Source organism: Giraffa tippelskirchi, chromosome 7 (genome assembly GCF_054371585.1).
Source record: "Giraffa tippelskirchi isolate mGirTip1 chromosome 7, T2T-mGirTip1v1.2.pri, whole genome shotgun sequence".
Classification (NCBI taxonomy): domain Eukaryota; kingdom Metazoa; phylum Chordata; class Mammalia; order Artiodactyla; family Giraffidae; genus Giraffa; species Giraffa tippelskirchi.
Window position 1 is genome coordinate 64,845,735 of NC_137281.1, and position 66,674 is coordinate 64,912,408.

The following is a 66,674-nucleotide window of genomic DNA, read 5'->3' on the forward strand; positions in this document are numbered from 1 at the left end:
TTATGGAACAGTGATTTTTTAGAGGGGTTCTGGGCCACAAGGTTGTTGGGTCATTTTCTAGCCTTCTGTCGTGAAGAACGCTTTCCTGGGCGTTGGGGTGGTTTGTTGTTCCAGCTCCCTTTCTTGGCTTCTTTTGGGAGCTGGTGCAACAAGAGGAGCTCAGCCTCTGCCTTCTGGCTGAGATGTCACCCTTCAAACAGCAATGCCTGCCTGGAGATAATGATGGCATTTGCCAAAAGGGCTTCGTTTGGCACATGATATCTTGAAAGGACGTACACCGTCCTTTCAGCTATCAAAGGCTAGTTCAAATGACATACAAATGAGAACTCTCCAATGGAGTCTTACAGTAGGTGGAGAGTCCGAAAAAAACTCCTTCAGTCATTTCACTGAGAGTCATTGATTGGGGACACCAAGAATATAGGAAGGAATGCAGAAAGAAAAGATGAAATTGTGTTCAGGATCGGGGGGAGGGATGAACAGGGCGTGCTTGCCTTGAATCCAGGCTTTGTTGGGGGGTGGGGCATAAAGATCGAACGGGTCTGAAACTACAAAGTGGGATGGTAACACAGTATCACCAGAGTTACACAACAGTGTTCCCAAATTGCAACAATGATGAAAAAGTTTACTAATCCCAACTTAACCAAGAGAAATACAGGAAACCATACACAAAATAAAACATCACCAGAAAGGTGGAAACAAACCAAATGCAAAGCAGTTCAGGGGAAAGGAACTCCATGTCCCCTGGGGGCAGACCGAGTTGCCGGCGTCCACGGTGAGCAGACAGGGATGGAGGCTGCAGAGCCGACCGCTCCCCTGGACGTGGTGTTTCCGGCAAGGGCTCTGGGTCTCTGCCCAGAGCGGGGGCTCGTTCTTCCTGCAGGGGCGAGTGAGTCATCGTCGGCGTCTGGGTGTTGCGCGGGAGCCAGGGCAGGCTCTCCCTGCCGAGGCGGTGACTCCTCCTCTGCCTCGGGTTCTCCTGCCAAAGCCCGAGCAGGTACAGGTGCACGTGGAGGTGGAGGTTCTGGCTGAGGGGGTGGGACATCAGTGCCTGGGGCTGGGGGCCCTGCAGGCACGGAGATCCGATCTGCCCGGTGTGCTGGCCAGTACCCAGCTGGCCTGGTGTCTCTGCGAGGACAAGTCTCGGTTCTCCATCTGGCCTCGGTGGATCCCTGGGTCCTGCACCTGGAGCCACCACCTCTGTAGGGACAGGTCTGGGAAGTAGAGCCTGGTTCCAGTTGGAGGCCAGTGCTAGAGCTGGGGGAGAAGCAAAGTTTGCCCACAGGCCAGCCTTGGCATGTGCGTATCCCGGGACAGAAAGCTTCCAAGAGATTCCCAAAGAATACCCAGGGTCGGATGTCTTTTGGGACTGAAGTGTGCAAGATGGGGGTGGGGGTGTGAGGCCAGCGCTTGCTGCAGGCCCAGCAGCATCTTTCGGGGACTCGTCCGTGTGTAGCTCAGCACCCCCTCCCCACACACTCCCATGCACCAGCCCCAGCGTCCTCACCTCTGTGCTCTGGCGTGCTGGGCTCCAGGTCCTCCTGCTGCCTCAGAGGCCGGGGTTCTCGGGACTCTGGGTCGGAGCCGGGTGTGCTGAGCTCCGTGGCAGCCTCAGACTGGGCCGCCGGGTGTATCCTGGGCGGTGTCTCGGCAGCAGGCCTTCCCCGCCTCCGCTTCGCCCCCGGTGGGGCTGATGCCTCCGTGGGCACGCTCACCTGGAGCCTGCACTGGGCCTCACGGGCGGGGGGGTGGTGCTCCGACCCCTCCCTCCGGGAGGTGGACGGGGTGTCCCCGTCCTCGGCCTCATCACGTGGGAAGCTCTGCAACGACAGTGACCGTCAGCCAGCCGTGCTGGGAGTTTTCCGAGCTGGGCCTGGCCAGTGGAGCCGCTGCTTCTGCCTGCTCGAACTTCTCTTCCCAGAAGGGTCAGAGACGTGTGTCTGCTCAGATCCCCACCCGGGAGGAAAGAGACCCACCTGAGGGTGTGAGGTCAGCCTGGGCGGCCGGCACTGCCCGCACTCTCCCCATCCCACCCAGCCTGCTCTCCCCTGGGGTGTGGACACAACTTGTCCGCAGGCTTCTGACCCCACATCCGCCTGGGCTTCCTTGAGGGAGACACACCCTGAGAAACCCGCATCCACACACACAGGCAAAGGACCCGGTGTTTCCGGGTGGCATGGGACAGGTGGCCTGGCCCCGCCTGGGGCTCCCCGTGTTACCTTTCTGTTTCTCCGGGCAAAGGGCCAGAGGCCTCTCGGGGGTGCCCTGAGCCAACGTCGACAGGGTGCCCACGCACACTGCCTGTGAGCTCTCCTGAGGCCCCGGCCTCTGGGCAGGGGCAAACAGCAGAACATCCTGGCAGCAAGTGATCTGGCTGGGGGCTCCTCTCCGCTCTGGAGGCCTGGATACCCGGGTTGCGGGTTCTGTTGGGTTCTGTTGCCGGCAGGTGACATCATTTCCTGGGGTTCGTGCTGAGGTCCCTTCCCCAAAACTTCGCAAGGGAATCTCTGGGTTTCTGACTGCTCGACCACCCCCCTTAGGCCATGTGCAGGCACAGTGACAGCCACACAGCCCAGCCCACAGCCCTGGGGAGGCCTGGGTGCAGCCAGGGCCTGAGCTCCGAGGACCCCGCTGCTCTCAGACCAGGCTCCTTCTTCTCATAAGTGGTGTGGCCCTGGACAAGCATATGCCCCTCAGGGTTTCCCCGGTCTCTCCATCTGCAGAGTGGGGGTCATTCTCCCATCTGTTTCCTAGGTCTGTCGGCCTACGAGCAGCTCCATGCCTTTCCACCTGGGGCTGATATCACGTGGAGCTTGTGCGCTGAGACTTCAGAAAGAAAGACTCCATCCAGGGCTGACACAGCACAGAATGGGGCAGAACGAGGCCTGGATGCGCCGTGGTACCCAGGAAAAGGCACTCCCCCTCCTGACTGTTTGGAGACCCCGCATGCAAGTTGGAGGACCGAAAGGAAGTCTCGAAGGTCTCCCTCTCTGATAGAAAAGAGTAGCCAACTTTCTGGTCCTCTGTTTCCATTGAGATTCTGTTCAAGTGTCCCAGCTCGGCTTCTGCGGGTGGCTGAGCTTCTAATGGCTCCCTGCGTTCTTGTCTTTTCCTCTCCAAACCTTCCGTCCGTTTCCCCCTTCTGGGGTGGATGGGCGCTGTCATTGCTTCTACCTTCGAGACAGATTGATGAAAAGTCTGGACCATCGACTCCTTTCCTCTCTTTGGTTCCGTGTCTCTCTCTGGCTGTGTCCCTCTCTTTTCCTTTCTCGATTCAGTCTGTGTCTTCCTCTTTCTCTCTCGTGTGTGGATGGATGGATGCTAGGAATGCACATGTATATGATTAGATGAGGGTTATGTTTTAGGGATAGGTTAGAGGGAGAGAAAGGCTTTAGGTCGGAGTTGGTCATGGGGGAAGGGTCAAGGGTGGTGGTGGTGTTTCTTGGAATCTGAGTGCTGTGCATTCTTCGTCTCTTTCCATATGAACCCCTTCTCAGATCCACCACTTGCAAGGAGTCTCTCATGTTCCGTTTCCTATCTTTTGCATTTGTGAATGCTTAGCTTCTCTGTTGTGAAGAGGTTCCATTGGATGGAAACCCATTGGTGTACTTGGTTTCCCTCTTTCCCTTACTTGAAGAGACCCATTTCTACCTCCGCCCAGCAAATGGCAAGGAGACTCTGATGTTAAGGAGCCTTTGACCTACGCTTCTTTCTAGCTATCTCATGACATCAGTCTTTAGGGTGAGGTTTTTCCCCGATATTGAGGTGGTGTGAGATCAAAACCAATAGCGTTCTTCAGATGTAGCTGTCTGGTTTTCCCATGGACATTGATTGAAGAGGCTTTCTTGTTCCCATTTGGATATTCTCCCCTTCTGTGTCAGAGATGAGTTGACCTTGGATGCCGGGGTTTGTTTCTGGACCCTCAACTTTGTTCCATCGATCTGGATCTGTGTGTGTTGTTGTATTCCCAATAGCATACTGTCCTGCTGCTGCCGCTGCGGCTAAGTCACTTCAGTCGTGTCTGACTCTGCGCGACCCCACGGCCTGCAGCCTACCAGGCTCCTCCGTCCAGGGCATTTTCCAGGCAAGAGTACTGGATTGGGTTGCCATCGCCTTCTCCGATACTCTCCTGAGGATCCTAGTTTGGTCGTCTAATTTCCTTTCACACAACCTTGGACGTCCGTATCGGGGCTTTTTTGTCGGATTGTATTGACAATTTAGGCTCTTTTCTGTTTCCGTAACCCCTTTTGCAATTCTTTGTTCGGTGCGAACATGCATTGGCATTTTGGGAGGAATAGCATCGAAGCTGTGGATTGCCTTGTGGGGCTGTGACATCATTTTCCCAATAGGAATTCTTTCAAGCCCTGAGCACAGCTTCTCTTTCCAGTGATTGGTGTGGGCTTGATCTTCTTTCTTCCATCTCTCGCCGTTTTGTGAGAACAGGTCCTTCCTTCCCTTCTGGGTTAGATGGACTCGTGGGTATCACTTCAGTGAATGGCATTGTCAGTGGGGGTGATAATTCCCTTCTCATTGGAAGACTTTGCTGTGAGTATTAGAAGTGCAAGTGATTTCTCTTCCCCTTCCTCCCTGTCCATCTCTCAGAGCCACCGGGAAACAGAGGCCTCATCCAGGGTCACACAGGCCTGAGGGAGTGCAACTAGACTGTTGTTTCTTCAGGCCCTCAGTGCTGGATATCATCCGGGATACTCTGTGTGTGTCTTCCTCAGTCTGGCGTCCCTTCAGACCTTTCCCTAGTTTTCACAGGCTTGTTGTGTTGGTGTTCTTTGTCTGTTTGGAGACCCGTCCTTGAGAAGCTTTGTGTTTCCACTCATTCGTCTCGCGATGTATGACCTGTCTTTTGCTTTTCTAATGAGGTCTTTCCCACGGTAGATATCTTTGATTTTGCAAAGTCCACTGTATTCTCTGGGTTGTTTTGTGGACTGCCTTTTAGTTTTGTGTGTGAAGACTCAAAGCACGTGTCCGGTTTCTGCTCATTGTTCTTCTAGATTTGTGACAAGTTTTCATGGAAACTTTGTCTAGGGATAACTGGAAGTGAACTCGGTGTAAGGTGTCAAGTCTCCATCTCCATTCATGTCATGCCCTGCAGTTTCCAATTCCCTGTTCCTGAGTGGTTTTGGAGACCTTGTGGGAAGTTTGGTTGCATCGGAGTTTGCATTTCCACCTTGAGTAGATTCACACTGTTCTGCCCTCAGGGACACTGTCAAGGGGGAGTGAGGAGCAGCCTGCACTTGCAGCAGTGACCACACGGTGGGGCGAGTGCTGCTGTCCCCTCTGGGAGCCCCAGGCCACAGGCATCCCAGTGAGGAGCCAGCTCTGTGCTCAGCTGAAAGGAGTTATTCTCTCAGGAGCCTCTGAGCCCTTGCCTTTGGATCACCCAGGGTGGGCATTTACTGTGACAGAAAAAAATTGCCCTGAATTCCATGGACGGAAGAGCCTGGCTGTGTAGAGTTCGTGAGTTGCCGTGAATCAGACACAACTGAGGACACAAAAACTCAATAGACTAAAACACTTTTTGGGGGTTGGGGGAGTGAAAGGGGGTGATGTGGGGTTTTTTGTCTTATATAATAGCCAAGGGAAATCTAGTTTAAACCTAAGTTCACATAGATGGGAAAGGTATAGCTCTCCGTCACCCTATTAAAAAAAAAAAAAAAAAACGACTTAACTTTTCTGAAAGTTTATTTAGTAGCTTCCTTGAGCAGTTCATTGTGAAGCATTTTTTTTTTTTTCTGTGACATTGGCCTCATTAAAAAGTACGGTTTGCGTTTACTGGATAATTTTGTTCATTGGTTTGTTAGGGAATCTTGGTAATATTTGAGTTTCCTGGGGAGCATTGTCACATGACCTGGCCCTGGCCAATCGGTGCGTTCCACCTCCCTGGCCACTGTGATTGGCTCCGGACTGGGGCAGTGCCCAATCGGGGCCCAGGGCCGGGCCTCACGTTGGAAGCCAGGGGAAGACGAGCTCTCGTCCTGCTGGGGTAGGGGAAGGGGTGGGGCCGGGGGAGGTCAGGCTCCAGCAGTGGGAGGGGCTTGAGGTCCGCCTGCGGCAGTTGGTGACCTTCCTGCTCCCCTCAGGGCAGAGCCGCCGGCCTGAGAATGAGGGCGCTGCTGAGCCCAGGGGCTGGGATGGCCCGTTGCTGCTGTGGTCCCAGAGCTCCACCCGAGACCTGAGGGAGGCCGTCTGCCCGTGAGTCCTCTCCCGCTTGTCTGTCAGCTTGTTTGAAGCATGCTGGGTTTTCTGCCCAGCTGGCTAGGGGAGTCCCTGGAAATGCAAGGGTGTGGGTTTTGGCAGACTTCAGGGAAGACATGCCAGATGAGCCTGGGAGACTCCAGCTTAATCTGGATTCAGGAGATATCTCTTCGGGCCAGCTAGTAATTGTAGGATAAGCCTAATGAGTCTTCACAGGATGAAGAGAGTAACGTGCCAAGGTAGCAATCGATGTCCTTCTTCGAGAGGATGAAGCTGGTGCTCAGAGAAGGGGGGAACTTGGCCACAGCAAGGAGGTGTGCACCCAGACAGAACCCCCAGGTCCGGCCATTTGAGCTCAGGGAGGCCAGTGGTGTGGCTTGTCCCTGTGGCAGGGGCCGAGGCACGCAGCCCACCCTGATTCCTGCGGGGGCCTGACTTGGGAAGTGCCATCTGGTAGCTTTGAGACTCACCAAACCAAATTGCACTGGAGAGAGGAAGGACACCTTCCTTCATCCACCCCCCACCCCCGCCGGATTCCCACATACCCTGACCCCTTTCTCTGGATTTCGGAGCCATTTCCAGAGTCCCGCTCATATGACCTCATTCGAAGTGCACTGTGGACGAGCTGCCATGTGCAGCTGCTACCACAGCAGCCAAGGGCTTTAGCTCCCGAGTACCTCCCTTCCTTTGGAACTTGGGGGCCCTCTACTCCCCACTTGCACACCACAGACCTTTGCTGAGGATTGTGGGGACCCTCACTCAGTTTGCAGCACGTTGTAGCCATCCCTGTCCTCTCAATACCTCCCTTGCAACTCAGCTTGTGAGCTCCTTTGGAGCAGCGTGGCCCACCTGGCTGCAACGGAAGAGACACAGCTGACAGGGAAACAACAGCTTAGATCTGACAGCCGGAAAGCTCTGTCAAAAGGGACCTCCCTCTTCACACCGTAGAGGCTGTAGGAGCCGCCAGGGTTTGGGAACCAGTGCTGGGGCCAAAATGACTCCACAGCTGTTTTCCTTCCTGGGGAGGGTTCTGGCTCCAGTGGGAATGGCTCAAGTCTCCTAAGGTTCTGAAAGCCCACTGTGTGCAGATTCACGGTACACAGAGAGGAGAAGGTGGAGTCCTGCCCTGGAGGTGGGCACAGCTCACGGATGAGCCAGGCAGGCAGGCAGGCAGGCAGGGCATGAGAACACCTGAGCTGCCTTCATGAGTGAATGGTGTGGGGGCAGAGGAAGAGAAGCCGGTCTGCTCCCTCATGTGGTGCCCAGGGCAGGTTGTCCCCAGAGGAAACCCTTACGACGGTGAGGACTATCACTGCTGTTTCCCAAGGGGTTCCGTCGGTGCGTGTCTTCCCCGGAGCGGTCAGGCCGTCTCTAAAGTACACTGGCCATGGGCATTGCCTCTCCTTGGAACTTCCCATGTGTTTCTCTTTTTTATGGAACAGTGATTTTTTAGAGGGGTTCTGGGCCACAAGGTTGTTGGGTCATTTTCTAGCCTTCTGTCGTGAAGAACGCTTTCCTGGGCGTTGGGGTGGTTTGTTGTTCCAGCTCCCTTTCTTGGCTTCTTTTGGGAGCTGGTGCAACAAGAGGAGCTCAGCCTCTGCCTTCTGGCTGAGATGTCACCCTTCAAACAGCAATGCCTGCCTGGAGATAATGATGGCATTTGCCAAAAGGGCTTCGTTTGGCACATGATATCTTGAAAGGACGTACACCGTCCTTTCAGCTATCAAAGGCTAGTTCAAATGACATACAAATGAGAACTCTCCAATGGAGTCTTACAGTAGGTGGAGAGTCCGAAAAAAACTCCTTCAGTCATTTCACTGAGAGTCATTGATTGGGGACACCAAGAATATAGGAAGGAATGCAGAAAGAAAAGATGAAATTGTGTTCAGGATCGGGGGGAGGGATGAACAGGGCGTGCTTGCCTTGAATCCAGGCTTTGTTGGGGGGTGGGGCATAAAGATCGAACGGGTCTGAAACTACAAAGTGGGATGGTAACACAGTATCACCAGAGTTACACAACAGTGTTCCCAAATTGCAACAATGATGAAAAAGTTTACTAATCCCAACTTAACCAAGAGAAATACAGGAAACCATACACAAAATAAAACATCACCAGAAAGGTGGAAACAAACCAAATGCAAAGCAGTTCAGGGGAAAGGAACTCCATGTCCCCTGGGGGCAGACCGAGTTGCCGGCGTCCACGGTGAGCAGACAGGGATGGAGGCTGCAGAGCCGACCGCTCCCCTGGACGTGGTGTTTCCGGCAAGGGCTCTGGGTCTCTGCCCAGAGCGGGGGCTCGTTCTTCCTGCAGGGGCGAGTGAGTCATCGTCGGCGTCTGGGTGTTGCGCGGGAGCCAGGGCAGGCTCTCCCTGCCGAGGCGGTGACTCCTCCTCTGCCTCGGGTTCTCCTGCCAAAGCCCGAGCAGGTACAGGTGCACGTGGAGGTGGAGGTTCTGGCTGAGGGGGTGGGACATCAGTGCCTGGGGCTGGGGGCCCTGCAGGCACGGAGATCCGATCTGCCCGGTGTGCTGGCCAGTACCCAGCTGGCCTGGTGTCTCTGCGAGGACAAGTCTCGGTTCTCCATCTGGCCTCGGTGGATCCCTGGGTCCTGCACCTGGAGCCACCACCTCTGTAGGGACAGGTCTGGGAAGTAGAGCCTGGTTCCAGTTGGAGGCCAGTGCTAGAGCTGGGGGAGAAGCAAAGTTTGCCCACAGGCCAGCCTTGGCATGTGCGTATCCCGGGACAGAAAGCTTCCAAGAGATTCCCAAAGAATACCCAGGGTCGGATGTCTTTTGGGACTGAAGTGTGCAAGATGGGGGTGGGGGTGTGAGGCCAGCGCTTGCTGCAGGCCCAGCAGCATCTTTCGGGGACTCGTCCGTGTGTAGCTCAGCACCCCCTCCCCACACACTCCCATGCACCAGCCCCAGCGTCCTCACCTCTGTGCTCTGGCGTGCTGGGCTCCAGGTCCTCCTGCTGCCTCAGAGGCCAGGGTTCTCGGGACTCTGGGTCGGAGCCGGGTGTGCTGAGCTCCGTGGCAGCCTCAGACTGGGCCGCCGGGTGTATCCTGGGCGGTGTCTCGGCAGCAGGCCTTCCCCGCCTCCGCTTCGCCCCCGGTGGGGCTGATGCCTCCGTGGGCACGCTCACCTGGAGCCTGCACTGGGCCTCACGGGCGGGGGGGTGGTGCTCCGACCCCTCCCTCCGGGAGGTGGACGGGGTGACCCCGTCCTCGGCCTCATCACGTGGGAAGCTCTGCAACGACAGTGACCGTCAGCCAGCCGTGCTGGGAGTTTTCCGAGCTGGGCCTGGCCAGTGGAGCCGCTGCTTCTGCCTGCTCGAACTTCTCTTCCCAGAAGGGTCAGAGACGTGTGTCTGCTCAGATCCCCACCCGGGAGGAAAGAGACCCACCTGAGGGTGTGAGGTCAGCCTGGGCGGCCGGCGCTGCCCGCACTCTCCCCATCCCACCCAGCCTGCTCTCCCCTGGGGTGTGGACACAACTTGTCCGCAGGCTTCTGACCCCACATCCGCCTGGGCTTCCTTGAGGGAGACACACCCCGAGAAACCCGCATCCACACACACAGGCAAAGGACCCGGTGTTTCCGGGTGGCATGGGAGAGGTGGCCTGGCCCCGCCTGGGGCTCCCCGTGTTACCTTTCTGTTTCTCCGGGCAAAGGGCCAGAGGCCTCTCGGGGGTGCCCTGAGCCAACGTCGACAGGGTGCCCACGCACACTGCCTGTGAGCTCTCCTGAGGCCCCGGCCTCTGGGCAGGGGCAAACAGCAGAACATCCTGGCAGCAAGTGATCTGGCTGGGGGCTCCTCTCCGCTCTGGAGGCCTGGATACCCGGGTTGCGGGTTCTGTTGGGTTCTGTTGCCGGCAGGTGACATCATTTCCTGGGGTTCGTGCTGAGGTCCCTTCCCCAAAACTTCGCAAGGGAATCTCTGGGTTTCTGACTGCTCGACCACCCCCCTTAGGCCATGTGCAGGCACAGTGACAGCCACACAGCCCAGCCCACAGCCCTGGGGAGGCCTGGGTGCAGCCAGGGCCTGAGCTCCGAGGACCCCGCTGCTCTCAGACCAGGCTCCTTCTTCTCATAAGTGGTGTGGCCCTGGACAAGCATATGCCCCTCAGGGTTTCCCCGGTCTCTCCATCTGCAGAGTGGGGGTCATTCTCCCATCTGTTTCCTAGGTCTGTCGGCCTACGAGCAGCTCCATGCCTTTCCACCTGGGGCTGATATCACGTGGAGCTTGTGCGCTGAGACTTCAGAAAGAAAGACTCCATCCAGGGCTGACACAGCACAGAATGGGGCAGAACGAGGCCTGGATGCGCCGTGGTACCCAGGAAAAGGCACTCCCCCTCCTGACTGTTTGGAGACCCCGCATGCAAGTTGGAGGACCGAAAGGAAGTCTCGAAGGTCTCCCTCTCTGATAGAAAAGAGTAGCCAACTTTCTGGTCCTCTGTTTCCATTGAGATTCTGTTCAAGTGTCCCAGCTCGGCTTCTGCGGGTGGCTGAGCTTCTAATGGCTCCCTGCGTTCTTGTCTTTTCCTCTCCAAACCTTCCGTCCGTTTCCCCCTTCTGGGGTGGATGGGCGCTGTCATTGCTTCTACCTTCGAGACAGATTGATGAAAAGTCTGGACCATCGACTCCTTTCCTCTCTTTGGTTCCGTGTCTCTCTCTGGCTGTGTCCCTCTCTTTTCCTTTCTCGATTCAGTCTGTGTCTTCCTCTTTCTCTCTCGTGTGTGGATGGATGGATGCTAGGAATGCACATGTATATGATTAGATGAGGGTTATGTTTTAGGGATAGGTTAGAGGGAGAGAAAGGCTTTAGGTCGGAGTTGGTCATGGGGGAAGGGTCAAGGGTGGTGGTGGTGTTTCTTGGAATCTGAGTGCTGTGCATTCTTCGTCTCTTTCCATATGAACCCCTTCTCAGATACACCACTTGCAAGGAGTCTCTCATGTTCCGTTTCCTATCTTTTGCATTTGTGAATGCTTAGCTTCTCTGTTGTGAAGAGGTTCCATTGGATGGAAACCCATTGGTGTACTTGGTTTCCCTCTTTCCCTTACTTGAAGAGACCCATTTCTACCTCCGCCCAGCAAATGGCAAGGAGACTCTGATGTTAAGGAGCCTTTGACCTACGCTTCTTTCTAGCTATCTCATGACATCAGTCTTTAGGGTGAGGTTTTTCCCCGATATTGAGGTGGTGTGAGATCAAAACCAATAGCGTTCTTCAGATGTAGCTGTCTGGTTTTCCCATGGACATTGATTGAAGAGGCTTTCTTGTTCCCATTTGGATATTCTCCCCTTCTGTGTCAGAGATGAGTTGACCTTGGATGCCGGGGTTTGTTTCTGGACCCTCAACTTTATTCCATCGATCTGGATCTGTGTGTGTTGTTGTATTCCCAATAGCATACTGTCCTGCTGCTGCCGCTGCGGCTAAGTCACTTCAGTCGTGTCTGACTCTGCGCGACCCCATGGCCTGCAGCCTACCAGGCTCCTCCGTCCAGGGCATTTTCCAGGCAAGAGTACTGGAGTGGGTCGCCATCGCCTTCTCCGATACTCTCCTGAGGATCCTAGTTTGGTCGTCTAATTTCCTTTCACACAACCTTGGACGTCCGTATCGGGGCTTTTTCGTCGGATTGTATTGACAATTTAGGCTCTTTTCTGTTTCCGTAACCCCTTTTGCAATTCTTTGTTCGGTGCGAACATGCATTGGCATTTTGGGAGGAATAGCATCGAAGCTGTGGATTGCCTTGTGGGGCTGTGACATCATTTTCCCAATAGGAATTCTTTCAAGCCCTGAGCACAGCTTCTCTTTCCAGTGATTGGTGTGGGCTTGATCTTCTTTCTTCCATCTCTCGCCGTTTTGTGAGAACAGGTCCTTCCTTCCCTTCTGGGTTAGATGGACTCGTGGGTATCACTTCAGTGAATGGCATTGTCAGTGGGGGTGATAATTCCCTTCTCATTGGAAGACTTTGCTGTGAGTATTAGAAGTGCAAGTGATTTCTCTTCCCCTTCCTCCCTGTCCATCTCTCAGAGCCACCGGGAAACAGAGGCCTCATCCAGGGTCACACAGGCCTGAGGGAGTGCAACTAGACTGTTGTTTCTTCAGGCCCTCAGTGCTGGACATCATCCGGGATACTCTGTGTGTGTCTTCCTCAGTCTGGCGTCCCTTCAGACCTTTCCCTAGTTTTCACAGGCTTGTTGTGTTGGTGTTCTTTGTCTGTTTGGAGACACGTCCTTGAGAAGCTTTGTGTTTCCACTCATTCGTCTCGCGATGTATGACCTGTCTTTTGCTTTTGTAATGAGGTCTTTCCCACGGTAGATATCTTTGATTTTGCAAAGTCCACTGTATTCTCTGGGTTGTTTTGTGGACTGCCTTTTAGTTTTGTGTGTGAAGACTCAAAGCACGTGTCCGGTTTCTGCTCATTGTTCTTCTAGATTTGTGACAAGTTTTCATGGAAATTTTGTCTAGGGATAACTGGAAGTGAACTCGGTGTAAGGTGTCAAGTCTCCATCTCCATTCATGTCATGCCCTGCAGTTTCCAATTCCCTGTTCCTGAGTGGTTTTGGAGACCTTGTGGGAAGTTTGGTTGCATCGGAGTTTGCATTTCCACCTTGAGTAGATTCACACTGTTCTGCCCTCAGGGACACTGTCAAGGGGGAGTGAGGAGCAGCCTGCACTTGCAGCAGTGACCACACGGTGGGGCGAGTGCTGCTGTCCCCTCTGGGAGCCCCAGGCCACAGGCATCCCAGTGAGGAGCCAGCTCTGTGCTCAGCTGAAAGGAGTTATTCTCTCAGGAGCCTCTGAGCCCTTGCCTTTGGATCACCCAGGGTGGGCATTTACTGTGACAGAAAAAAATTGCCCTGAATTCCATGGACGGAAGAGCCTGGCTGTGTAGAGTTTGTGAGTTGCCGTGAATCAGACACAACTGAGGACACAAAAACTCAATAGACTAAAACACTTTTTGGGGGTGGGGGGAGTGAAAGGGGGTGATGTGGGGTTTTTTGTCTTATATAATAGCCAAGGGAAATCTAGTTTAAACCTAAATTCACATAGATGGGAAAGGTATAGCTCTCCGTCACCCTATTAAAAAAAAAAAAAAAAACGACTTAACTTTTCTGAAAGTTTATTTAGTAGCTTCCTTGAGCAGTTCATTGTGAAGCATTTTTTTTTTTTTCTGTGACATTGGCCTCATTAAAAAGTACGGTTTGCGTTTACTGGATAATTTTGTTCATTGGTTTGTTAGGGAATCTTGGTAATATTTGAGTTTCCTGGGGAGCATGGTCACATGACCTGGACCTGGCGAATCGGTGCGTTCCACCTCCCTGGCCACTGTGATTGGCTCCGGACTGGGGCAGTGCCCAATCGGGGCCCAGGGCCGGGCCCCACGTTGGAAGCCAGGGGAAGACGAGCTCTCGTCCTGCTGGGGTAGGGGAAGGGGTGGGGCCGGGGGAGGTCAGGCTCCAGCAGTGGGAGGGGCTTGAGGTCCGCCTGCGGCAGTTGGTGACCTTCCTGCTCCCCTCAGGGCAGAGCCGCCGGCCTGAGAATGAGGGCGCTGCTGAGCCCAGGGGCTGGGATGGCCCGTTGCTGCTGTGGTCCCAGAGCTCCACCCGAGACCTGAGGGAGGCCGTCTGCCCGTGAGTCCTCTCCCGCTTGTCTGTCAGCTTGTTTGAAGCATGCTGGGTTTTCTGCCCAGCTGGCTAAGGGGAGTCCCTGGAAATGCAAGGGTGTGGGTTTTGGCAGACTTCAGGGAAGACATGCCAGATGAGCCTGGGAGACTCCAGCTTAATCTGGATTCAGGAGATATCTCTTCGGGCCAGCTAGTAATTGTAGGATAAGCCTAATGAGTCTTCACAGGATGAAGAGAGTAACGTGCCAAGGTAGCAATCGATGTCCTCCTTCGAAAGGATGAAGCTGGTGCTCAGAGAAGGGGGGAACTTGGCCACAGCAAGGAGGTGTGCACCCAGACAGAACCCCCAGATCCGGCCATTTGAGCTCAGGGAGGCCAGTGGTGTGGCTTGTCCCTGTGGCAGGGGCCGAGGCACGCAGCCCACCCTGATTCCTGCGGGGGCCTGACTTGGGAAGTGCCATCTGGTAGCTTTGAGACTCACCAAACCAAATTGCACTGGAGAGGGGAAGGACACCTTCCTTCATCCACCCCCCACCCCCGCCGGATTCCCACATACCCTGACCCCTTTCTCTGGATTTCGGAGCCATTTCCAGAGTCCCGCTCATATGACCTCATTCGAAGTGCACTGTGGACGAGCTGCCATCTGCAGCTGCTACCACAGCAGCCAAGGGCTTCAGCTCCCGAGTACCTCCCTTCCTTTGGAACTTGGGGGCCCTCTACTCCCCACTTGCACACCACAGACCTTTGCTGAGGATTGTGGGGACCCTCACTCAGTTTGCAGCACGTTGTAGCCATCCCTGTCCTCTCAATACCTCCCTTGCAACTCAGCTTGTGAGCTCCTTTGGAGCAGCGTGGCCCACCTGGCTGCAACGGAAGAGACACAGCTGACAGGGAAACAACAGCTTAGATCTGACAGCCGGAAAGCTCTGTCAAAAGGGACCTCCCTCTTCACACCGTAGAGGCTGTAGGAGCTGCCAGGTTTTGGGAACCAGTGCTGGGGCCAAAATGACTCCACAGCTGTTTTCCTTCCTGGGGAGGGTTCTGGCTCCAGTGGGAATGGCTCAAGTCTCCTAAGGTTCTGAAAGCCCACTGTGTGCAGATTCACGGTACACAGAGAGGAGAAGGTGGAGTCCTGCCCTGGAGGTGGGCACAGCTCACGGATGAGCCAGGCAGGCAGGCAGGCAGGCAGGGCATGAGAACACCTGAGCTGCCTTCATGAGTGAATGGTGTGGGGGCAGAGGAAGAGAAGCCGGTCTGCTCCCTCATGTGGTGCCCAGGGCAGGTTGTCCCCAGAGGAAACCCTTACGACGGTGAGGACTATCACTGCTGTTTCCCAAGGGGTTCCGTCGGTGCGTGTCTTCCCCGGAGCGGTCAGGCCGTCTCTAAAGTACACTGGCCATGGGCATTGCCTCTCCTTGGAACTTCCCATGTGTTTCTCTTTTTTATGGAACAGTGATTTTTTAGAGGGGTTCTGGGCCACAAGGTTGTTGGGTCATTTTCTAGCCTTCTGTCGTGAAGAACGCTTTCCTGGGCGTTGGGGTGGTTTGTTGTTCCAGCTCCCTTTCTTGGCTTCTTTTGGGAGCTGGTGCAACAAGAGGAGCTCAGCCTCTGCCTTCTGGCTGAGATGTCACCCTTCAAACAGCAATGCCTGCCTGGAGATAATGATGGCATTTGCCAAAAGGGCTTCGTTTGGCACATGATATCTTGAAAGGACGTACACCGTCCTTTCAGCTATCAAAGGCTAGTTCAAATGACATACAAATGAGAACTCTCCAATGGAGTCTTACAGTAGGTGGAGAGTCCGAAAAAAACTCCTTCAGTCATTTCACTGAGAGTCATTGATTGGGGACACCAAGAATATAGGAAGGAATGCAGAAAGAAAAGATGAAATTGTGTTCAGGATCGGGGGGAGGGATGAACAGGGCGTGCTTGCCTTGAATCCAGGCTTTGTTGGGGGGTGGGGCATAAAGATCGAACGGGTCTGAAACTACAAAGTGGGATGGTAACACAGTATCACCAGAGTTACACAACAGTGTTCCCAAATTGCAACAATGATGAAAAAGTTTACTAATCCCAACTTAACCAAGAGAAATACAGGAAACCATACACAAAATAAAACATCACCAGAAAGGTGGAAACAAACCAAATGCAAAGCAGTTCAGGGGAAAGGAACTCCATGTCCCCTGGGGGCAGACCGAGTTGCCGGCGTCCACGGTGAGCAGACAGGGATGGAGGCTGCAGAGCCGACCGCTCCCCTGGACGTGGTGTTTCCGGCAAGGGCTCTGGGTCTCTGCCCAGAGCGGGGGCTCGTTCTTCCTGCAGGGGCGAGTGAGTCATCGTCGGCGTCTGGGTGTTGCGCGGGAGCCAGGGCAGGCTCTCCCTGCCGAGGCGGTGACTCCTCCTCTGCCTCGGGTTCTCCTGCCAAAGCCCGAGCAGGTACAGGTGCACGTGGAGGTGGAGGTTCTGGCTGAGGGGGTGGGACATCAGTGCCTGGGGCTGGGGGCCCTGCAGGCACGGAGATCCGATCTGCCCGGTGTGCTGGCCAGTACCCAGCTGGCCTGGTGTCTCTGCGAGGACAAGTCTCGGTTCTCCATCTGGCCTCGGTGGATCCCTGGGTCCTGCACCTGGAGCCACCACCTCTGTAGGGACAGGTCTGGGAAGTAGAGCCTGGTTCCAGTTGGAGGCCAGTGCTAGAGCTGGGGGAGAAGCAAAGTTTGCCCACAGGCCAGCCTTGGCATGTGCGTATCCCGGGACAGAAAGCTTCCAAGAGATTCCCAAAGAATACCCAGGGTCGGATGTCTTTTGGGACTGAAGTGTGCAAGATGGGGGTGGGGGTGTGAGGCCAGCGCTTGCTGCAGGCCCAGCAGCATCTTTCGGGGACTCGTCCGTGTGTAGCTCAGCACCCCCTCCCCACACACTCCCATGCACCAGCCCCAGCGTCCTCACCTCTGTGCTCTGGCGTGCTGGGCTCCAGGTCCTCCTGCTGCCTCAGAGGCCGGGGTTCTCGGGACTCTGGGTCGGAGCCGGGTGTGCTGAGCTCCGTGGCAGCCTCAGACTGGGCCGCCGGGTGTATCCTGGGCGGTGTCTCGGCAGCAGGCCTTCCCCGCCTCCGCTTCGCCCCCGGTGGGGCTGATGCCTCCGTGGGCACGCTCACCTGGAGCCTGCACTGGGCCTCACGGGCGGGGGGGTGGTGCTCCGACCCCTCCCTCCGGGAGGTGGACGGGGTGTCCCCGTCCTCGGCCTCATCACGTGGGAAGCTCTGCAACGACAGTGACCGTCAGCCAGCCGTGCTGGGAGTTTTCCGAGCTGGGCCTGGCCAGTGGAGCCGCTGCTTCTGCCTGCTCGAACTTCTCTTCCCAGAAGGGTCAGAGACGTGTGTCTGCTCAGATCCCCACCCGGGAGGAAAGAGACCCACCTGAGGGTGTGAGGTCAGCCTGGGCGGCCGGCGCTGCCCGCACTCTCCCCATCCCACCCAGCCTGCTCTCCCCTGGGGTGTGGACACAACTTGTCCGCAGGCTTCTGACCCCACATCCGCCTGGGCTTCCTTGAGGGAGACACACCCTGAGAAACCCGCATCCACACACACAGGCAAAGGACCCGGTGTTTCCGGGTGGCATGGGACAGGTGGCCTGGCCCCGCCTGGGGCTCCCCGTGTTACCTTTCTGTTTCTCCGGGCAAAGGGCCAGAGGCCTCTCGGGGGTGCCCTGAGCCAACGTCGACAGGGTGCCCACGCACACTGCCTGTGAGCTCTCCTGAGGCCCCGGCCTCTGGGCAGGGGCAAACAGCAGAACATCCTGGCAGCAAGTGATCTGGCTGGGGGCTCCTCTCCGCTCTGGAGGCCTGGATACCCGGGTTGCGGGTTCTGTTGGGTTCTGTTGCCGGCAGGTGACATCATTTCCTGGGGTTCGTGCTGAGGTCCCTTCCCCAAAACTTCGCAAGGGAATCTCTGGGTTTCTGACTGCTCGACCACCCCCCTTAGGCCATGTGCAGGCACAGTGACAGCCACACAGCCCAGCCCACAGCCCTGGGGAGGCCTGGGTGCAGCCAGGGCCTGAGCTCCGAGGACCCCGCTGCTCTCAGACCAGGCTCCTTCTTCTCATAAGTGGTGTGGCCCTGGACAAGCATATGCCCCTCAGGGTTTCCCCGGTCTCTCCATCTGCAGAGTGGGGGTCATTCTCCCATCTGTTTCCTAGGTCTGTCGGCCTACGAGCAGCTCCATGCCTTTCCACCTGGGGCTGATATCACGTGGAGCTTGTGCGCTGAGACTTCAGAAAGAAAGACTCCATCCAGGGCTGACACAGCACAGAATGGGGCAGAACGAGGCCTGGATGCGCCGTGGTACCCAGGAAAAGGCACTCCCCCTCCTGACTGTTTGGAGACCCCGCATGCAAGTTGGAGGACCGAAAGGAAGTCTCGAAGGTCTCCCTCTCTGATAGAAAAGAGTAGCCAACTTTCTGGTCCTCTGTTTCCATTGAGATTCTGTTCAAGTGTCCCAGCTCGGCTTCTGCGGGTGGCTGAGCTTCTAATGGCTCCCTGCGTTCTTGTCTTTTCCTCTCCAAACCTTCCGTCCGTTTCCCCCTTCTGGGGTGGATGGGCGCTGTCATTGCTTCTACCTTCGAGACAGATTGATGAAAAGTCTGGACCATCGACTCCTTTCCTCTCTTTGGTTCCGTGTCTCTCTCTGGCTGTGTCCCTCTCTTTTCCTTTCTCGATTCAGTCTGTGTCTTCCTCTTTCTCTCTCGTGTGTGGATGGATGGATGCTAGGAATGCACATGTATATGATTAGATGAGGGTTATGTTTTAGGGATAGGTTAGAGGGAGAGAAAGGCTTTAGGTCGGAGTTGGTCATGGGGGAAGGGTCAAGGGTGGTGGTGGTGTTTCTTGGAATCTGAGTGCTGTGCATTCTTCGTCTCTTTCCATATGAACCCCTTCTCAGATACACCACTTGCAAGGAGTCTCTCATGTTCCGTTTCCTATCTTTTGCATTTGTGAATGCTTAGCTTCTCTGTTGTGAAGAGGTTCCATTGGATGGAAACCCATTGGTGTACTTGGTTTCCCTCTTTCCCTTACTTGAAGAGACCCATTTCTACCTCCGCCCAGCAAATGGCAAGGAGACTCTGATGTTAAGGAGCCTTTGACCTACGCTTCTTTCTAGCTATCTCATGACATCAGTCTTTAGGGTGAGGTTTTTCCCCGATATTGAGGTGGTGTGAGATCAAAACCAATAGCGTTCTTCAGATGTAGCTGTCTGGTTTTCCCATGGACATTGATTGAAGAGGCTTTCTTGTTCCCATTTGGATATTCTCCCCTTCTGTGTCAGAGATGAGTTGACCTTGGATGCCGGGGTTTGTTTCTGGACCCTCAACTTTATTCCATCGATCTGGATCTGTGTGTGTTGTTGTATTCCCAATAGCATACTGTCCTGCTGCTGCCGCTGCGGCTAAGTCACTTCAGTCGTGTCTGACTCTGCGCGACCCCATGGCCTGCAGCCTACCAGGCTCCTCCGTCCAGGGCATTTTCCAGGCAAGAGTACTGGAGTGGGTCGCCATCGCCTTCTCCGATACTCTCCTGAGGATCCTAGTTTGGTCATCTAATTTCCTTTCACACAACCTTGGACGTCCCTATCGGGGCTTTTTCGTCGGATTGTATTGACAATTTAGGCTCTTTTCTGTTTCCGTAACCCCTTTTGCAATTCTTTGTTCGGTGCGAACATGCATTGGCATTTTGGGAGGAATAGCATCGAAGCTGTGGATTGCCTTGTGGGGCTGTGACATCATTTTCCCAATAGGAATTCTTTCAAGCCCTGAGCACAGCTTCTCTTTCCAGTGATTGGTGTGGGCTTGATCTTCTTTCTTCCATCTCTCGCCGTTTTGTGAGAACAGGTCCTTCCTTCCCTTCTGGGTTAGATGGACTCGTGGGTATCACTTCAGTGAATGGCATTGTCAGTGGGGGTGATAATTCCCTTCTCATTGGAAGACTTTGCTGTGAGTATTAGAAGTGCAAGTGATTTCTCTTCCCCTTCCTCCCTGTCCATCTCTCAGAGCCACCGGGAAACAGAGGCCTCATCCAGGGTCACACAGGCCTGAGGGAGTGCAACTAGACTGTTGTTTCTTCAGGCCCTCAGTGCTGGACATCATCCGGGATACTCTGTGTGTGTCTTCCTCAGTCTGGCGTCCCTTCAGACCTTTCCCTAGTTTTCACAGGCTTGTTGTGTTGGTGTTCTTTGTCTGTTTGGAGACACGTCCTTGAGAAGCTTTGTGTTTCCACTCATTCGTCTCGCGATGTATGACCTGTCTTTTGCTTTTGTAATGAGGTCTTTCCCACGGTAGATATCTTTGATTTTGCAAAGTCCACTGTATTCTCTGGGTTGTTTTGTGGACTGCCTTTTAGTTTTGTGTGTGAAGACTCAAAGCACGTGTCCGGTTTCTGCTCATTGTTCTTCTAGATTTGTGACAAGTTTTCATGGGAACTTTGTCTAGGGATAACTGGAAGTGAACTCGGTGTAAGGTGTCAAGTCTCCATCTCCATTCATGTCATGCCCTGCAGTTTCCAATTCCCTGTTCCTGAGTGGTTTTGGAGACCTTGTGGGAAGTTTGGTTGCATCGGAGTTTGCATTTCCACCTTGAGTAGATTCACACTGTTCTGCCCTCAGGGACACTGTCAAGGGGGAGTGAGGAGCAGCCTGCACTTGCAGCAGTGACCACACGGTGGGGCGAGTGCTGCTGTCCCCTCTGGGAGCCCCAGGCCACAGGCATCCCAGTGAGGAGCCAGCTCTGTGCTCAGCTGAAAGGAGTTATTCTCTCAGGAGCCTCTGAGCCCTTGCCTTTGGATCACCCAGGGTGGGCATTTACTGTGACAGAAAAAAATTGCCCTGAATTCCATGGACGGAAGAGCCTGGCTGTGTAGAGTTTGTGAGTTGCCGTGAATCAGACACAACTGAGGACACAAAAACTCAATAGACTAAAACACTTTTTGGGGGTGGGGGGAGTGAAAGGGGGTGATGTGGGGTTTTTTGTCTTATATAATAGCCAAGGGAAATCTAGTTTAAACCTAAATTCACATAGATGGGAAAGGTATAGCTCTCCGTCACCCTATGAAAAAAAAAAAAAAAAACGACTTAACTTTTCTGAAAGTTTATTTAGTAGCTTCCTTGAGCAGTTCATTGTGAAGCATTTTTTTTTTTTCTGTGACATTGGCCTCATTAAAAAGTACGGTTTGCGTTTACTGGATAATTTTGTTCATTGGTTTGTTAGGGAATCTTGGTAATATTTGAGTTTCCTGGGGAGCATGGTCACATGACCTGGCCCTGGCCAATCGGTGCGTTCCACCTCCCTGGCCACTGTGATTGGCTCCGGACTGGGGCAGTGCCAATCGGGGCCCAGGGCCGGGCCCCACGTTGGAAGCCAGGGGAAGACGAGCTCTCGTCCTGCTGGGGTAGGGGAAGGGGTGGGGCCGGGGGAGGTCAGGCTCCAGCAGTGGGAGGGGCTTGAGGTCCGCCTGCGGCAGTTGGTGACCTTCCTGCTCCCCTCAGGGCAGAGCCGCCGGCCTGAGAATGAGGGCGCTGCTGAGCCCAGGGGCTGGGATGTCCCGTTGCTGCTGTGGTCCCAGAGCTCCACCCGAGACCTGAGGGAGGCCGTCTGCCCGTGAGTCCTCTCCCGCTTGTCTGTCAGCTTGTTTGAAGCATGCTGGGTTTTCTGCCCAGCTGGCTAAGGGGAGTCCCTGGAAATGCAAGGGTGTGGGTTTTGGCAGACTTCAGGGAAGACATGCCAGATGAGCCTGGGAGACTCCAGCTTAATCTGGATTCAGGAGATATCTCTTCGGGCCAGCTAGTAATTGTAGGATAAGCCTAATGAGTCTTCACAGGATGAAGAGAGTAACGTGCCAAGGTAGCAATCGATGTCCTCCTTCGAAAGGATGAAGCTGGTGCTCAGAGAAGGGGGGAACTTGGCCACAGCAAGGAGGTGTGCACCCAGACAGAACCCCCAGATCCGGCCATTTGAGCTCAGGGAGGCCAGTGGTGTGGCTTGTCCCTGTGGCAGGGGCCGAGGCACGCAGCCCACCCTGATTCCTGCGGGGGCCTGACTTGGGAAGTGCCATCTGGTAGCTTTGAGACTCACCAAACCAAATTGCACTGGAGAGGGGAAGGACACCTTCCTTCATCCACCCCCCACCCCCGCCGGATTCCCACATACCCTGACCCCTTTCTCTGGATTTCGGAGCCATTTCCAGAGTCCCGCTCATATGACCTCATTCGAAGTGCACTGTGGACGAGCTGCCATCTGCAGCTGCTACCACAGCAGCCAAGGGCTTCAGCTCCCGAGTACCTCCCTTCCTTTGGAACTTGGGGGCCCTCTACTCCCCACTTGCACACCACAGACCTTTGCTGAGGATTGTGGGGACCCTCACTCAGTTTGCAGCACGTTGTAGCCATCCCTGTCCTCTCAATACCTCCCTTGCAACTCAGCTTGTGAGCTCCTTTGGAGCAGCGTGGCCCACCTGGCTGCAACGGAAGAGACACAGCTGACAGGGAAACAACAGCTTAGATCTGACAGCCGGAAAGCTCTGTCAAAAGGGACCTCCCTCTTCACACCGTAGAGGCTGTAGGAGCCGCCAGGTTTTGGGAACCAGTGCTGGGGCCAAAATGACTCCACAGCTGTTTTCCTTCCTGGGGAGGGTTCTGGCTCCAGTGGGAATGGCTCAAGTCTCCTAAGGTTCTGAAAGCCCACTGTGTGCAGATTCACGGTACACAGAGAGGAGAAGGTGGAGTCCTGCCCTGGAGGTGGGCACAGCTCACGGATGAGCCAGGCAGGCAGGCAGGCAGGCAGGGCATGAGAACACCTGAGCTGCCTTCATGAGTGAATGGTGTGGGGGCAGAGGAAGAGAAGCCGGTCTGCTCCCTCATGTGGTGCCCAGGGCAGGTTGTCCCCAGAGGAAACCCTTACGACGGTGAGGACTATCACTGCTGTTTCCCAAGGGGTTCCGTCGGTGCGTGTCTTCCCCGGAGCGGTCAGGCCGTCTCTAAAGTACACTGGCCATGGGCATTGCCTCTCCTTGGAACTTCCCATGTGTTTCTCTTTTTTATGGAACAGTGATTTTTTAGAGGGGTTCTGGGCCACAAGGTTGTTGGGTCATTTTCTAGCCTTCTGTCGTGAAGAACGCTTTCCTGGGCGTTGGGGTGGTTTGTTGTTCCAGCTCCCTTTCTTGGCTTCTTTTGGGAGCTGGTGCAACAAGAGGAGCTCAGCCTCTGCCTTCTGGCTGAGATGTCACCCTTCAAACAGCAATGCCTGCCTGGAGATAATGATGGCATTTGCCAAAAGGGCTTCGTTTGGCACATGATATCTTGAAAGGACGTACACCGTCCTTTCAGCTATCAAAGGCTAGTTCAAATGACATACAAATGAGAACTCTCCAATGGAGTCTTACAGTAGGTGGAGAGTCCGAAAAAAACTCCTTCAGTCATTTCACTGAGAGTCATTGATTGGGGACACCAAGAATATAGGAAGGAATGCAGAAAGAAAAGATGAAATTGTGTTCAGGATCGGGGGGAGGGATGAACAGGGCGTGCTTGCCTTGAATCCAGGCTTTGTTGGGGGGTGGGGCATAAAGATCGAACGGGTCTGAAACTACAAAGTGGGATGGTAACACAGTATCACCAGAGTTACACAACAGTGTTCCCAAATTGCAACAATGATGAAAAAGTTTACTAATCCCAACTTAACCAAGAGAAATACAGGAAACCATACACAAAATAAAACATCACCAGAAAGGTGGAAACAAACCAAATGCAAAGCAGTTCAGGGGAAAGGAACTCCATGTCCCCTGGGGGCAGACCGAGTTGCCGGCGTCCACGGTGAGCAGACAGGGATGGAGGCTGCAGAGCCGACCGCTCCCCTGGACGTGGTGTTTCCGGCAAGGGCTCTGGGTCTCTGCCCAGAGCGGGGGCTCGTTCTTCCTGCAGGGGCGAGTGAGTCATCGTCGGCGTCTGGGTGTTGCGCGGGAGCCAGGGCAGGCTCTCCCTGCCGAGGCGGTGACTCCTCCTCTGCCTCGGGTTCTCCTGCCAAAGCCCGAGCAGGTACAGGTGCACGTGGAGGTGGAGGTTCTGGCTGAGGGGGTGGGACATCAGGGCCTGGGGCTGGGGGCCCTGCAGGCACGGAGATCCGATCTGCCCGGTGTGCTGGCCAGTACCCAGCTGGCCTGGTGTCTCTGCGAGGACAAGTCTCGGTTCTCCATCTGGCCTCGGTGGATCCCTGGGTCCTGCACCTGGAGCCACCACCTCTGTAGGGACAGGTCTGGGAAGTAGAGCCTGGTTCCAGTTGGAGGCCAGTGCTAGAGCTGGGGGAGAAGCAAAGTTTGCCCACAGGCCAGCCTTGGCATGTGCGTATCCCGGGACAGAATGCTTCCAAGAGATTCCCAAAGAATACCCAGGGTCGGATGTCTTTTGGGACTGAAGTGTGCAAGATGGGGGTGGGGGTGTGAGGCCAGCGCTTGCTGCAGGCCCAGCAGCATCTTTCGGGGACTCGTCCGTGTGTAGCTCAGCACCCCCTCCCCACACACTCCCATGCACCAGCCCCAGCGTCCTCACCTCTGTGCTCTGGCGTGCTGGGCTCCAGGTCCTCCTGCTGCCTCAGAGGCCGGGGTTCTCGGGACTCTGGGTCGGAGCCGGGTGTGCTGAGCTCCGTGGCAGCCTCAGACTGGGCCGCCGGGTGTATCCTGGGCGGTGTCTCGGCAGCAGGCCTTCCCCGCCTCCGCTTCGCCCCCGGTGGGGCTGATGCCTCCGTGGGCACGCTCACCTGGAGCCTGCACTGGGCCTCACGGGCGGGGGGGTGGTGCTCCGACCCCTCCCTCCGGGAGGTGGACGGGGTGTCCCCGTCCTCGGCCTCATCACGTGGGAAGCTCTGCAACGACAGTGACCGTCAGCCAGCCGTGCTGGGAGTTTTCCGAGCTGGGCCTGGCCAGTGGAGCCGCTGCTTCTGCCTGCTCGAACTTCTCTTCCCAGAAGGGTCAGAGACGTGTGTCTGCTCAGATCCCCACCCGGGAGGAAAGAGACCCACCTGAGGGTGTGAGGTCAGCCTGGGCGGCCGGCGCTGCCCGCACTCTCCCCATCCCACCCAGCCTGCTCTCCCCTGGGGTGTGGACACAACTTGTCCGCAGGCTTCTGACCCCACATCCGCCTGGGCTTCCTTGAGGGAGACACACCCTGAGAAACCCGCATCCACACACACAGGCAAAGGACCCGGTGTTTCCGGGTGGCATGGGAGAGGTGGCCTGGCCCCGCCTGGGGCTCCCCGTGTTACCTTTCTGTTTCTCCGGGCAAAGGGCCAGAGGCCTCTCGGGGGTGCCCTGAGCCAACGTCGACAGGGTGCCCACGCACACTGCCTGTGAGCTCTCCTGAGGCCCCGGCCTCTGGGCAGGGGCAAACAGCAGAACATCCTGGCAGCAAGTGATCTGGCTGGGGGCTCCTCTCCGCTCTGGAGGCCTGGATACCCGGGTTGCGGGTTCTGTTGGGTTCTGTTGCCGGCAGGTGACATCATTTCCTGGGGTTCGTGCTGAGGTCCCTTCCCCAAAACTTCGCAAGGGAATCTCTGGGTTTCTGACTGCTCGACCACCCCCCTTAGGCCATGTGCAGGCACAGTGACAGCCACACAGCCCAGCCCACAGCCCTGGGGAGGCCTGGGTGCAGCCAGGGCCTGAGCTCCGAGGACCCCGCTGCTCTCAGACCAGGCTCCTTCTTCTCATAAGTGGTGTGGCCCTGGACAAGCATATGCCCCTCAGGGTTTCCCCGGTCTCTCCATCTGCAGAGTGGGGGTCATTCTCCCATCTGTTTCCTAGGTCTGTCGGCCTACGAGCAGCTCCATGCCTTTCCACCTGGGGCTGATATCACGTGGAGCTTGTGCGCTGAGACTTCAGAAAGAAAGACTCCATCCAGGGCTGACACAGCACAGAATGGGGCAGAACGAGGCCTGGATGCGCCGTGGTACCCAGGAAAAGGCACTCCCCCTCCTGACTGTTTGGAGACCCCGCATGCAAGTTGGAGGACCGAAAGGAAGTCTCGAAGGTCTCCCTCTCTGATAGAAAAGAGTAGCCAACTTTCTGGTCCTCTGTTTCCATTGAGATTCTGTTCAAGTGTCCCAGCTCGGCTTCTGCGGGTGGCTGAGCTTCTAATGGCTCCCTGCGTTCTTGTCTTTTCCTCTCCAAACCTTCCGTCCGTTTCCCCCTTCTGGGGTGGATGGGCGCTGTCATTGCTTCTACCTTCGAGACAGATTGATGAAAAGTCTGGACCATCGACTCCTTTCCTCTCTTTGGTTCCGTGTCTCTCTCTGGCTGTGTCCCTCTCTTTTCCTTTCTCGATTCAGTCTGTGTCTTCCTCTTTCTCTCTCGTGTGTGGATGGATGGATGCTAGGAATGCACATGTATATGATTAGATGAGGGTTATGTTTTAGGGATAGGTTAGAGGGAGAGAAAGGCTTTAGGTCGGAGTTGGTCATGGGGGAAGGGTCAAGGGTGGTGGTGGTGTTTCTTGGAATCTGAGTGCTGTGCATTCTTCGTCTCTTTCCATATGAACCCCTTCTCAGATACACCACTTGCAAGGAGTCTTTCATGTTCCGTTTCCTATCTTTTGCATTTGTGAATGCTTAGCTTCTCTGTTGTGAAGAGGTTCCATTGGATGGATACCCATTGGTGTACTTGGTTTCCCTCTTTCCCTTACTTGAAGAGACCCATTTCTACCTCCGCCCAGCAAATGGCAAGGAGACTCTGATGTTAAGGAGCCTTTGACCTACGCTTCTTTCTAGCTATCTCATGACATCAGTCTTTAGGGTGAGGTTTTTCCCCGATATTGAGGTGGTGTGAGATCAAAACCAATAGCGTTCTTCAGATGTAGCTGTCTGGTTTTCCCATGGACATTGATTGAAGAGGCTTTCTTGTTCCCATTTGGATATTCTCCCCTTCTGTGTCAGAGATGAGTTGACCTTGGATGCCGGGGTTTGTTTCTGGACCCTCAACTTTATTCCATCGATCTGGATCTGTGTGTGTTGTTGTATTCCCAATAGCATACTGTCCTGCTGCTGCCGCTGCGGCTAAGTCACTTCAGTCGTGTCTGACTCTGTGCGACCCCATGGCCTGCAGCCTACCAGGCTCCTCCGTCCAGGGCATTTTCCAGGCAAGAGTACTGGAGTGGGTCGCCATCGCCTTCTCCGATACTCTCCTGAGGATCCTAGTTTGGTCGTCTAATTTCCTTTCACACAACCTTGGACGTCCGTATCGGGGCTTTTTCGTCGGATTGTATTGACAATTTAGGCTCTTTTCTGTTTCCGTAACCCCTTTTGCAATTCTTTGTTCGGTGCGAACATGCATTGGCATTTTGGGAGGAATAGCATCGAAGCTGTGGATTGCCTTGTGGGGCTGTGACATCATTTTCCCAATAGGAATTCTTTCAAGCCCTGAGCACAGCTTCTCTTTCCAGTGATTGGTGTGGGCTTGATCTTCTTTCTTCCATCTCTCGCCGTTTTGTGAGAACAGGTCCTTCCTTCCCTTCTGGGTTAGATGGACTCGTGGGTATCACTTCAGTGAATGGCATTGTCAGTGGGGGTGATAATTCCCTTCTCATTGGAAGACTTTGCTGTGAGTATTAGAAGTGCAAGTGATTTCTCTTCCCCTTCCTCCCTGTCCATCTCTCAGAGCCACCGGGAAACAGAGGCCTCATCCAGGGTCACACAGGCCTGAGGGAGTGCAACTAGACTGTTGTTTCTTCAGGCCCTCAGTGCTGGATATCATCCGGGATACTCTGTGTGTGTCTTCCTCAGTCTGGCGTCCCTTCAGACCTTTCCCTAGTTTTCACAGGCTTGTTGTGTTGGTGTTCTTTGTCTGTTTGGAGACCCGTCCTTGAGAAGCTTTGTGTTTCCACTCATTCGTCTCGCGATGTATGACCTGTCTTTTGCTTTTCTAATGAGGTCTTTCCCACGGTAGATATCTTTGATTTTGCAAAGTCCACTGTATTCTCTGGGTTGTTTTGTGGACTGCCTTTTAGTTTTGTGTGTGAAGACTCAAAGCACGTGTCCGGTTTCTGCTCATTGTTCTTCTAGATTTGTGACAAGTTTTCATGGAAACTTTGTCTAGGGATAACTGGAAGTGAACTCGGTGTAAGGTGTCAAGTCTCCATCTCCATTCATGTCATGCCCTGCAGTTTCCAATTCCCTGTTCCTGAGTGGTTTTGGAGACGTTGTGGGAAGTTTGGTTGCATCGGAGTTTGCATTTCCACCTTGAGTAGATTCACACTGTTCTGCCCTCAGGGACACTGTCAAGGGGGAGTGAGGAGCAGCCTGCACTTGCAGCAGTGACCACACGGTGGGGCGAGTGCTGCTGTCCCCTCTGGGAGCCCCAGGCCACAGGCATCCCAGTGAGGAGCCAGCTCTGTGCTCAGCTGAAAGGAGTTATTCTCTCAGGAGCCTCTGAGCCCTTGCCTTTGGATCACCCAGGGTGGGCATTTACTGTGACAGAAAAAAATTGCCCTGAATTCCATGGACGGAAGAGCCTGGCTGTGTAGAGTTCGTGAGTTGCCGTGAATCAGACACAACTGAGGACACAAAAACTCAATAGACTAAAACACTTTTTGGGGGTGGGGGTAGTGAAAGGGGGTGATGTGGGGTTTTTTGTCTTATATAATAGCCAAGGGAAATCTAGTTTAAACCTAAATTCACATAGATGGGAAAGGTATAGCTCTCCGTCACCCTATTAAAAAAAAAAAAAAAAAACGACTTAACTTTTCTGAAAGTTTATTTAGTAGCTTCCTTGAGCAGTTCATTGTGAAGCATTTTTTTTTTTCTGTGACATTGGCCTCATTAAAAAGTACGGTTTGCGTTTACTGGATAATTTTGTTCATTGGTTTGTTAGGGAATCTTGGTAATATTTGAGTTTCCTGGGGAGCATGGTCACATGACCTGGCCCTGGCCAATCGGTGCGTTCCACCTCCCTGGCCACTGTGATTGGCTCCGGACTGGGGCAGTGCCCAATCGGGGCCCAGGGCCGGGCCTCACGTTGGAAGCCAGGGGAAGACGAGCTCTCGTCCTGCTGGGGTAGGGGAAGGGGTGGGGCCGGGGGAGGTCAGGCTCCAGCAGTGGGAGGGGCTTGAGGTCCGCCTGCGGCAGTTGGTGACCTTCCTGCTCCCCTCAGGGCAGAGCCGCCGGCCTGAGAATGAGGGCGCTGCTGAGCCCAGGGGCTGGGATGGCCCGTTGCTGCTGTGGTCCCAGAGCTCCACCCGAGACCTGAGGGAGGCCGTCTGCCCGTGAGTCCTCTCCCGCTTGTCTGTCAGCTTGTTTGAAGCATGCTGGGTTTTCTGCCCAGCTGGCTAAGGGGAGTCCCTGGAAATGCAAGGGTGTGGGTTTTGGCAGACTTCAGGGAAGACATGCCAGATGAGCCTGGGAGACTCCAGCTTAATCTGGATTCAGGAGATATCTCTTCGGGCCAGCTAGTAATTGTAGGATAAGCCTAATGAGTCTTCACAGGATGAAGAGAGTAACGTGCCAAGGTAGCAATCGATGTCCTCCTTCGAGAGGATGAAGCTGGTGCTCAGAGAAGGGGGGAACTTGGCCACAGCAAGGAGGTGTGCACCCAGACAGAACCCCCAGATCCGGCCATTTGAGCTCAGGGAGGCCAGTGGTGTGGCTTGTCCCTGTGGCAGGGGCCGAGGCACGCAGCCCACCCTGATTCCTGCGGGGGCCTGACTTGGGAAGTGCCATCTGGTAGCTTTGAGACTCACCAAACCAAATTGCACTGGAGAGGGGAAGGACACCTTCCTTCATCCACCCCCCACCCCCGCCGGATTCCCACATACCCTGACCCCTTTCTCTGGATTTCGGAGCCATTTCCAGAGTCCCGCTCATATGACCTCATTCGAAGTGCACTGTGGACGAGCTGCCATCTGCAGCTGCTACCACAGCAGCCAAGGGCTTCAGCTCCCGAGTACCTCCCTTCCTTTGGAACTTGGGGGCCCTCTACTCCCCACTTGCACACCACAGACCTTTGCTGAGGATTGTGGGGACCCTCACTCAGTTTGCAGCACGTTGTAGCCATCCCTGTCCTCTCAATACCTCCCTTGCAACTCAGCTTGTGAGCTCCTTTGGAGCAGCGTGGCCCACCTGGCTGCAACGGAAGAGACACAGCTGACAGGGAAACAACAGCTTAGATCTGACAGCCGGAAAGCTCTGTCAAAAGGGACCTCCCTCTTCACACCGTAGAGGCTGTAGGAGCCGCCAGGGTTTGGGAACCAGTGCTGGGGCCAAAATGACTCCACAGCTGTTTTCCTTCCTGGGGAGGGTTCTGGCTCCAGTGGGAATGGCTCAAGTCTCCTAAGGTTCTGAAAGCCCACTGTGTGCAGATTCACGGTACACAGAGAGGAGAAGGTGGAGTCCTGCCCTGGAGGTGGGCACAGCTCACGGATGAGCCAGGCAGGCAGGCAGGCAGGCAGGGCATGAGAACACCTGAGCTGCCTTCATGAGTGAATGGTGTGGGGGCAGAGGAAGAGAAGCCGGTCTGCTCCCTCATGTGGTGCCCAGGGCAGGTTGTCCCCAGAGGAAACCCTTACGACGGTGAGGACTATCACTGCTGTTTCCCAAGGGGTTCCGTCGGTGCGTGTCTTCCCCGGAGCGGTCAGGCCGTCTCTAAAGTACACTGGCCATGGGCATTGCCTCTCCTTGGAACTTCCCATGTGTTTCTCTTTTTTATGGAACAGTGATTTTTTAGAGGGGTTCTGGGCCACAAGGTTGTTGGGTCATTTTCTAGCCTTCTGTCGTGAAGAACGCTTTCCTGGGCGTTGGGGTGGTTTGTTGTTCCAGCTCCCTTTCTTGGCTTCTTTTGGGAGCTGGTGCAACAAGAGGAGCTCAGCCTCTGCCTTCTGGCTGAGATGTCACCCTTCAAACAGCAATGCCTGCCTGGAGATAATGATGGCATTTGCCAAAAGGGCTTCGTTTGGCACATGATATCTTGAAAGGACGTACACCGTCCTTTCAGCTATCAAAGGCTAGTTCAAATGACATACAAATGAGAACTCTCCAATGGAGTCTTACAGTAGGTGGAGAGTCCGAAAAAAACTCCTTCAGTCATTTCACTGAGAGTCATTGATTGGGGACACCAAGAATATAGGAAGGAATGCAGAAAGAAAAGATGAAATTGTGTTCAGGATCGGGGGGAGGGATGAACAGGGCGTGCTTGCCTTGAATCCAGGCTTTGTTGGGGGGTGGGGCATAAAGATCGAACGGGTCTGAAACTACAAAGTGGGATGGTAACACAGTATCACCAGAGTTACACAACAGTGTTCCCAAATTGCAACAATGATGAAAAAGTTTACTAATCCCAACTTAACCAAGAGAAATACAGGAAACCATACACAAAATAAAACATCACCAGAAAGGTGGAAACAAACCAAATGCAAAGCAGTTCAGGGGAAAGGAACTCCATGTCCCCTGGGGGCAGACCGAGTTGCCGGCGTCCACGGTGAGCAGACAGGGATGGAGGCTGCAGAGCCGACCGCTCCCCTGGACGTGGTGTTTCCGGCAAGGGCTCTGGGTCTCTGCCCAGAGCGGGGGCTCGTTCTTCCTGCAGGGGCGAGTGAGTCATCGTCGGCGTCTGGGTGTTGCGCGGGAGCCAGGGCAGGCTCTCCCTGCCGAGGCGGTGACTCCTCCTCTGCCTCGGGTTCTCCTGCCAAAGCCCGAGCAGGTACAGGTGCACGTGGAGGTGGAGGTTCTGGCTGAGGGGGTGGGACATCAGTGCCTGGGGCTGGGGGCCCTGCAGGCACGGAGATCCGATCTGCCCGGTGTGCTGGCCAGTACCCAGCTGGCCTGGTGTCTCTGCGAGGACAAGTCTTGGTTCTCCATCTGGCTTCGGTGGATCCCTGGGTCCTGCACCTGGAGCCACCACCTCTGTAGGGACAGGTCTGGGAAGTAGAGCCTGGTTCCAGTTGGAGGCCAGTGCTAGAGCTGGGGGAGAAGCAAAGTTTGCCCACAGGCCAGCCTTGGCATGTGCGTATCCCGGGACAGAAAGCTTCCAAGAGATTCCCAAAGAATACCCAGGGTCGGATGTCTTTTGGGACTGAAGTGTGCAAGATGGGGATGGGGGTGTGAGGCCAGCGCTTGCTGCAGGCCCAGCAGCATCTTTCGGGGACTCGTCCGTGTGTAGCTCAGCACCCCCTCCCCACACACTCCCGTGCACCAGCCCCAGCGTCCTCACCTCTGTGCTCTGGCGTGCTGGGCTCCAGGTCCTCCTGCTGCCTCAGAGGCCGGGGTTCTCGGGACTCTGGGTCGGAGCCGGGTGTGCTGAGCTCCGTGGCAGCCTCAGACTGGGCCGCCGGGTGTATCCTGGGCGGTGTCTCGGCAGCAGGCCTTCCCCGCCTCCGCTTCGCCCCCGGTGGGGCTGATGCCTCCGTGGGCACGCTCACCTGGAGCCTGCACTGGGCCTCACGGGCGGGGGGGTGGTGCTCCGACCCCTCCCTCCGGGAGGTGGACGGGGTGTCCCCGTCCTCGGCCTCATCACGTGGGAAGCTCTGCAACGACAGTGACCGTCAGCCAGCCGTGCTGGGAGTTTTCCGAGCTGGGCCTGGCCAGTGGAGCCGCTGCTTCTGCCTGCTCGAACTTCTCTTCCCAGAAGGGTCAGAGACGTGTGTCTGCTCAGATCCCCACCCGGGAGGAAAGAGACCCACCTGAGGGTGTGAGGTCAGCCTGGGCGGCCGGCGCTGCCCGCACTCTCCCCATCCCACCCAGCCTGCTCTCCCCTGGGGTGTGGACACAACTTGTCCGCAGGCTTCTGACCCCACATCCGCCTGGGCTTCCTTGAGGGAGACACACCCCGAGAAACCCGCATCCACACACACAGGCAAAGGACCCGGTGTTTCCGGGTGGCATGGGAGAGGTGGCCTGGCCCCGCCTGGGGCTCCCCGTGTTACCTTTCTGTTTCTCCGGGCAAAGGGCCAGAGGCCTCTCGGGGGTGCCCTGAGCCAACGTCGACAGGGTGCCCACGCACACTGCCTGTGAGCTCTCCTGAGGCCCCGGCCTCTGGGCAGGGGCAAGCAGCAGAACATCCTGGCAGCAAGTGATCTGGCTGGGGGCTCCTCTCCGCTCTGGAGGCCTGGATACCCGGGTTGCGGGTTCTGTTGGGTTCTGTTGCCGGCAGGTGACATCATTTCCTGGGGTTCGTGCTGAGGTCCCTTCCCCAAAACTTCGCAAGGGAATCTCTGGGTTTCTGACTGCTCGACCACCCCCCTTAGGCCATGTGCAGGCACAGTGACAGCCACACAGCCCAGCCCACAGCCCTGGGGAGGCCTGGGTGCAGCCAGGGCCTGAGCTCCGAGGACCCCGCTGCTCTCAGACCAGGCTCCTTCTTCTCATAAGTGGTGTGGCCCTGGACAAGCATATGCCCCTCAGGGTTTCCCCGGTTTCTCCATCTGCAGAGTGGGGGTCATTCTCCCATCTGTTTCCTAGGTCTGTCGGCCTACGAGCAGCTCCATGCCTTTCCACCTGGGGCTGATATCACGTGGAGCTTGTGCGCTGAGACTTCAGAAAGAAAGACTCCATCCAGGGCTGACACAGCACAGAATGGGGCAGAACGAGGCCTGGATGCGCCGTGGTACCCAGGAAAAGGCACTCCCCCTCCTGACTGTTTGGAGACCCCGCATGCAAGTTGGAGGACCGAAAGGAAGTCTCGAAGGTCTCCCTCTCTGATAGAAAAGAGTAGCCAACTTTCTGGTCCTCTGTTTCCATTGAGATTCTGTTCAAGTGTCCCAGCTCGGCTTCTGCGGGTGGCTGAGCTTCTAATGGCTCCCTGCGTTCTTGTCTTTTCCTCTCCAAACCTTCCGTCCGTTTCCCCCTTCTGGGGTGGATGGGCGCTGTCATTGCTTCTACCTTCGAGACAGATTGATGAAAAGTCTGGACCATCGACTCCTTTCCTCTCTTTGGTTCCGTGTCTCTCTCTGGCTGTGTCCCTCTCTTTTCCTTTCTCGATTCAGTCTGTGTCTTCCTCTTTCTCTCTCGTGTGTGGATGGATGGATGCTAGGAATGCACATGTATATGATTAGATGAGGGTTATGTTTTAGGGATAGGTTAGAGGGAGAGAAAGGCTTTAGGTCGGAGTTGGTCATGGGGGAAGGGTCAAGGGTGGTGGTGGTGTTTCTTGGAATCTGAGTGCTGTGCATTCTTCGTCTCTTTCCATATGAACCCCTTCTCAGACACACCACTTGCAAGGAGTCTCTCATGTTCCGTTTCCTATCTTTTGCATTTGTGAATGCTTAGCTTCTCTGTTGTGAAGAGGTTCCATTGGATGGAAACCCATTGGTGTACTTGGTTTCCCTCTTTCCCTTACTTGAAGAGACCCATTTCTACCTCCGCCCAGCAAATGGCAAGGAGACTCTGATGTTAAGGAGCCTTTGACCTACGCTTCTTTCTAGCTATCTCATGACATCAGTCTTTAGGGTGAGGTTTTTCCCCGATATTGAGGTGGTGTGAGATCAAAACCAATAGCGTTCTTCAGATGTAGCTGTCTGGTTTTCCCATGGACATTGATTGAAGAGGCTTTCTTGTTCCCATTTGGATATTCTCCCCTTCTGTGTCAGAGATGAGTTGACCTTGGATGCCGGGGTTTGTTTCTGGACCCTCAACTTTATTCCATCGATCTGGATCTGTGTGTGTTGTTGTATTCCCAATAGCATACTGTCCTGCTGCTGCCGCTGCGGCTAAGTCACTTCAGTCGTGTCTGACTCTGCGCGACCCCATGGCCTGCAGCCTACCAGGCTCCTCCGTCCAGGGCATTTTCCAGGCAAGAGTACTGGAGTGGGTCGCCATCGCCTTCTCCGATACTCTCCTGAGGATCCTAGTTTGGTCGTCTAATTTCCTTTCACACAACCTTGGACGTCCGTATCGGGGCTTTTTTGTCGGATTGTATTGACAATTTAGGCTCTTTTCTGTTTCCGTAACCCCTTTTGCAATTCTTTGTTCGGTGCGAACATGCATTGGCATTTTGGGAGGAATAGCATCGAAGCTGTGGATTGCCTTGTGGGGCTGTGACATCATTTTCCCAATAGGAATTCTTTCAAGCCCTGAGCACAGCTTCTCTTTCCAGTGATTGGTGTGGGCTTGATCTTCTTTCTTCCATCTCTCGCCGTTTTGTGAGAACAGGTCCTTCCTTCCCTTCTGGGTTAGATGGACTCTTGGGTATCACTTCAGTGAATGGCATTGTCAGTGGGGGTGATAATTCCCTTCTCATTGGAAGACTTTGCTGTGAGTATTAGAAGTGCAAGTGATTTCTCTTCCCCTTCCTCCCTGTCCATCTCTCAGAGCCACCGGGAAACAGAGGCCTCATCCAGGGTCACACAGGCCTGAGGGAGTGCAACTAGACTGTTGTTTCTTCAGGCCCTCAGTGCTGGACATCATCTGGGATACTCTGTGTGTGTCTTCCTCAGTCTGGCGTCCCTTCAGACCTTTCCCTAGTTTTCACAGGCTTGTTGTGTTGGTGTTCTTTGTCTGTTTGGAGACACGTCCTTGAGAAGCTTTGTGTTTCCACTCATTCGTCTCGCGATGTATGACCTGTCTTTTGCTTTTGTAATGAGGTCTTTCCCACGGTAGATATCTTTGATTTTGCAAAGTCCACTGTATTCTCTGGGTTGTTTTGTGGACTGCCTTTTAGTTTTGTGTGTGAAGACTCAAAGCACGTGTCCGGTTTCTGCTCATTGTTCTTCTAGATTTGTGACAAGTTTTCATGGAAACTTTGTCTAGGGATAACTGGAAGTGAACTCGGTGTAAGGTGTCAAGTCTCCATCTCCATTCATGTCATGCCCTGCAGTTTCCAATTCCCTGTTCCTGAGTGGTTTTGGAGACCTTGTGGGAAGTTTGGTTGCATCGGAGTTTGCATTTCCACCTTGAGTAGATTCACACTGTTCTGCCCTCAGGGACACTGTCAAGGGGGAGTGAGGAGCAGCCTGCACTTGCAGCAGTGACCACACGGTGGGGCGAGTGCTGCTGTCCCCTCTGGGAGCCCCAGGCCACAGGCATCCCAGTGAGGAGCAAGCTCTGTGCTCAGCTGAAAGGAGTTATTCTCTCAGGAGCCTCTGAGCCCTTGCCTTTGGATCACCCAGGGTGGGCATTTACTGTGACAGAAAAAAATTGCCCTGAATTCCATGGACGGAAGAGCCTGGCTGTGTAGAGTTTGTGAGTTGCCGTGAATCAGACACAACTGAGGACACAAAAACTCAATAGACTAAAACACTTTTTGGGGGTGGGGGGAGTGAAAGGGGGTGATGTGGGGTTTTTTGTCTTATATAATAGCCAAGGGAAATCTAGTTTAAACCTAAATTCACATAGATGGGAAAGGTATAGCTCTCCGTCACCCTATTAAAAAAAAAAAAAAAACGACTTAACTTTTCTGAAAGTTTATTTAGTAGCTTCCTTGAGCAGTTCATTGTGAAGCATTTTTTTTTTTTCTGTGACATTGGCCTCATTAAAAAGTACGGTTTGCGTTTACTGGATAATTTTGTTTATTGGTTTGTTAGGGAATCTTGGTAATATTTGAGTTTCCTGGGGAGCATGGTCACATGACCTGGCCCTGGCCAATCGGTGCGTTCCACCTCCCTGGCCACTGTGATTGGCTCCGGACTGGGGCAGTGCCCAATCGGGGCCCAGGGCCGGGCCCCACGTTGGAAGCCAGGGGAAGACGAGCTCTCGTCCTGCTGGGGTAGGGGAAGGGGTGGGGCCGGGGGAGGTCAGGCTCCAGCAGTGGGAGGGGCTTGAGGTCCGCCTGCGGCAGTTGGTGACCTTCCTGCTCCCCTCAGGGCAGAGCCGCCGGCCTGAGAATGAGGGCGCTGCTGAGCCCAGGGGCTGGGATGGCCCGTTGCTGCTGTGGTCCCAGAGCTCCACCCGAGACCTGAGGGAGGCCGTCTGCCCGTGAGTCCTCTCCCGCTTGTCTGTCAGCTTGTTTGAAGCATGCTGGGGTTTCTGCCCAGCTGGCTAAGGGGAGTCCCTGGAAATGCAAGGGTGTGGGTTTTGGCAGACTTCAGGGAAGACATGCCAGATGAGCCTGGGAGACTCCAGCTTAATCTGGATTCAGGAGATATCTCTTCGGGCCAGCTAGTAATTGTAGGATAAGCCTAATGAGTCTTCACAGGATGAAGAGAGTAACGTGCCAAGGTAGCAATCGATGTCCTCCTTCGAAAGGATGAAGCTGGTGCTCAGAGAAGGGGGGAACTTGGCCACAGCAAGGAGGTGTGCACCCAGACAGAACCCCCAGATCCGGCCATTTGAGCTCAGGGAGGCCAGTGGTGTGGCTTGTCCCTGTGGCAGGGGCCGAGGCACGCAGCCCACCCTGATTCCTGCGGGGGCCTGACTTGGGAAGTGCCATCTGGTAGCTTTGAGACTCACCAAACCAAATTGCACTGGAGAGAGGAAGGACACCTTCCTTCATCCACCCCCCACCCCCGCCGGATTCCCACATACCCTGACCCCTTTCTCTGGATTTCGGAGCCATTTCCAGAGTCCCGCTCATATGACCTCATTCGAAGTGCACTGTGGACGAGCTGCCATGTGCAGCTGCTACCACAGCAGCCAAGGGCTTTAGCTCCCGAGTACCTCCCTTCCTTTGGAACTTGGGGGCCCTCTACTCCCCACTTGCACACCACAGACCTTTGCTGAGGATTGTGGGGACCCTCACTCAGTTTGCAGCACGTTGTAGCCATCCCTGTCCTCTCAATACCTCCCTTGCAACTCAGCTTGTGAGCTCCTTTGGAGCAGCGTGGCCCACCTGGCTGCAACGGAAGAGACACAGCTGACAGGGAAACAACAGCTTAGATCTGACAGCCGGAAAGCTCTGTCAAAAGGGACCTCCCTCTTCACACCGTAGAGGCTGTAGGAGCCGCCAGGGTTTGGGAACCAGTGCTGGGGCCAAAATGACTCCACAGCTGTTTTCCTTCCTGGGGAGGGTTCTGGCTCCAGTGGGAATGGCTCAAGTCTCCTAAGGTTCTGAAAGCCCACTGTGTGCAGATTCACGGTACACAGAGAGGAGAAGGTGGAGTCCTGCCCTGGAGGTGGGCACAGCTCACGGATGAGCCAGGCAGGCAGGCAGGCAGGCAGGGCATGAGAACACCTGAGCTGCCTTCATGAGTGAATGGTGTGGGGGCAGAGGAAGAGAAGCCGGTCTGCTCCCTCATGTGGTGCCCAGGGCAGGTTGTCCCCAGAGGAAACCCTTACGACGGTGAGGACTATCACTGCTGTTTCCCAAGGGGTTCCGTCGGTGCGTGTCTTCCCCGGAGCGGTCAGGCCGTCTCTAAAGTACACTGGCCATGGGCATTGCCTCTCCTTGGAACTTCCCATGTGTTTCTCTTTTTTATGGAACAGTGATTTTTTAGAGGGGTTCTGGGCCACAAGGTTGTTGGGTCATTTTCTAGCCTTCTGTCGTGAAGAACGCTTTCCTGGGCGTTGGGGTGGTTTGTTGTTCCAGCTCCCTTTCTTGGCTTCTTTTGGGAGCTGGTGCAACAGAGGAGCTCAGCCTCTGCCTTCTGGCTGAGATGTCACCCTTCAAACAGCAATGCCTGCCTGGAGATAATGATGGCATTTGCCAAAAGGGCTTCGTTTGGCACATGATATCTTGAAAGGACGTACACCGTCCTTTCAGCTATCAAAGGCTAGTTCAAATGACATACAAATGAGAACTCTCCAATGGAGTCTTACAGTAGGTGGAGAGTCCGAAAAAAACTCCTTCAGTCATTTCACTGAGAGTCATTGATTGGGGACACCAAGAATATAGGAAGGAATGCAGAAAGAAAAGATGAAATTGTGTTCAGGATCGGGGGGAGGGATGAACAGGGCGTGCTTGCCTTGAATCCAGGCTTTGTTGGGGGGTGGGGCATAAAGATCGAACGGGTCTGAAACTACAAAGTGGGATGGTAACACAGTATCACCAGAGTTACACAACAGTGTTCCCAAATTGCAACAATGATGAAAAAGTTTACTAATCCCAACTTAACCAAGAGAAATACAGGAAACCATACACAAAATAAAACATCACCAGAAAGGTGGAAACAAACCAAATGCAAAGCAGTTCAGGGGAAAGGAACTCCATGTCCCCTGGGGGCAGACCGAGTTGCCGGCGTCCACGGTGAGCAGACAGGGATGGAGGCTGCAGAGCCGACCGCTCCCCTGGACGTGGTGTTTCCGGCAAGGGCTCTGGGTCTCTGCCCAGAGCGGGGGCTCGTTCTTCCTGCAGGGGCGAGTGAGTCATCGTCGGCGTCTGGGTGTTGCGCGGGAGCCAGGGCAGGCTCTCCCTGCCGAGGCGGTGACTCCTCCTCTGCCTCGGGTTCTCCTGCCAAAGCCCGAGCAGGTACAGGTGCACGTGGAGGTGGAGGTTCTGGCTGAGGGGGTGGGACATCAGTGCCTGGGGCTGGGGGCCCTGCAGGCACGGAGATCCGATCTGCCCGGTGTGCTGGCCAGTACCCAGCTGGCCTGGTGTCTCTGCGAGGACAAGTCTCGGTTCTCCATCTGGCCTCGGTGGATCCCTGGGTCCTGCACCTGGAGCCACCACCTCTGTAGGGACAGGTCTGGGAAGTAGAGCCTGGTTCCAGTTGGAGGCCAGTGCTAGAGCTGGGGGAGAAGCAAAGTTTGCCCACAGGCCAGCCTTGGCATGTGCGTATCCCGGGACAGAAAGCTTCCAAGAGATTCCCAAAGAATACCCAGGGTCAGATGTCTTTTGGGACTGAAGTGTGCAAGATGGGGATGGGGGTGTGAGGCCAGCGCTTGCTGCAGGCCCAGCAGCATCTTTCGGGGACTCGTCCGTGTGTAGCTCAGCACCCCCTCCCCACACACTCCCGTGCACCAGCCCCAGCGTCCTCACCTCTGTGCTCTGGCGTGCTGGGCTCCAGGTCCTCCTGCTGCCTCAGAGGCCGGGGTTCTCGGGACTCTGGGTCGGAGCCGGGTGTGCTGAGCTCCGTGGCAGCCTCAGACTGGGCCGCCGGGTGTATCCTGGGCGGTGTCTCGGCAGCAGGCCTTCCCCGCCTCCGCTTCGCCCCCGGTGGGGCTGATGCCTCCGTGGGCACGCTCACCTGGAGCCTGCACTGGGCCTCACGGGCGGGGGGGTGGTGCTCCGACCCCTCCCTCCGGGAGGTGGACGGGGTGTCCCCGTCCTCGGCCTCATCACGTGGGAAGCTCTGCAACGACAGTGACCGTCAGCCAGCCGTGCTTTGAGTTTTCCGAGCTGGGCCTGGCCAGTGGAGCCGCTGCTTCTGCCTGCTCGAACTTCTCTTCCCAGAAGGGTCAGAGACGTGTGTCTGCTCAGATCCCCACCCGGGAGGAAAGAGACCCACCTGAGGGTGTGAGGTCAGCCTGGGCGGCCGGCGCTGCCCGCACTCTCCCCATCCCACCCAGCCTGCTCTCCCCTGGGGTGTGGACACAACTTGTCCGCAGGCTTCTGACCCCACATCCGCCTGGGCTTCCTTGAGGGAGACACACCCTGAGAAACCCGCATCCACACACACAGGCAAAGGACCCGGTGTTTCCGGGTGGCATGGGAGAGGTGGCCTGGCCCCGCCTGGGGCTCCCCGTGTTACCTTTCTGTTTCTCCGGGCAAAGGGCCAGAGGCCTCTCGGGGGTGCCCTGAGCCAACGTCGACAGGGTGCCCACGCACACTGCCTGTGAGCTCTCCTGAGGCCCCGGCCTCTGGGCAGGGGCAAACAGCAGAACATCCTGGCAGCAAGTGATCTGGCTGGGGGCTCCTCTCCGCTCTGGAGGCCTGGATACCCGGGTTGCGGGTTCTGTTGGGTTCTGTTGCCGGCAGGTGACATCATTTCCTGGGGTTCGTGCTGAGGTCCCTTCCCCAAAACTTCGCAAGGGAATCTCTGGGTTTCTGACTGCTCGACCACCCCCCTTAGGCCATGTGCAGGCACAGTGACAGCCACACAGCCCAGCCCACAGCCCTGGGGAGGCCTGGGTGCAGCCAGGGCCTGAGCTCCGAGGACCCCGCTGCTCTCAGACCAGGCTCCTTCTTCTCATAAGTGGTGTGGCCCTGGACAAGCATATGCCCCTCAGGGTTTCCCCGGTCTCTCCATCTGCAGAGTGGGGGTCATTCTCCCATCTGTTTCCTAGGTCTGTCGGCCTACGAGCAGCTCCATGCCTTTCCACCTGGGGCTGATATCACGTGGAGCTTGTGCGCTGAGACTTCAGAAAGAAAGACTCCATCCAGGGCTGACACAGCACAGAATGGGGCAGAACGAGGCCTGGATGCGCCGTGGTACCCAGGAAAAGGCACTCCCCCTCCTGACTGTTTGGAGACCCCGCATGCAAGTTGGAGGACCGAAAGGAAGTCTCGAAGGTCTCCCTCTCTGATAGAAAAGAGTAGCCAACTTTCTGGTCCTCTGTTTCCATTGAGATTCTGTTCAAGTGTCCCAGCTCGGCTTCTGCGGGTGGCTGAGCTTCTAATGGCTCCCTGCGTTCTTGTCTTTTCCTCTCCAAACCTTCCGTCCGTTTCCCCCTTCTGGGGTGGATGGGCGCTGTCATTGCTTCTACCTTCGAGACAGATTGATGAAAAGTCTGGACCATCGACTCCTTTCCTCTCTTTGGTTCCGTGTCTCTCTCTGGCTGTGTCCCTCTCTTTTCCTTTCTCGATTCAGTCTGTGTCTTCCTCTTTCTCTCTCGTGTGTGGATGGATGGATGCTAGGAATGCACATGTATATGATTAGATGAGGGTTATGTTTTAGGGATAGGTTAGAGGGAGAGAAAGGCTTTAGGTCGGAGTTGGTCATGGGGGAAGGGTCAAGGGTGGTGGTGGTGTTTCTTGGAATCTGAGTGCTGTGCATTCTTCGTCTCTTTCCATATGAACCCCTTCTCAGATACACCACTTGCAAGGAGTCTCTCATGTTCCGTTTCCTATCTTTTGCATTTGTGAATGCTTAGCTTCTCTGTTGTGAAGAGGTTCCATTGGATGGAAACCCATTGGTGTACTTGGTTTCCCTCTTTCCCTTACTTGAAGAGACCCATTTCTACCTCCGCCCAGCAAATGGCAAGGAGACTCTGATGTTAAGGAGCCTTTGACCTACGCTTCTTTCTAGCTATCTCATGACATCAGTCTTTAGGGTGAGGTTTTTCCCCGATATTGAGGTGGTGTGAGATCAAAACCAATAGCGTTCTTCAGATGTAGCTGTCTGGTTTTCCCATGGACATTGATTGAAGAGGCTTTCTTGTTCCCATTTGGATATTCTCCCCTTCTGTGTCAGAGATGAGTTGACCTTGGATGCCGGGGTTTGTTTCTGGACCCTCAACTTTATTCCATCGATCTGGATCTGTGTGTGTTGTTGTATTCCCAATAGCATACTGTCCTGCTGCTGCCGCTGCGGCTAAGTCACTTCAGTCGTGTCTGACTCTGCGCGACCCCATGGCCTGCAGCCTACCAGGCTCCTCCGTCCAGGGCATTTTCCAGGCAAGAGTACTGGAGTGGGTCGCCATCGCCTTCTCCGATACTCTCCTGAGGATCCTAGTTTGGTCGTCTAATTTCCTTTCACACAACCTTGGACGTCCGTATCGGGGCTTTTTCGTCGGATTGTATTGACAATTTAGGCTCTTTTCTGTTTCCGTAACCCCTTTTGCAATTCTTTGTTCGGTGCGAACATGCATTGGCATTTTGGGAGGAATAGCATCGAAGCTGTGGATTGCCTTGTGGGGCTGTGACATCATTTTCCCAATAGGAATTCTTTCAAGCCCTGAGCACAGCTTCTCTTTCCAGTGATTGGTGTGGGCTTGATCTTCTTTCTTCCATCTCTCGCCGTTTTGTGAGAACAGGTCCTTCCTTCCCTTCTGGGTTAGATGGACTCGTGGGTATCACTTCAGTGAATGGCATTGTCAGTGGGGGTGATAATTCCCTTCTCATTGGAAGACTTTGCTGTGAGTATTAGAAGTGCAAGTGATTTCTCTTCCCCTTCCTCCCTGTCCATCTCTCAGAGCCACCGGGAAACAGAGGCCTCATCCAGGGTCACACAGGCCTGAGGGAGTGCAACTAGACTGTTGTTTCTTCAGGCCCTCAGTGCTGGACATCATCTGGGATACTCTGTGTGTGTCTTCCTCAGTCTGGCGTCCCTTCAGACCTTTCCCTAGTTTTCACAGGCTTGTTGTGTTGGTGTTCTTTGTCTGTTTGGAGACACGTCCTTGAGAAGCTTTGTGTTTCCACTCATTCGTCTCGCGATGTATGACCTGTCTTTTGCTTTTGTAATGAGGTCTTTCCCACGGTAGATATCTTTGATTTTGCAAAGTCCACTGTATTCTCTGGGTTGTTTTGTGGACTGCCTTTTAGTTTTGTGTGTGAAGACTCAAAGCACGTGTCCGGTTTCTGCTCATTGTTCTTCTAGATTTGTGACAAGTTTTCATGGGAACTTTGTCTAGGGATAACTGGAAGTGAACTCGGTGTAAGGTGTCAAGTCTCCATCTCCATTCATGTCATGCCCTGCAGTTTCCAATTCCCTGTTCCTGAGTGGTTTTGGAGACCTTGTGGGAAGTTTGGTTGCATCGGAGTTTGCATTTCCACCTTGAGTAGATTCACACTGTTCTGCCCTCAGGGACACTGTCAAGGGGGAGTGAGGAGCAGCCTGCACTTGCAGCAGTGACCACACGGTGGGGCGAGTGCTGCTGTCCCCTCTGGGAGCCCCAGGCCACAGGCATCCCAGTGAGGAGCCAGCTCTGTGCTCAGCTGAAAGGAGTTATTCTCTCAGGAGCCTCTGAGCCCTTGCCTTTGGATCACCCAGGGTGGGCATTTACTGTGACAGAAAAAAATTGCCCTGAATTCCATGGACGGAAGAGCCTGGCTGTGTAGAGTTTGTGAGTTGCCGTGAATCAGACACAACTGAGGACACAAAAACTCAATAGACTAAAACACTTTTTGGGGGTGGGGGGAGTGAAAGGGGGTGATGTGGGGTTTTTTGTCTTATATAATAGCCAAGGGAAATCTAGTTTAAACCTAAATTCACATAGATGGGAAAGGTATAGCTCTCCGTCACCCTATTAAAAAAAAAAAAAAAAAAACGACTTAACTTTTCTGAAAGTTTATTTAGTAGCTTCCTTGAGCAGTTCATTGTGAAGCATTTTTTTTTTTTCTGTGACATTGGCCTCATTAAAAAGTACGGTTTGCGTTTACTGGATAATTTTGTTCATTGGTTTGTTAGGGAATCTTGGTAATATTTGAGTTTCCTGGGGAGCATGGTCACATGACCTGGCCCTGGCCAATCGGTGCGTTCCACCTCCCTGGCCACTGTGATTGGCTCCGGACTGGGGCAGTGCCCAATCGGGGCCCAGGGCCGGGCCTCACGTTGGAAGCCAGGGGAAGACGAGCTCTCGTCCTGCTGGGGTAGGGGAAGGGGTGGGGCCGGGGGAGGTCAGGCTCCAGCAGTGGGAGGGGCTTGAGGTCCGCCTGCGGCAGTTGGTGACCTTCCTGCTCCCCTCAGGGCAGAGCCGCCGGCCTGAGAATGAGGGCGCTGCTGAGCCCAGGGGCTGGGATGGCCCGTTGCTGCTGTGGTCCCAGAGCTCCACCCGAGACCTGAGGGAGGCCGTCTGCCCGTGAGTCCTCTCCCGCTTGTCTGTCAGCTTGTTTGAAGCATGCTGGGTTTTCTGCCCAGCTGGCTAAGGGGAGTCCCTGGAAATGCAAGGGTGTGGGTTTTGGCAGACTTCAGGGAAGACATGCCAGATGAGCCTGGGAGACTCCAGCTTAATCTGGATTCAGGAGATATCTCTTCGGGCCAGCTAGTAATTGTAGGATAAGCCTAATGAGTCTTCACAGGATGAAGAGAGTAACGTGCCAAGGTAGCAATCGATGTCCTCCTTCGAGAGGATGAAGCTGGTGCTCAGAGAAGGGGGGAACTTGGCCACAGCAAGGAGGTGTGCACCCAGACAGAACCCCCAGATCCGGCCATTTGAGCTCAGGGAGGCCAGTGGTGTGGCTTGTCCCTGTGGCAGGGGCCGAGGCACGCAGCCCACCCTGATTCCTGCGGGGGCCTGACTTGGGAAGTGCCATCTGGTAGCTTTGAGACTCACCAAACCAAATTGCACTGGAGAGGGGAAGGACACCTTCCTTCATCCACCCCCCACCCCCGCCGGATTCCCACATACCCTGACCCCTTTCTCTGGATTTCGGAGCCATTTCCAGAGTCCCGCTCATATGACCTCATTCGAAGTGCACTGTGGACGAGCTGCCATCTGCAGCTGCTACCACAGCAGCCAAGGGCTTCAGCTCCCGAGTACCTCCCTTCCTTTGGAACTTGGGGGCCCTCTACTCCCCACTTGCACACCACAGACCTTTGCTGAGGATTGTGGGGACCCTCACTCAGTTTGCAGCACGTTGTAGCCATCCCTGTCCTCTCAATACCTCCCTTGCAACTCAGCTTGTGAGCTCCTTTGGAGCAGCGTGGCCCACCTGGCTGCAACGGAAGAGACACAGCTGACAGGGAAACAACAGCTTAGATCTGACAGCCGGAAAGCTCTGTCAAAAGGGACCTCCCTCTTCACACCGTAGAGGCTGTAGGAGCTGCCAGGTTTTGGGAACCAGTGCTGGGGCCAAAATGACTCCACAGCTGTTTTCCTTCCTGGGGAGGGTTCTGGCTCCAGTGGGAATGGCTCAAGTCTCCTAAGGTTCTGAAAGCCCACTGTGTGCAGATTCACGGTACACAGAGAGGAGAAGGTGGAGTCCTGCCCTGGAGGTGGGCACAGCTCACGGATGAGCCAGGCAGGCAGGCAGGCAGGCAGGGCATGAGAACACCTGAGCTGCCTTCATGAGTGAATGGTGTGGGGGCAGAGGAAGAGAAGCCGGTCTGCTCCCTCATGTGGTGCCCAGGGCAGGTTGTCCCCAGAGGAAACCCTTACGACGGTGAGGACTATCACTGCTGTTTCCCAAGGGGTTCCGTCGGTGCGTGTCTTCCCCGGAGCGGTCAGGCCGTCTCTAAAGTACACTGGCCATGGGCATTGCCTCTCCTTGGAACTTCCCATGTGTTTCTCTTTTTTATGGAACAGTGATTTTTTAGAGGGGTTCTGGGCCACAAGGTTGTTGGGTCATTTTCTAGCCTTCTGTCGTGAAGAACGCTTTCCTGGGCGTTGGGGTGGTTTGTTGTTCCAGCTCCCTTTCTTGGCTTCTTTTGGGAGCTGGTGCAACAAGAGGAGCTCAGCCTCTGCCTTCTGGCTGAGATGTCACCCTTCAAACAGCAATGCCTGCCTGGAGATAATGATGGCATTTGCCAAAAGGGCTTCGTTTGGCACATGATATCTTGAAAGGACGTACACCGTCCTTTCAGCTATCAAAGGCTAGTTCAAATGACATACAAATGAGAACTCTCCAATGGAGTCTTACAGTAGGTGGAGAGTCCGAAAAAAACTCCTTCAGTCATTTCACTGAGAGTCATTGATTGGGGACACCAAGAATATAGGAAGGAATGCAGAAAGAAAAGATGAAATTGTGTTCAGGATCGGGGGGAGGGATGAACAGGGCGTGCTTGCCTTGAATCCAGGCTTTGTTGGGGGGTGGGGCATAAAGATCGAACGGGTCTGAAACTACAAAGTGGGATGGTAACACAGTATCACCAGAGTTACACAACAGTGTTCCCAAATTGCAACAATGATGAAAAAGTTTACTAATCCCAACTTAACCAAGAGAAATACAGGAAACCATACACAAAATAAAACATCACCAGAAAGGTGGAAACAAACCAAATGCAAAGCAGTTCAGGGGAAAGGAACTCCATGTCCCCTGGGGGCAGACCGAGTTGCCGGCGTCCACGGTGAGCAGACAGGGATGGAGGCTGCAGAGCCGACCGCTCCCCTGGACGTGGTGTTTCCGGCAAGGGCTCTGGGTCTCTGCCCAGAGCGGGGGCTCGTTCTTCCTGCAGGGGCGAGTGAGTCATCGTCGGCGTCTGGGTGTTGCGCGGGAGCCAGGGCAGGCTCTCCCTGCCGAGGCGGTGACTCCTCCTCTGCCTCGGGTTCTCCTGCCAAAGCCCGAGCAGGTACAGGTGCACGTGGAGGTGGAGGTTCTGGCTGAGGGGGTGGGACATCAGTGCCTGGGGCTGGGGGCCCTGCAGGCACGGAGATCCGATCTGCCCGGTGTGCTGGCCAGTACCCAGCTGGCCTGGTGTCTCTGCGAGGACAAGTCTCGGTTCTCCATCTGGCCTCGGTGGATCCCTGGGTCCTGCACCTGGAGCCACCACCTCTGTAGGGACAGGTCTGGGAAGTAGAGCCTGGTTCCAGTTGGAGGCCAGTGCTAGAGCTGGGGGAGAAGCAAAGTTTGCCCACAGGCCAGCCTTGGCATGTGCGTATCCCGGGACAGAAAGCTTCCAAGAGATTCCCAAAGAATACCCAGGGTCGGATGTCTTTTGGGACTGAAGTGTGCAAGATGGGGGTGGGGGTGTGAGGCCAGCGCTTGCTGCAGGCCCAGCAGCATCTTTCGGGGACTCGTCCGTGTGTAGCTCAGCACCCCCTCCCCACACACTCCCATGCACCAGCCCCAGCGTCCTCACCTCTGTGCTCTGGCGTGCTGGGCTCCAGGTCCTCCTGCTGCCTCAGAGGCCGGGGTTCTCGGGACTCTGGGTCGGAGCCGGGTGTGCTGAGCTCCGTGGCAGCCTCAGACTGGGCCGCCGGGTGTATCCTGGGCGGTGTCTCGGCAGCAGGCCTTCCCCGCCTCCGCTTCGCCCCCGGTGGGGCTGATGCCTCCGTGGGCACGCTCACCTGGAGCCTGCACTGGGCCTCACGGGCGGGGGGGTGGTGCTCCGACCCCTCCCTCCGGGAGGTGGACGGGGTGTCCCCGTCCTCGGCCTCATCACGTGGGAAGCTCTGCAACGACAGTGACCGTCAGCCAGCCGTGCTGGGAGTTTTCCGAGCTGGGCCTGGCCAGTGGAGCCGCTGCTTCTGCCTGCTCGAACTTCTCTTCCCAGAAGGGTCAGAGACGTGTGTCTGCTCAGATCCCCACCCGGGAGGAAAGAGACCCACCTGAGGGTGTGAGGTCAGCCTGGGCGGCCGGCGCTGCCCGCACTCTCCCCATCCCACCCAGCCTGCTCTCCCCTGGGGTGTGGACACAACTTGTCCGCAGGCTTCTGACCCCACATCCGCCTGGGCTTCCTTGAGGGAGACACACCCTGAGAAACCCGCATCCACACACACAGGCAAAGGACCCGGTGTTTCCGGGTGGCATGGGACAGGTGGCCTGGCCCCGCCTGGGGCTCCCCGTGTTACCTTTCTGTTTCTCCGGGCAAAGGGCCAGAGGCCTCTCGGGGGTGCCCTGAGCCAACGTCGACAGGGTGCCCACGCACACTGCCTGTGAGCTCTCCTGAGGCCCCGGCCTCTGGGCAGGGGCAAACAGCAGAACATCCTGGCAGCAAGTGATCTGGCTGGGGGCTCCTCTCCGCTCTGGAGGCCTGGATACCCGGGTTGCGGGTTCTGTTGGGTTCTGTTGCCGGCAGGTGACATCATTTCCTGGGGTTCGTGCTGAGGTCCCTTCCCCAAAACTTCGCAAGGGAATCTCTGGGTTTCTGACTGCTCGACCACCCCCCTTAGGCCATGTGCAGGCACAGTGACAGCCACACAGCCCAGCCCACAGCCCTGGGGAGGCCTGGGTGCAGCCAGGGCCTGAGCTCCGAGGACCCCGCTGCTCTCAGACCAGGCTCCTTCTTCTCATAAGTGGTGTGGCCCTGGACAAGCATATGCCCCTCAGGGTTTCCCCGGTCTCTCCATCTGCAGAGTGGGGGTCATTCTCCCATCTGTTTCCTAGGTCTGTCGGCCTACGAGCAGCTCCATGCCTTTCCACCTGGGGCTGATATCACGTGGAGCTTGTGCGCTGAGACTTCAGAAAGAAAGACTCCATCCAGGGCTGACACAGCACAGAATGGGGCAGAACGAGGCCTGGATGCGCCGTGGTACCCAGGAAAAGGCACTCCCCCTCCTGACTGTTTGGAGACCCCGCATGCAAGTTGGAGGACCGAAAGGAAGTCTCGAAGGTCTCCCTCTCTGATAGAAAAGAGTAGCCAACTTTCTGGTCCTCTGTTTCCATTGAGATTCTGTTCAAGTGTCCCAGCTCGGCTTCTGCGGGTGGCTGAGCTTCTAATGGCTCCCTGCGTTCTTGTCTTTTCCTCTCCAAACCTTCCGTCCGTTTCCCCCTTCTGGGGTGGATGGGCGCTGTCATTGCTTCTACCTTCGAGACAGATTGATGAAAAGTCTGGACCATCGACTCCTTTCCTCTCTTTGGTTCCGTGTCTCTCTCTGGCTGTGTCCCTCTCTTTTCCTTTCTCGATTCAGTCTGTGTCTTCCTCTTTCTCTCTCGTGTGTGGATGGATGGATGCTAGGAATGCACATGTATATGATTAGATGAGGGTTATGTTTTAGGGATAGGTTAGAGGGAGAGAAAGGCTTTAGGTCGGAGTTGGTCATGGGGGAAGGGTCAAGGGTGGTGGTGGTGTTTCTTGGAATCTGAGTGCTGTGCATTCTTCGTCTCTTTCCATATGAACCCCTTCTCAGATACACCACTTGCAAGGAGTCTCTCATGTTCCGTTTCCTATCTTTTGCATTTGTGAATGCTTAGCTTCTCTGTTGTGAAGAGGTTCCATTGGATGGAAACCCATTGGTGTACTTGGTTTCCCTCTTTCCCTTACTTGAAGAGACCCATTTCTACCTCCGCCCAGCAAATGGCAAGGAGACTCTGATGTTAAGGAGCCTTTGACCTACGCTTCTTTCTAGCTATCTCATGACATCAGTCTTTAGGGTGAGGTTTTTCCCCGATATTGAGGTGGTGTGAGATCAAAACCAATAGCGTTCTTCAGATGTAGCTGTCTGGTTTTCCCATGGACATTGATTGAAGAGGCTTTCTTGTTCCCATTTGGATATTCTCCCCTTCTGTGTCAGAGATGAGTTGACCTTGGATGCCGGGGTTTGTTTCTGGACCCTCAACTTTATTCCATCGATCTGGATCTGTGTGTGTTGTTGTATTCCCAATAGCATACTGTCCTGCTGCTGCCGCTGCGGCTAAGTCACTTCAGTCGTGTCTGACTCTGCGCGACCCCATGGCCTGCAGCCTACCAGGCTCCTCCGTCCAGGGCATTTTCCAGGCAAGAGTACTGGAGTGGGTCGCCATCGCCTTCTCCGATACTCTCCTGAGGATCCTAGTTTGGTCATCTAATTTCCTTTCACACAACCTTGGACGTCCCTATCGGGGCTTTTTCGTCGGATTGTATTGACAATTTAGGCTCTTTTCTGTTTCCGTAACCCCTTTTGCAATTCTTTGTTCGGTGCGAACATGCATTGGCATTTTGGGAGGAATAGCATCGAAGCTGTGGATTGCCTTGTGGGGCTGTGACATCATTTTCCCAATAGGAATTCTTTCAAGCCCTGAGCACAGCTTCTCTTTCCAGTGATTGGTGTGGGCTTGATCTTCTTTCTTCCATCTCTCGCCGTTTTGTGAGAACAGGTCCTTCCTTCCCTTCTGGGTTAGATGGACTCGTGGGTATCACTTCAGTGAATGGCATTGTCAGTGGGGGTGATAATTCCCTTCTCATTGGAAGACTTTGCTGTGAGTATTAGAAGTGCAAGTGATTTCTCTTCCCCTTCCTCCCTGTCCATCTCTCAGAGCCACCGGGAAACAGAGGCCTCATCCAGGGTCACACAGGCCTGAGGGAGTGCAACTAGACTGTTGTTTCTTCAGGCCCTCAGTGCTGGACATCATCCGGGATACTCTGTGTGTGTCTTCCTCAGTCTGGCGTCCCTTCAGACCTTTCCCTAGTTTTCACAGGCTTGTTGTGTTGGTGTTCTTTGTCTGTTTGGAGACACGTCCTTGAGAAGCTTTGTGTTTCCACTCATTCGTCTCGCGATGTATGACCTGTCTTTTGCTTTTGTAATGAGGTCTTTCCCACGGTAGATATCTTTGATTTTGCAAAGTCCACTGTATTCTCTGGGTTGTTTTGTGGACTGCCTTTTAGTTTTGTGTGTGAAGACTCAAAGCACGTGTCCGGTTTCTGCTCATTGTTCTTCTAGATTTGTGACAAGTTTTCATGGGAACTTTGTCTAGGGATAACTGGAAGTGAACTCGGTGTAAGGTGTCAAGTCTCCATCTCCATTCATGTCATGCCCTGCAGTTTCCAATTCCCTGTTCCTGAGTGGTTTTGGAGACCTTGTGGGAAGTTTGGTTGCATCGGAGTTTGCATTTCCACCTTGAGTAGATTCACACTGTTCTGCCCTCAGGGACACTGTCAAGGGGGAGTGAGGAGCAGCCTGCACTTGCAGCAGTGACCACACGGTGGGGCGAGTGCTGCTGTCCCCTCTGGGAGCCCCAGGCCACAGGCATCCCAGTGAGGAGCCAGCTCTGTGCTCAGCTGAAAGGAGTTATTCTCTCAGGAGCCTCTGAGCCCTTGCCTTTGGATCACCCAGGGTGGGCATTTACTGTGACAGAAAAAAATTGCCCTGAATTCCATGGACGGAAGAGCCTGGCTGTGTAGAGTTTGTGAGTTGCCGTGAATCAGACACAACTGAGGACACAAAAACTCAATAGACTAAAACACTTTTTGGGGGTGGGGGGAGTGAAAGGGGGTGATGTGGGGTTTTTTGTCTTATATAATAGCCAAGGGAAATCTAGTTTAAACCTAAATTCACATAGATGGGAAAGGTATAGCTCTCCGTCACCCTATTAAAAAAAAAAAAAAAAACGACTTAACTTTTCTGAAAGTTTATTTAGTAGCTTCCTTGAGCAGTTCATTGTGAAGCATTTTTTTTTTTTCTGTGACATTGGCCTCATTAAAAAGTACGGTTTGCGTTTACTGGATAATTTTGTTCATTGGTTTGTTAGGGAATCTTGGTAATATTTGAGTTTCCTGGGGAGCATGGTCACATGACCTGGCCCTGGCCAATCGGTGCGTTCCACCTCCCTGGCCACTGTGATTGGCTCCGGACTGGGGCAGTGCCAATCGGGGCCCAGGGCCGGGCCCCACGTTGGAAGCCAGGGGAAGACGAGCTCTCGTCCTGCTGGGGTAGGGGAAGGGGTGGGGCCGGGGGAGGTCAGGCTCCAGCAGTGGGAGGGGCTTGAGGTCCGCCTGCGGCAGTTGGTGACCTTCCTGCTCCCCTCAGGGCAGAGCCGCCGGCCTGAGAATGAGGGCGCTGCTGAGCCCAGGGGCTGGGATGTCCCGTTGCTGCTGTGGTCCCAGAGCTCCACCCGAGACCTGAGGGAGGCCGTCTGCCCGTGAGTCCTCTCCCGCTTGTCTGTCAGCTTGTTTGAAGCATGCTGGGTTTTCTGCCCAGCTGGCTAAGGGGAGTCCCTGGAAATGCAAGGGTGTGGGTTTTGGCAGACTTCAGGGAAGACATGCCAGATGAGCCTGGGAGACTCCAGCTTAATCTGGATTCAGGAGATATCTCTTCGGGCCAGCTAGTAATTGTAGGATAAGCCTAATGAGTCTTCACAGGATGAAGAGAGTAACGTGCCAAGGTAGCAATCGATGTCCTCCTTCGAAAGGATGAAGCTGGTGCTCAGAGAAGGGGGGAACTTGGCCACAGCAAGGAGGTGTGCACCCAGACAGAACCCCCAGATCCGGCCATTTGAGCTCAGGGAGGCCAGTGGTGTGGCTTGTCCCTGTGGCAGGGGCCGAGGCACGCAGCCCACCCTGATTCCTGCGGGGGCCTGACTTGGGAAGTGCCATCTGGTAGCTTTGAGACTCACCAAACCAAATTGCACTGGAGAGGGGAAGGACACCTTCCTTCATCCACCCCCCACCCCCGCCGGATTCCCACATACCCTGACCCCTTTCTCTGGATTTCGGAGCCATTTCCAGAGTCCCGCTCATATGACCTCATTCGAAGTGCACTGTGGACGAGCTGCCATCTGCAGCTGCTACCACAGCAGCCAAGGGCTTCAGCTCCCGAGTACCTCCCTTCCTTTGGAACTTGGGGGCCCTCTACTCCCCACTTGCACACCACAGACCTTTGCTGAGGATTGTGGGGACCCTCACTCAGTTTGCAGCACGTTGTAGCCATCCCTGTCCTCTCAATACCTCCCTTGCAACTCAGCTTGTGAGCTCCTTTGGAGCAGCGTGGCCCACCTGGCTGCAACGGAAGAGACACAGCTGACAGGGAAACAACAGCTTAGATCTGACAGCCGGAAAGCTCTGTCAAAAGGGACCTCCCTCTTCACACCGTAGAGGCTGTAGGAGCCGCCAGGTTTTGGGAACCAGTGCTGGGGCCAAAATGACTCCACAGCTGTTTTCCTTCCTGGGGAGGGTTCTGGCTCCAGTGGGAATGGCTCAAGTCTCCTAAGGTTCTGAAAGCCCACTGTGTGCAGATTCACGGTACACAGAGAGGAGAAGGTGGAGTCCTGCCCTGGAGGTGGGCACAGCTCACGGATGAGCCAGGCAGGCAGGCAGGCAGGCAGGGCATGAGAACACCTGAGCTGCCTTCATGAGTGAATGGTGTGGGGGCAGAGGAAGAGAAGCCGGTCTGCTCCCTCATGTGGTGCCCAGGGCAGGTTGTCCCCAGAGGAAACCCTTACGACGGTGAGGACTATCACTGCTGTTTCCCAAGGGGTTCCGTCGGTGCGTGTCTTCCCCGGAGCGGTCAGGCCGTCTCTAAAGTACACTGGCCATGGGCATTGCCTCTCCTTGGAACTTCCCATGTGTTTCTCTTTTTTATGGAACAGTGATTTTTTAGAGGGGTTCTGGGCCACAAGGTTGTTGGGTCATTTTCTAGCCTTCTGTCGTGAAGAACGCTTTCCTGGGCGTTGGGGTGGTTTGTTGTTCCAGCTCCCTTTCTTGGCTTCTTTTGGGAGCTGGTGCAACAAGAGGAGCTCAGCCTCTGCCTTCTGGCTGAGATGTCACCCTTCAAACAGCAATGCCTGCCTGGAGATAATGATGGCATTTGCCAAAAGGGCTTCGTTTGGCACATGATATCTTGAAAGGACGTACACCGTCCTTTCAGCTATCAAAGGCTAGTTCAAATGACATACAAATGAGAACTCTCCAATGGAGTCTTACAGTAGGTGGAGAGTCCGAAAAAAACTCCTTCAGTCATTTCACTGAGAGTCATTGATTGGGGACACCAAGAATATAGGAAGGAATGCAGAAAGAAAAGATGAAATTGTGTTCAGGATCGGGGGGAGGGATGAACAGGGCGTGCTTGCCTTGAATCCAGGCTTTGTTGGGGGGTGGGGCATAAAGATCGAACGGGTCTGAAACTACAAAGTGGGATGGTAACACAGTATCACCAGAGTTACACAACAGTGTTCCCAAATTGCAACAATGATGAAAAAGTTTACTAATCCCAACTTAACCAAGAGAAATACAGGAAACCATACACAAAATAAAACATCACCAGAAAGGTGGAAACAAACCAAATGCAAAGCAGTTCAGGGGAAAGGAACTCCATGTCCCCTGGGGGCAGACCGAGTTGCCGGCGTCCACGGTGAGCAGACAGGGATGGAGGCTGCAGAGCCGACCGCTCCCCTGGACGTGGTGTTTCCGGCAAGGGCTCTGGGTCTCTGCCCAGAGCGGGGGCTCGTTCTTCCTGCAGGGGCGAGTGAGTCATCGTCGGCGTCTGGGTGTTGCGCGGGAGCCAGGGCAGGCTCTCCCTGCCGAGGCGGTGACTCCTCCTCTGCCTCGGGTTCTCCTGCCAAAGCCCGAGCAGGTACAGGTGCACGTGGAGGTGGAGGTTCTGGCTGAGGGGGTGGGACATCAGGGCCTGGGGCTGGGGGCCCTGCAGGCACGGAGATCCGATCTGCCCGGTGTGCTGGCCAGTACCCAGCTGGCCTGGTGTCTCTGCGAGGACAAGTCTCGGTTCTCCATCTGGCCTCGGTGGATCCCTGGGTCCTGCACCTGGAGCCACCACCTCTGTAGGGACAGGTCTGGGAAGTAGAGCCTGGTTCCAGTTGGAGGCCAGTGCTAGAGCTGGGGGAGAAGCAAAGTTTGCCCACAGGCCAGCCTTGGCATGTGCGTATCCCGGGACAGAATGCTTCCAAGAGATTCCCAAAGAATACCCAGGGTCGGATGTCTTTTGGGACTGAAGTGTGCAAGATGGGGGTGGGGGTGTGAGGCCAGCGCTTGCTGCAGGCCCAGCAGCATCTTTCGGGGACTCGTCCGTGTGTAGCTCAGCACCCCCTCCCCACACACTCCCATGCACCAGCCCCAGCGTCCTCACCTCTGTGCTCTGGCGTGCTGGGCTCCAGGTCCTCCTGCTGCCTCAGAGGCCGGGGTTCTCGGGACTCTGGGTCGGAGCCGGGTGTGCTGAGCTCCGTGGCAGCCTCAGACTGGGCCGCCGGGTGTATCCTGGGCGGTGTCTCGGCAGCAGGCCTTCCCCGCCTCCGCTTCGCCCCCGGTGGGGCTGATGCCTCCGTGGGCACGCTCACCTGGAGCCTGCACTGGGCCTCACGGGCGGGGGGGTGGTGCTCCGACCCCTCCCTCCGGGAGGTGGACGGGGTGTCCCCGTCCTCGGCCTCATCACGTGGGAAGCTCTGCAACGACAGTGACCGTCAGCCAGCCGTGCTGGGAGTTTTCCGAGCTGGGCCTGGCCAGTGGAGCCGCTGCTTCTGCCTGCTCGAACTTCTCTTCCCAGAAGGGTCAGAGACGTGTGTCTGCTCAGATCCCCACCCGGGAGGAAAGAGACCCACCTGAGGGTGTGAGGTCAGCCTGGGCGGCCGGCGCTGCCCGCACTCTCCCCATCCCACCCAGCCTGCTCTCCCCTGGGGTGTGGACACAACTTGTCCGCAGGCTTCTGACCCCACATCCGCCTGGGCTTCCTTGAGGGAGACACACCCTGAGAAACCCGCATCCACACACACAGGCAAAGGACCCGGTGTTTCCGGGTGGCATGGGAGAGGTGGCCTGGCCCCGCCTGGGGCTCCCCGTGTTACCTTTCTGTTTCTCCGGGCAAAGGGCCAGAGGCCTCTCGGGGGTGCCCTGAGCCAACGTCGACAGGGTGCCCACGCACACTGCCTGTGAGCTCTCCTGAGGCCCCGGCCTCTGGGCAGGGGCAAACAGCAGAACATCCTGGCAGCAAGTGATCTGGCTGGGGGCTCCTCTCCGCTCTGGAGGCCTGGATACCCGGGTTGCGGGTTCTGTTGGGTTCTGTTGCCGGCAGGTGACATCATTTCCTGGGGTTCGTGCTGAGGTCCCTTCCCCAAAACTTCGCAAGGGAATCTCTGGGTTTCTGACTGCTCGACCACCCCCCTTAGGCCATGTGCAGGCACAGTGACAGCCACACAGCCCAGCCCACAGCCCTGGGGAGGCCTGGGTGCAGCCAGGGCCTGAGCTCCGAGGACCCCGCTGCTCTCAGACCAGGCTCCTTCTTCTCATAAGTGGTGTGGCCCTGGACAAGCATATGCCCCTCAGGGTTTCCCCGGTCTCTCCATCTGCAGAGTGGGGGTCATTCTCCCATCTGTTTCCTAGGTCTGTCGGCCTACGAGCAGCTCCATGCCTTTCCACCTGGGGCTGATATCACGTGGAGCTTGTGCGCTGAGACTTCAGAAAGAAAGACTCCATCCAGGGCTGACACAGCACAGAATGGGGCAGAACGAGGCCTGGATGCGCCGTGGTACCCAGGAAAAGGCACTCCCCCTCCTGACTGTTTGGAGACCCCGCATGCAAGTTGGAGGACCGAAAGGAAGTCTCGAAGGTCTCCCTCTCTGATAGAAAAGAGTAGCCAACTTTCTGGTCCTCTGTTTCCATTGAGATTCTGTTCAAGTGTCCCAGCTCGGCTTCTGCGGGTGGCTGAGCTTCTAATGGCTCCCTGCGTTCTTGTCTTTTCCTCTCCAAACCTTCCGTCCGTTTCCCCCTTCTGGGGTGGATGGGCGCTGTCATTGCTTCTACCTTCGAGACAGATTGATGAAAAGTCTGGACCATCGACTCCTTTCCTCTCTTTGGTTCCGTGTCTCTCTCTGGCTGTGTCCCTCTCTTTTCCTTTCTCGATTCAGTCTGTGTCTTCCTCTTTCTCTCTCGTGTGTGGATGGATGGATGCTAGGAATGCACATGTATATGATTAGATGAGGGTTATGTTTTAGGGATAGGTTAGAGGGAGAGAAAGGCTTTAGGTCGGAGTTGGTCATGGGGGAAGGGTCAAGGGTGGTGGTGGTGTTTCTTGGAATCTGAGTGCTGTGCATTCTTCGTCTCTTTCCATATGAACCCCTTCTCAGATACACCACTTGCAAGGAGTCTTTCATGTTCCGTTTCCTATCTTTTGCATTTGTGAATGCTTAGCTTCTCTGTTGTGAAGAGGTTCCATTGGATGGATACCCATTGGTGTACTTGGTTTCCCTCTTTCCCTTACTTGAAGAGACCCATTTCTACCTCCGCCCAGCAAATGGCAAGGAGACTCTGATGTTAAGGAGCCTTTGACCTACGCTTCTTTCTAGCTATCTCATGACATCAGTCTTTAGGGTGAGGTTTTTCCCCGATATTGAGGTGGTGTGAGATCAAAACCAATAGCGTTCTTCAGATGTAGCTGTCTGGTTTTCCCATGGACATTGATTGAAGAGGCTTTCTTGTTCCCATTTGGATATTCTCCCCTTCTGTGTCAGAGATGAGTTGACCTTGGATGCCGGGGTTTGTTTCTGGACCCTCAACTTTATTCCATCGATCTGGATCTGTGTGTGTTGTTGTATTCCCAATAGCATACTGTCCTGCTGCTGCCGCTGCGGCTAAGTCACTTCAGTCGTGTCTGACTCTGTGCGACCCCATGGCCTGCAGCCTACCAGGCTCCTCCGTCCAGGGCATTTTCCAGGCAAGAGTACTGGAGTGGGTCGCCATCGCCTTCTCCGATACTCTCCTGAGGATCCTAGTTTGGTCGTCTAATTTCCTTTCACACAACCTTGGACGTCCGTATCGGGGCTTTTTCGTCGGATTGTATTGACAATTTAGGCTCTTTTCTGTTTCCGTAACCCCTTTTGCAATTCTTTGTTCGGTGCGAACATGCATTGGCATTTTGGGAGGAATAGCATCGAAGCTGTGGATTGCCTTGTGGGGCTGTGACATCATTTTCCCAATAGGAATTCTTTCAAGCCCTGAGCACAGCTTCTCTTTCCAGTGATTGGTGTGGGCTTGATCTTCTTTCTTCCATCTCTCGCCGTTTTGTGAGAACAGGTCCTTCCTTCCCTTCTGGGTTAGATGGACTCGTGGGTATCACTTCAGTGAATGGCATTGTCAGTGGGGGTGATAATTCCCTTCTCATTGGAAGACTTTGCTGTGAGTATTAGAAGTGCAAGTGATTTCTCTTCCCCTTCCTCCCTGTCCATCTCTCAGAGCCACCGGGAAACAGAGGCCTCATCCAGGGTCACACAGGCCTGAGGGAGTGCAACTAGACTGTTGTTTCTTCAGGCCCTCAGTGCTGGATATCATCCGGGATACTCTGTGTGTGTCTTCCTCAGTCTGGCGTCCCTTCAGACCTTTCCCTAGTTTTCACAGGCTTGTTGTGTTGGTGTTCTTTGTCTGTTTGGAGACCCGTCCTTGAGAAGCTTTGTGTTTCCACTCATTCGTCTCGCGATGTATGACCTGTCTTTTGCTTTTCTAATGAGGTCTTTCCCACGGTAGATATCTTTGATTTTGCAAAGTCCACTGTATTCTCTGGGTTGTTTTGTGGACTGCCTTTTAGTTTTGTGTGTGAAGACTCAAAGCACGTGTCCGGTTTCTGCTCATTGTTCTTCTAGATTTGTGACAAGTTTTCATGGAAACTTTGTCTAGGGATAACTGGAAGTGAACTCGGTGTAAGGTGTCAAGTCTCCATCTCCATTCATGTCATGCCCTGCAGTTTCCAATTCCCTGTTCCTGAGTGGTTTTGGAGACGTTGTGGGAAGTTTGGTTGCATCGGAGTTTGCATTTCCACCTTGAGTAGATTCACACTGTTCTGCCCTCAGGGACACTGTCAAGGGGGAGTGAGGAGCAGCCTGCACTTGCAGCAGTGACCACACGGTGGGGCGAGTGCTGCTGTCCCCTCTGGGAGCCCCAGGCCACAGGCATCCCAGTGAGGAGCCAGCTCTGTGCTCAGCTGAAAGGAGTTATTCTCTCAGGAGCCTCTGAGCCCTTGCCTTTGGATCACCCAGGGTGGGCATTTACTGTGACAGAAAAAAATTGCCCTGAATTCCATGGACGGAAGAGCCTGGCTGTGTAGAGTTCGTGAGTTGCCGTGAATCAGACACAACTGAGGACACAAAAACTCAATAGACTAAAACACTTTTTGGGGGTGGGGGTAGTGAAAGGGGGTGATGTGGGGTTTTTTGTCTTATATAATAGCCAAGGGAAATCTAGTTTAAACCTAAATTCACATAGATGGGAAAGGTATAGCTCTCCGTCACCCTATTAAAAAAAAAAAAAAAAAACGACTTAACTTTTCTGAAAGTTTATTTAGTAGCTTCCTTGAGCAGTTCATTGTGAAGCATTTTTTTTTTTTCTGTGACATTGGCCTCATTAAAAAGTACGGTTTGCGTTTACTGGATAATTTTGTTCATTGGTTTGTTAGGGAATCTTGGTAATATTTGAGTTTCCTGGGGAGCATGGTCACATGACCTGGCCCTGGCCAATCGGTGCGTTCCACCTCCCTGGCCACTGTGATTGGCTCCGGACTGGGGCAGTGCCCAATCGGGGCCCAGGGCCGGGCCTCACGTTGGAAGCCAGGGGAAGACGAGCTCTCGTCCTGCTGGGGTAGGGGAAGGGGTGGGGCCGGGGGAGGTCAGGCTCCAGCAGTGGGAGGGGCTTGAGGTCCGCCTGCGGCAGTTGGTGACCTTCCTGCTCCCCTCAGGGCAGAGCCGCCGGCCTGAGAATGAGGGCGCTGCTGAGCCCAGGGGCTGGGATGGCCCGTTGCTGCTGTGGTCCCAGAGCTCCACCCGAGACCTGAGGGAGGCCGTCTGCCCGTGAGTCCTCTCCCGCTTGTCTGTCAGCTTGTTTGAAGCATGCTGGGTTTTCTGCCCAGCTGGCTAAGGGGAGTCCCTGGAAATGCAAGGGTGTGGGTTTTGGCAGACTTCAGGGAAGACATGCCAGATGAGCCTGGGAGACTCCAGCTTAATCTGGATTCAGGAGATATCTCTTCGGGCCAGCTAGTAATTGTAGGATAAGCCTAATGAGTCTTCACAGGATGAAGAGAGTAACGTGCCAAGGTAGCAATCGATGTCCTCCTTCGAGAGGATGAAGCTGGTGCTCAGAGAAGGGGGGAACTTGGCCACAGCAAGGAGGTGTGCACCCAGACAGAACCCCCAGATCCGGCCATTTGAGCTCAGGGAGGCCAGTGGTGTGGCTTGTCCCTGTGGCAGGGGCCGAGGCACGCAGCCCACCCTGATTCCTGCGGGGGCCTGACTTGGGAAGTGCCATCTGGTAGCTTTGAGACTCACCAAACCAAATTGCACTGGAGAGGGGAAGGACACCTTCCTTCATCCACCCCCCACCCCCGCCGGATTCCCACATACCCTGACCCCTTTCTCTGGATTTCGGAGCCATTTCCAGAGTCCCGCTCATATGACCTCATTCGAAGTGCACTGTGGACGAGCTGCCATCTGCAGCTGCTACCACAGCAGCCAAGGGCTTCAGCTCCCGAGTACCTCCCTTCCTTTGGAACTTGGGGGCCCTCTACTCCCCACTTGCACACCACAGACCTTTGCTGAGGATTGTGGGGACCCTCACTCAGTTTGCAGCACGTTGTAGCCATCCCTGTCCTCTCAATACCTCCCTTGCAACTCAGCTTGTGAGCTCCTTTGGAGCAGCGTGGCCCACCTGGCTGCAACGGAAGAGACACAGCTGACAGGGAAACAACAGCTTAGATCTGACAGCCGGAAAGCTCTGTCAAAAGGGACCTCCCTCTTCACACCGTAGAGGCTGTAGGAGCCGCCAGGGTTTGGGAACCAGTGCTGGGGCCAAAATGACTCCACAGCTGTTTTCCTTCCTGGGGAGGGTTCTGGCTCCAGTGGGAATGGCTCAAGTCTCCTAAGGTTCTGAAAGCCCACTGTGTGCAGATTCACGGTACACAGAGAGGAGAAGGTGGAGTCCTGCCCTGGAGGTGGGCACAGCTCACGGATGAGCCAGGCAGGCAGGCAGGCAGGCAGGGCATGAGAACACCTGAGCTGCCTTCATGAGTGAATGGTGTGGGGGCAGAGGAAGAGAAGCCGGTCTGCTCCCTCATGTGGTGCCCAGGGCAGGTTGTCCCCAGAGGAAACCCTTACGACGGTGAGGACTATCACTGCTGTTTCCCAAGGGGTTCCGTCGGTGCGTGTCTTCCCCGGAGCGGTCAGGCCGTCTCTAAAGTACACTGGCCATGGGCATTGCCTCTCCTTGGAACTTCCCATGTGTTTCTCTTTTTTATGGAACAGTGATTTTTTAGAGGGGTTCTGGGCCACAAGGTTGTTGGGTCATTTTCTAGCCTTCTGTCGTGAAGAACGCTTTCCTGGGCGTTGGGGTGGTTTGTTGTTCCAGCTCCCTTTCTTGGCTTCTTTTGGGAGCTGGTGCAACAAGAGGAGCTCAGCCTCTGCCTTCTGGCTGAGATGTCACCCTTCAAACAGCAATGCCTGCCTGGAGATAATGATGGCATTTGCCAAAAGGGCTTCGTTTGGCACATGATATCTTGAAAGGACGTACAACGTCCTTTCAGCTATCAAAGGCTAGTTCAAATGACATACAAATGAGAACTCTCCAATGGAGTCTTACAGTAGGTGGAGAGTCCGAAAAAAACTCCTTCAGTCATTTCACTGAGAGTCATTGATTGGGGACACCAAGAATATAGGAAGGAATGCAGAAAGAAAAGATGAAATTGTGTTCAGGATCGGGGGGAGGGATGAACAGGGCGTGCTTGCCTTGAATCCAGGCTTTGTTGGGGGGTGGGGCATAAAGATCGAACGGGTCTGAAACTACAAAGTGGGATGGTAACACAGTATCACCAGAGTTACACAACAGTGTTCCCAAATTGCAACAATGATGAAAAAGTTTACTAATCCCAACTTAACCAAGAGAAATACAGGAAACCATACACAAAATAAAACATCACCAGAAAGGTGGAAACAAACCAAATGCAAAGCAGTTCAGGGGAAAGGAACTCCATGTCCCCTGGGGGCAGACCGAGTTGCCGGCGTCCACGGTGAGCAGACAGGGATGGAGGCTGCAGAGCCGACCGCTCCCCTGGACGTGGTGTTTCCGGCAAGGGCTCTGGGTCTCTGCCCAGAGCGGGGGCTCGTTCTTCCTGCAGGGGCGAGTGAGTCATCGTCGGCGTCTGGGTGTTGCGCGGGAGCCAGGGCAGGCTCTCCCTGCCGAGGCGGTGACTCCTCCTCTGCCTCGGGTTCTCCTGCCAAAGCCCGAGCAGGTACAGGTGCACGTGGAGGTGGAGGTTCTGGCTGAGGGGGTGGGACATCAGTGCCTGGGGCTGGGGGCCCTGCAGGCACGGAGATCCGATCTGCCCGGTGTGCTGGCCAGTACCCAGCTGGCCTGGTGTCTCTGCGAGGACAAGTCTTGGTTCTCCATCTGGCTTCGGTGGATCCCTGGGTCCTGCACCTGGAGCCACCACCTCTGTAGGGACAGGTCTGGGAAGTAGAGCCTGGTTCCAGTTGGAGGCCAGTGCTAGAGCTGGGGGAGAAGCAAAGTTTGCCCACAGGCCAGCCTTGGCATGTGCGTATCCCGGGACAGAAAGCTTCCAAGAGATTCCCAAAGAATACCCAGGGTCGGATGTCTTTTGGGACTGAAGTGTGCAAGATGGGGATGGGGGTGTGAGGCCAGCGCTTGCTGCAGGCCCAGCAGCATCTTTCGGGGACTCGTCCGTGTGTAGCTCAGCACCCCCTCCCCACACACTCCCGTGCACCAGCCCCAGCGTCCTCACCTCTGTGCTCTGGCGTGCTGGGCTCCAGGTCCTCCTGCTGCCTCAGAGGCCGGGGTTCTCGGGACTCTGGGTCGGAGCCGGGTGTGCTGAGCTCCGTGGCAGCCTCAGACTGGGCCGCCGGGTGTATCCTGGGCGGTGTCTCGGCAGCAGGCCTTCCCCGCCTCCGCTTCGCCCCCGGTGGGGCTGATGCCTCCGTGGGCACGCTCACCTGGAGCCTGCACTGGGCCTCACGGGCGGGGGGGTGGTGCTCCGACCCCTCCCTCCGGGAGGTGGACGGGGTGTCCCCGTCCTCGGCCTCATCACGTGGGAAGCTCTGCAACGACAGTGACCGTCAGCCAGCCGTGCTGGGAGTTTTCCGAGCTGGGCCTGGCCAGTGGAGCCGCTGCTTCTGCCTGCTCGAACTTCTCTTCCCAGAAGGGTCAGAGACGTGTGTCTGCTCAGATCCCCACCCGGGAGGAAAGAGACCCACCTGAGGGTGTGAGGTCAGCCTGGGCGGCCGGCGCTGCCCGCACTCTCCCCATCCCACCCAGCCTGCTCTCCCCTGGGGTGTGGACACAACTTGTCCGCAGGCTTCTGACCCCACATCCGCCTGGGCTTCCTTGAGGGAGACACACCCTGAGAAACCCGCATCCACACACACAGGCAAAGGACCCGGTGTTTCCGGGTGGCATGGGACAGGTGGCCTGGCCCCGCCTGGGGCTCCCCGTGTTACCTTTCTGTTTCTCCGGGCAAAGGGCCAGAGGCCTCTCGGGGGTGCCCTGAGCCAACGTCGACAGGGTGCCCACGCACACTGCCTGTGAGCTCTCCTGAGGCCCCGGCCTCTGGGCAGGGGCAAACAGCAGAACATCCTGGCAGCAAGTGATCTGGCTGGGGGCTCCTCTCCGCTCTGGAGGCCTGGATACCCGGGTTGCGGGTTCTGTTGGGTTCTGTTGCCGGCAGGTGACATCATTTCCTGGGGTTCGTGCTGAGGTCCCTTCCCCAAAACTTCGCAAGGGAATCTCTGGGTTTCTGACTGCTCGACCACCCCCCTTAGGCCATGTGCAGGCACAGTGACAGCCACACAGCCCAGCCCACAGCCCTGGGGAGGCCTGGGTGCAGCCAGGGCCTGAGCTCCGAGGACCCCGCTGCTCTCAGACCAGGCTCCTTCTTCTCATAAGTGGTGTGGCCCTGGACAAGCATATGCCCCTCAGGGTTTCCCCGGTCTCTCCATCTGCAGAGTGGGGGTCATTCTCCCATCTGTTTCCTAGGTCTGTCGGCCTACGAGCAGCTCCATGCCTTTCCACCTGGGGCTGATATCACGTGGAGCTTGTGCGCTGAGACTTCAGAAAGAAAGACTCCATCCAGGGCTGACACAGCACAGAATGGGGCAGAACGAGGCCTGGATGCGCCGTGGTACCCAGGAAAAGGCACTCCCCCTCCTGACTGTTTGGAGACCCCGCATGCAAGTTGGAGGACCGAAAGGAAGTCTCGAAGGTCTCCCTCTCTGATAGAAAAGAGTAGCCAACTTTCTGGTCCTCTGTTTCCATTGAGATTCTGTTCAAGTGTCCCAGCTCGGCTTCTGCGGGTGGCTGAGCTTCTAATGGCTCCCTGCGTTCTTGTCTTTTCCTCTCCAAACCTTCCGTCCGTTTCCCCCTTCTGGGGTGGATGGGCGCTGTCATTGCTTCTACCTTCGAGACAGATTGATGAAAAGTCTGGACCATCGACTCCTTTCCTCTCTTTGGTTCCGTGTCTCTCTCTGGCTGTGTCCCTCTCTTTTCCTTTCTCGATTCAGTCTGTGTCTTCCTCTTTCTCTCTCGTGTGTGGATGGATGGATGCTAGGAATGCACATGTATATGATTAGATGAGGGTTATGTTTTAGGGATAGGTTAGAGGGAGAGAAAGGCTTTAGGTCGGAGTTGGTCATGGGGGAAGGGTCAAGGGTGGTGGTGGTGTTTCTTGGAATCTGAGTGCTGTGCATTCTTCGTCTCTTTCCATATGAACCCCTTCTCAGATACACCACTTGCAAGGAGTCTCTCATGTTCCGTTTCCTATCTTTTGCATTTGTGAATGCTTAGCTTCTCTGTTGTGAAGAGGTTCCATTGGATGGAAACCCATTGGTGTACTTGGTTTCCCTCTTTCCCTTACTTGAAGAGACCCATTTCTACCTCCGCCCAGCAAATGGCAAGGAGACTCTGATGTTAAGGAGCCTTTGACCTACGCTTCTTTCTAGCTATCTCATGACATCAGTCTTTAGGGTGAGGTTTTTCCCCGATATTGAGGTGGTGTGAGATCAAAACCAATAGCGTTCTTCAGATGTAGCTGTCTGGTTTTCCCATGGACATTGATTGAAGAGGCTTTCTTGTTCCCATTTGGATATTCTCCCCTTCTGTGTCAGAGATGAGTTGACCTTGGATGCCGGGGTTTGTTTCTGGACCCTCAACTTTATTCCATCGATCTGGATCTGTGTGTGTTGTTGTATTCCCAATAGCATACTGTCCTGCTGCTGCCGCTGCGGCTAAGTCACTTCAGTCGTGTCTGACTCTGCGCGACCCCATGGCCTGCAGCCTACCAGGCTCCTCCGTCCAGGGCATTTTCCAGGCAAGAGTACTGGAGTGGGTCGCCATCGCCTTCTCCGATACTCTCCTGAGGATCCTAGTTTGGTCATCTAATTTCCTTTCACACAACCTTGGACGTCCCTATCGGGGCTTTTTCGTCGGATTGTATTGACAATTTAGGCTCTTTTCTGTTTCCGTAACCCCTTTTGCAATTCTTTGTTCGGTGCGAACATGCATTGGCATTTTGGGAGGAATAGCATCGAAGCTGTGGATTGCCTTGTGGGGCTGTGACATCATTTTCCCAATAGGAATTCTTTCAAGCCCTGAGCACAGCTTCTCTTTCCAGTGATTGGTGTGGGCTTGATCTTCTTTCTTCCATCTCTCGCCGTTTTGTGAGAACAGGTCCTTCCTTCCCTTCTGGGTTAGATGGACTCGTGGGTATCACTTCAGTGAATGGCATTGTCAGTGGGGGTGATAATTCCCTTCTCATTGGAAGACTTTGCTGTGAGTATTAGAAGTGCAAGTGATTTCTCTTCCCCTTCCTCCCTGTCCATCTCTCAGAGCCACCGGGAAACAGAGGCCTCATCCAGGGTCACACAGGCCTGAGGGAGTGCAACTAGACTGTTGTTTCTTCAGGCCCTCAGTGCTGGACATCATCCGGGATACTCTGTGTGTGTCTTCCTCAGTCTGGCGTCCCTTCAGACCTTTCCCTAGTTTTCACAGGCTTGTTGTGTTGGTGTTCTTTGTCTGTTTGGAGACACGTCCTTGAGAAGCTTTGTGTTTCCACTCATTCGTCTCGCGATGTATGACCTGTCTTTTGCTTTTGTAATGAGGTCTTTCCCACGGTAGATATCTTTGATTTTGCAAAGTCCACTGTATTCTCTGGGTTGTTTTGTGGACTGCCTTTTAGTTTTGTGTGTGAAGACTCAAAGCACGTGTCCGGTTTCTGCTCATTGTTCTTCTAGATTTGTGACAAGTTTTCATGGGAACTTTGTCTAGGGATAACTGGAAGTGAACTCGGTGTAAGGTGTCAAGTCTCCATCTCCATTCATGTCATGCCCTGCAGTTTCCAATTCCCTGTTCCTGAGTGGTTTTGGAGACCTTGTGGGAAGTTTGGTTGCATCGGAGTTTGCATTTCCACCTTGAGTAGATTCACACTGTTCTGCCCTCAGGGACACTGTCAAGGGGGAGTGAGGAGCAGCCTGCACTTGCACCAGTGACCACACGGTGGGGCGAGTGCTGCTGTCCCCTCTGGGAGCCCCAGGCCACAGGCATCCCAGTGAGGAGCCAGCTCTGTGCTCAGCTGAAAGGAGTTATTCTCTCAGGAGCCTCTGAGCCCTTGCCTTTGGATCACCCAGGGTGGGCATTTACTGTGACAGAAAAAAATTGCCCTGAATTCCATGGACGGAAGAGCCTGGCTGTGTAGAGTTTGTGAGTTGCCGTGAATCAGACACAACTGAGGACACAAAAACTCAATAGACTAAAACACTTTTTGGGGGTGGGGGGAGTGAAAGGGGGTGATGTGGGGTTTTTTGTCTT

At 54.9% G+C, this 66,674-nt stretch overlaps 4 protein-coding genes and 2 long non-coding RNA genes across 6 annotated transcripts; 1 reads left to right on the forward strand and 5 right to left on the reverse strand.

The window, feature by feature from the left end:
* Positions 1-597: 597 nt before the first annotated feature.
* LOC145514025 (uncharacterized) lies at positions 598-5,666 on the reverse strand. The gene is made up of 3 exons (XM_081511108.1): positions 2,217-5,666; positions 1,505-1,817; positions 598-1,254 (listed from the first exon to the last, which is right to left on the reverse strand). The coding sequence occupies exons 1-3, from the start codon at positions 2,451-2,453 to the stop codon at positions 626-628; spliced, it is 1,179 nt and encodes a 392-aa protein (XP_081367234.1). The 5' UTR covers positions 2,454-5,666; the 3' UTR covers positions 598-625.
* A 10,206-nt stretch (positions 5,667-15,872) lies between these two features.
* LOC145514045 (uncharacterized) lies at positions 15,873-17,662 on the reverse strand. Its single transcript, XM_081511129.1, has 3 exons — positions 17,493-17,662; positions 16,781-17,093; positions 15,873-16,530 (listed from the first exon to the last, which is right to left on the reverse strand). Exons 1-3 carry the CDS (start codon positions 17,625-17,627, stop codon positions 15,902-15,904), a joined length of 1,077 nt encoding a protein of 358 aa, XP_081367255.1. The 5' UTR covers positions 17,628-17,662; the 3' UTR covers positions 15,873-15,901.
* Positions 17,663-21,335: 3,673 nt separating this feature from the next.
* Positions 21,336-30,990, forward strand: LOC145514053 (uncharacterized). Its single transcript, XR_014059825.1, has 2 exons — positions 21,336-21,477; positions 29,003-30,990. It is a non-coding gene; the product is annotated as an uncharacterized LOC145514053 (long non-coding RNA).
* Positions 30,991-31,150: 160 nt separating this feature from the next.
* On the reverse strand, positions 31,151-32,935 carry LOC145514030 (uncharacterized). Its single transcript, XM_081511114.1, has 3 exons — positions 32,766-32,935; positions 32,054-32,366; positions 31,151-31,803 (listed from the first exon to the last, which is right to left on the reverse strand). The coding sequence occupies exons 1-3, from the start codon at positions 32,898-32,900 to the stop codon at positions 31,175-31,177; spliced, it is 1,077 nt and encodes a 358-aa protein (XP_081367240.1). The 5' UTR covers positions 32,901-32,935; the 3' UTR covers positions 31,151-31,174.
* A 21,120-nt stretch (positions 32,936-54,055) lies between these two features.
* LOC145514048 (uncharacterized) lies at positions 54,056-55,859 on the reverse strand. Its single transcript, XR_014059820.1, has 2 exons — positions 54,964-55,859; positions 54,056-54,713 (listed from the first exon to the last, which is right to left on the reverse strand). It is a non-coding gene; the product is annotated as an uncharacterized LOC145514048 (long non-coding RNA).
* Positions 55,860-61,698: 5,839 nt separating this feature from the next.
* LOC145514031 (uncharacterized) lies at positions 61,699-63,483 on the reverse strand. Its single transcript, XM_081511115.1, has 3 exons — positions 63,314-63,483; positions 62,602-62,914; positions 61,699-62,351 (listed from the first exon to the last, which is right to left on the reverse strand). The coding sequence occupies exons 1-3, from the start codon at positions 63,446-63,448 to the stop codon at positions 61,723-61,725; spliced, it is 1,077 nt and encodes a 358-aa protein (XP_081367241.1). The 5' UTR covers positions 63,449-63,483; the 3' UTR covers positions 61,699-61,722.
* Positions 63,484-66,674: the final 3,191 nt, after the last annotated feature.

What these genes read in the sequence shown, in the direction of transcription:
- LOC145514031 (XM_081511115.1), bottom strand. Translation starts at nt 63,448, where the DNA reads ATGTTCTGCTGTTTGCCCCTGCCCAGAGGCCGGGGCCTCAGGAGAGCT. An exon ending in TTGCCCGGAGAAACAGAAAG is followed by an intron (nt 62,915 to 63,313) that starts GTAACACGGGGA and finishes CTGTCGTTGCAG; the next exon opens with AGCTTCCCACGTGATGAGGC. An exon ending in CAGCACGCCAGAGCACAGAG is followed by an intron (nt 62,352 to 62,601) that starts GTGAGGACGCTG and finishes CTTCTCCCCCAG; the next exon opens with CTCTAGCACTGGCCTCCAAC.
- LOC145514025 (XM_081511108.1), bottom strand. Translation starts at nt 2,453, where the DNA reads ATGATGTCACCTGCCGGCAACAGAACCCAACAGAACCCGCAACCCGGG. An exon ending in TTGCCCGGAGAAACAGAAAG is followed by an intron (nt 1,818 to 2,216) that starts GTAACACGGGGA and finishes CTGTCGTTGCAG; the next exon opens with AGCTTCCCACGTGATGAGGC. An exon ending in CAGCACGCCAGAGCACAGAG is followed by an intron (nt 1,255 to 1,504) that starts GTGAGGACGCTG and finishes CTTCTCCCCCAG; the next exon opens with CTCTAGCACTGGCCTCCAAC.
- LOC145514045 (XM_081511129.1), bottom strand. Translation starts at nt 17,627, where the DNA reads ATGTTCTGCTGTTTGCCCCTGCCCAGAGGCCGGGGCCTCAGGAGAGCT. An exon ending in TTGCCCGGAGAAACAGAAAG is followed by an intron (nt 17,094 to 17,492) that starts GTAACACGGGGA and finishes CTGTCGTTGCAG; the next exon opens with AGCTTCCCACGTGATGAGGC. An exon ending in CAGCACGCCAGAGCACAGAG is followed by an intron (nt 16,531 to 16,780) that starts GTGAGGACGCTG and finishes CTTCTCCCCCAG; the next exon opens with CTCTAGCACTGGCCTCCAAC.
- LOC145514030 (XM_081511114.1), bottom strand. Translation starts at nt 32,900, where the DNA reads ATGTTCTGCTGCTTGCCCCTGCCCAGAGGCCGGGGCCTCAGGAGAGCT. An exon ending in TTGCCCGGAGAAACAGAAAG is followed by an intron (nt 32,367 to 32,765) that starts GTAACACGGGGA and finishes CTGTCGTTGCAG; the next exon opens with AGCTTCCCACGTGATGAGGC. An exon ending in CAGCACGCCAGAGCACAGAG is followed by an intron (nt 31,804 to 32,053) that starts GTGAGGACGCTG and finishes CTTCTCCCCCAG; the next exon opens with CTCTAGCACTGGCCTCCAAC.